Source organism: Podarcis erhardii (assembly GCF_964252035.2).
Source record: "Podarcis erhardii genome assembly, chromosome: 3".
NCBI lineage: Eukaryota > Metazoa > Chordata > Lepidosauria > Squamata > Lacertidae > Podarcis > Podarcis erhardii.
The window spans coordinates 41,291,947-41,353,888 of NC_138507.1; the positions used below are offsets into that span (position 1 = coordinate 41,291,947).

General features: G+C 41.4%; 1 protein-coding gene and 1 long non-coding RNA gene across 2 annotated transcripts; one reads left to right on the forward strand and one right to left on the reverse strand.

The window, feature by feature from the left end:
- Positions 1-9,026: 9,026 nt before the first annotated feature.
- Positions 9,027-55,556, reverse strand: IBTK (inhibitor of Bruton tyrosine kinase). Its single transcript, XM_081856792.1, has 29 exons — positions 55,345-55,556; positions 48,447-49,115; positions 46,087-46,183; positions 45,445-45,569; positions 44,816-44,926; positions 43,636-43,806; positions 42,090-42,207; positions 38,956-39,136; positions 38,212-38,335; positions 36,951-37,125; positions 34,090-34,264; positions 32,450-33,058; positions 32,162-32,248; positions 31,099-31,181; positions 30,973-31,010; positions 27,098-27,194; positions 25,642-25,743; positions 24,774-24,891; positions 21,926-21,986; positions 21,023-21,150; positions 20,226-20,338; positions 18,411-18,559; positions 17,457-17,620; positions 16,712-16,804; positions 16,202-16,345; positions 12,000-12,134; positions 11,211-11,282; positions 10,991-11,123; positions 9,027-10,051 (listed from the first exon to the last, which is right to left on the reverse strand). Exons 2-29 carry the CDS (start codon positions 48,768-48,770, stop codon positions 9,926-9,928), a joined length of 4,053 nt encoding a protein of 1,350 aa, XP_081712918.1. The 5' UTR covers positions 48,771-49,115; positions 55,345-55,556; the 3' UTR covers positions 9,027-9,925.
- A 673-nt stretch (positions 55,557-56,229) lies between these two features.
- On the forward strand, positions 56,230-57,008 carry LOC309339511. Its single transcript, XR_014155429.1, has 2 exons — positions 56,230-56,639; positions 56,738-57,008. It is a non-coding gene; the product is annotated as an uncharacterized lncRNA (long non-coding RNA).
- The last annotated feature ends 4,934 nt before the right edge of the window (positions 57,009-61,942 follow it).

Consider the following 61,942-nt stretch of genomic DNA (forward strand, 5'->3'; position numbering starts at 1 on the left):
ATACTCCTGCCAGTTCATGACACTTTCTCATGAACTAGCTGGCCTAATGAAGAGGCATTTGATCATATCCTTCAGCTTCAGTCTGAAATGGTACTGCCCAGACAAACACACACAAACAAACTTTCCCCCCTAAGTGAAATGGTCAAAAGCATTCCTGGCCACTAACTTAACTTGCAGTTCCAATGCTGCTGTGGCTGTAGGCAGGGGCCCAAGCTGGAAGTTTGTAGGACCAAGAGTAGCTATAACCCCATTCATCGTGGCAGAGGATTTCTTGTCAAGAGCTACTACTACTACTAATAATAATAATTAATTAATTTTTATTTATACCCCGCCCTCCCTGGCCAGAGCCGGGCTCAGGGCGGCCAACACCAATAAAACAGCCAGTGCTTTTTTATGGGGAGGGGAAATGTTTAGGGGTATTCTCATTTTGACTCAAGAAAATCACCATTTTATAGTTCAAATCAGGAAAAATAAAGGCAGCAAATGGACAAAAGTACAAAGATTCACAAAATGTTTAGGGGTATGCGTACCCCTGCGTACCCCCAGGGGGGGGAAAAGCACTGATAACAGCAAGAAATCGAATCTCTATATTCCTGGGCAGCAACCATTTTACAACATGCTAGGAAGAAACAGGGAACAGTTCTCTCAATTATGCTTCCTAGAAACTTCCCTGGGGCATCTGGCTGGTGGAGACATTGAAGTGGATTAAAATGATCTGTCAATTCTTAAACCAAAATCCATGATCCTATGTGCCACAATGGGCCCAAGCAGGGGTGTTCTGAAGTTCATCTTAATCCCCGAAGATTTGCCAAGCATTCAGCTCCCTCTCCTGGTGCAAATCCCTTTGCCAAAAGCCACCAGCTGCAAAGGAGTGATTTGAATTTCACAATAAAGATAACGTTCATCGGTGCCCCCCTTCCTTCCTTCCTTCCTCCTCTTCTGAGGCACACGGCTTGACGTGCGTGAGAAACAGACAGCTCTTTCCAATCTGAACTTTTAATTAGTGCTCCCACCTTCCCCCTCCACCTATTGTTTCAGCCGCTTTTACCAGGTGAAGAAAGCATACCGCTTTCTAATGAAGTGTCATGCTCTGCTCAATGACATTTAGCAGATGTGGCAAGCGGCTGCCCATATTACATTAGGGAGAAAATAGCCCTCAAGGATGAGTCACGGCGCAAGACGGCAGAGCTGATGAGTCACCCCCCACTAGAGGAAAAACGCTTTGTGTTCTCAGCGGAATTCACTTGTTACGATCGCAGATTTCAACTGGGTTGACTTTACAGAGAGAAAGGCACATGAAACCACAGCACCGTAATGGCTATGCGTCAGGAGACGAGGCTATGCACCAGAAAAGAAACTTTTAAGAAGCAATTACAACGGGTTTCCCCCCCTGCGTTTTTGCCGCATACTTCCGAAAGCAGAGCTTCCCAAACTGAAAGATGTGGAGATAAATGCAAAGTTGTTGCTTTAGCGAGACTTGCCCAGAGCCCACTGGAATAGGCAGAGTGGGAGCCGCAAGGCTCTCAGAACCAGCTGGCTGTACTCTGCATTAGAGAGAAAGGCAGGACCTGAGCAGGTACACTTCGCCTCGGCCTGGACGTCCAGGGGTGCTTGGGCTGCAAGCTGACTGCACTTGTGAAAAGACTGAGTGCCCAGGATCAACTGGGGCAACAACCAAAGAATCCTGGCAAACTCATAAACAGAGCGTGGCAAGTTTCTAGACCTCACCGCTGTTGGAACATTTCATGATGCTCAGATTCGCTGCAGGTCATTCCAAAGTTATTTGAGGCTCCAGTATTTGAGGTACAGTGGTACCTCAGGTTACGAACTTAATTCATCCTGGAGGCCCATTCTTAACCTGAAACTTTTCTTAACCTGAGGTACCACTTTAGCTAATGGGGCCTCCTGTTGCCGCCGCGCCGTCACCAGACAATTTCTGTTCTCATCCTGAAGGTACTTAACCTGAGGTACTATTTCTGGGTTAGCGGAGTCTGTAACCTGAAGCATCTGTAACCTGAAGTGTCTGTAGCCCGAGGTAGCACTGTACACATTTCTCTCCTACTGTCCTACTGTGTTCTGAATTCACAGTATCTGCTGCTGTACCAGCCATTTTTGTTCTCTCCCCGCCTCCTGCCATCTTGAGGCTTTCTCCTATGTCACTTTCTAAAACTTGAAGCACCTCCCCGTTCAGATCTGCAAGAAGAATGAAGGGCAACTTCTTTTTTGGGAAGTTTTTATTTCTGTAGGACACGGGTGGGGAGCCTTTGGGTCTCCTGATGTTGTTAGACTACAACTCCCATCAGCCTTGAGTGTTGTATGGAGCTGATGGGAGATGTAGTCCAGCAGCTTCTAGGGGGCCAAAGGTTCCACACCCTTATTACAGCATAAACTGACTTGGGAACATAGGAAGTTGCCTTATAGAAAGTCAGTCCATTGGTTCATCTGCACCAGGGATAGCTATTGTGGTGCACTATGGGTGTTCTTGGACTACAGCTTCCATCAGCCCAAGCCAGAAGGGTCCTGCTGCTCTGGTGTATCCGTATCACGTATCACAGAGGCAGGTGGAGTTGCAATCCAACTGCAGATTGAAGGCACCACATTGGCTACCCCTGGTCTACAATGGCTAGCAGTGGCTCTCTGGGATTTCAGATGGGTACCTGCTTGGAGATTGAACCTGATACCTTATAATAATAATGAAAAATAATAATGTACTTCTTGTACCCTGCCCATCTGACCGGGTTGCCCCAGCCACTCTAGGTGGTTTCCAACAAAATACAGTGGTACCTCGGGTTAAGAACTTAATTCGTTCCAGAGGTCCGTTCTTAACCTGAAACTGTTCTTAACCTGAAGCACCACTTTAGCTAATGGGGCCTCCTGCTGCCGCTGTGCTGCCAGAGCCCGATTTCTGTTCTCATCCTGAAGCAGTTCTTAACCCAAGGTACTATTTCTGGGTTAGTGGAGTCTGTAACCTGAAGTGTCTGTAACCTGAGGTACCACTGTACAGTGGAACCTTAGTTCTCAAATGGCTTAGTTGACTAACAAATCAGCTCCTGAATGCCGAAAACTCGGAAGTGTTCTGATTTTTGAATGTTTCGAATGCTTTTCAGAAGCCGAATGTCCAATGTGGCTGTTGGCTACTGTTTCTGGGGCACCTACACCAATCAGAAGCTGTACCTTGGTTTTCGAATGGACATCCAGGCCCAGCAGAGAATTTATTTCCTCAGACTTTTAAAGAAGAACAATCTGAGTGAGAGACTGCTGGTGTCCTTCTACCGAGGCTCCATAGAGAGCATTCTCACATACTGTATTTGTGCCTGGTTCTCCAGCTGTACAGCTAGGAAGAGGAAGGTGCTCCAGAAGGTCATAACCACAGCCCAAAGGATTATTGGTCATCCCCTCCCATCTTTAGAAGAACTGTACGGTTCCCGTTGTCTTAGGAAAGCAAACAATATCCTGCAGGATGCATCTCACCCGGGACACAGTCTGTTTGTACTACTGCCTTCTGGCAGGAGATACAGAAACATCAAGTCAAGGACAAATAGACTGAAAAATAGTTTCTATCCAAGAGCTGTGGCCTTCTTAAATGCAGTAACTCGATAGTGTGACCTGGGAGTTTGATGGGTGTGGGTGTGGGTGTGGCTGGAATGTGGTTTGTTTGGTTGTTGTTGTTGTTTTGCTTTTGTTGTTTTTAAGGGATGGCATCCAATTTCGTTGCACTTGTGCAATGTTGCACTTGTGTAATGACAATAAAGAATCTATCTATCTATCTATCCGGAATGGATTAAGTTCAAGAAACAAGGTTCCACTGTATAATGGAACTGAACAAAACACCAGGCTTCCCGAAACAGGGCTGCCTTCATACGTCTACCTTCTTCATGCCAAGCAGATGCTCTACCACTGAGCCACAGCCCTTCTCTTGAACTTGAGTAGCTTATTTAGAAAGTGACTATATATTGGGGGAGGTCTATATACGTATGCCCAGTTCCAGAAGGTGGCTCCTTGTCAGGACTAGAGAAGAACACATGCCCCTGGCATCTCCAAGTAGGACTGGAAATGTCATGAAATCATAGAATTGTAGAGTGAGAAGGGACTAACAAGGGTCATCTAGTCCAACCCCCTACTAGACCAAATCTCTCCAGAGCTCTTGCCAGTGTGGGAAATAACTGAACTAAATGGACCAAGGGGCTGACTTGGTGCGAGGTAGCTTCCTATGTAAGCAAGGATGTTTAGCATTCACATCTTACAATTTGTAGCTTTATCTTGCTCTCCGCTTTCTCAGAACTTGAAAACGTGTCAGATCCCATGCCTGTTGTACTTTGAAACTCATGGCCAAACTAAATGTAAATTTAAGTGTGTTACTACATTTCATGTGCACGGTTAAAAAATGCAAATAATCACTGATTGTGATCAAGATCAAAATGAACAGGAAGTGGGAATATAAACCTCACCCCCCAATTTTCAATCCTAATGAAATCTCACCCCCAACACTAAGTTTGGTCCTCCTAAGAACTTGTTCCCAAGTGATTGTGCGTAGAACCAAAGGAATATTTGTATAACATTTACAGACTTAACCATTAATTGGCAGCTCTTTGATCTCCTCTCCGTAAATAAGAACATCTGCATTAAGCAACAAGACAATAGGAATATTTATGGCTGGTGGTATAAGTACAGTACAGTCTGGGAGGAAATTAACAGCAGCTTGAAGATGCAAGAAGGCCACAGGAATAGTTTGATTAGGGGAAGGGCTAGACAATAATGTAGGCTGCTTTGAAGTTTTTGAGATAGAGTAAAAGTCAAGGTAAACAGAAATGGCCTCTGAAAGAAGAAAATCAACATAATCACTTGGGTCAGCCTGGTTCAAACAAGCCAACCATTTGGCATTTTAGATACCATTGTGTACCACACAGATCAAAAGCCTTTGTTTGCTTTCGGGTGGGAAAAGCTAGCAGCAAGAGAATCCTGCAGATACATACAATCATGTCTTATGCCAATTTCACTGTAAACAACTAGGATTGAAACAGATGTAATGCAGGAGATCATTATTATATTGAACTGTATCAAGTGTGGGGGGGGGGGGGTTGAGCAGCAGCACTTGGGGTGGGGAACACTGTTGTATTTTGCAAGGGAAAACCAGGATTTCTAAAATTTCAAAGAACACTTAGCTTTTAACAGTAAGGTAAAGGACCCCTGGACAGTTAAGTCCAGTCAAAGGCGACTATGATGTTGCGGCACTCATTTTGCTTTCAGGCCAAGGGAGCCGGTGTTTGTCCACGGACAGCTTTCCGGGTCATGTGTCCACCATGACTAAACCGCTTCTGGTGCAATGGAACAGTGATGGAAGCCAGAGCGCACGGAAATGCCATTTACCTTCCTGCCACTGTGTTACATATTTATCTACTTGCACTGTGCACTGGCGTGCTTTCGAACTGCTAGGTTAGCAGGAGCTGGGACAGAAGCACATTTAATAGTAGGTGTGGCTAGAGGCAAAATGTGGGCAGGGCCAGTGGCAAATAACTGTGTTAAGCATACTCCATCCCACCTGTAGAAAAGCCCGGTTTGTCACCCACCCATCCTCTGCATCCTCCATTCAGGCAAGCAAGAGGCATCATGACATAGTTAAAGGACATGTTCCAGCCAGTCCAAAGAACCTGAGGAGCACATAGACCAAGGCATGTGTAAAGTGCGACCTGGGTAGGGAACACGATCTAGGAAGAGCTTTGAGGGCCACAGAGTCCCTCTGCTGCATTCAGTCTCTCCTACCTGAGGGTGAACATCTGACACTAAGTGTATAGATGAATTACTATGTCATGAAATGATGCATGTCTTAAAAGTGTGTCAACGTGAACATTTGGAAAGCTCTGGGTTAGAGCGTTGGACTATGACTTGGAAGACCAGGTTTCCAATCCTCATTCATTTAGGTTGCCGGGTGACAATGGAGTAGCCACTGTCTAACCTGCCACACAGGGTTGTTGTGAGAAGAAGATGGGGAGGGGTGAACCATGTACACTGCCTTGTGCTGCTAGGAGGAAAAGGCAGTATATAACTGTAAGGAATGCAATCAACACCACACTATGGAATAATCAGCTACATGTTTACAATCGAGGACAGTCTGATTTGCATGGGATATGCTGAACTTTGTCGAATTTGTAGCTTTAGTGGTAAAAGACATAGCAGGCCTTGAAATAGTAGATGCAAGTCATGGACGCTTCACCTGGAATGCTGGAGCCTTTTACAAGCACTGGATAAAGTCTTCAAACTGTGCAAAACAGACACACACACAGTATGTAACCAGCCCTCACTTTGTACCCGCATACATCTACTTAATCTGTTTAACTATATCATAGGTGAATATAAGTAGTTGCATTTCAACATTATATGTTAAGCTACAGTGGTTAGGCATGCTGCAGTTAAGTCCTAAATTACATGGAGTATTTGTAGAGTCAATGGGAGACCCTGATAGAGATCTCAGCATGGGTAACTTTGAGGATCATGACAACATTAATGGTTTGAGGATGTTATTATCTATAGTTTGGTTGCCACTATTTTGCTAGGATAATTTCTACATAAATGCCTAGAGGTTAACACAAATATTGGGATTCAAACGACTTAACAGGAGCGCCAAGGCAACCACACAGATATACACACACAACTGTTTTATTTGGGGTTCACCTGTAGGAGTTGCTTGCATACTCTCTCTCAATATTTTGTTACTAGAGGGCATCCAATAATCCATCGGTCAAGTCCAGAACGCCACCTCCATTTTGAGAAATGGCATTTTCTTTGTGCATTCCTCCTCTTCTTTTTTAATATTTTGTGTTTCTCTTTAAAGAAATATGTCATGGTTGTTTTCCAGCAGACGCAGAAACTCTTGAATTTTGCAATGGCATTTTGATGTAGCATTAATACAGTTTCTGTTTGTTGGGCTTATATCCGTATTTATTCCTCTGCCACAGCCTGATAGGCAACACAAATAAGTCTTTGCACATAATTAGGACTGTGCATTTATGGCTTTCCCACACTGTATTTGAGCTTCGGTGCAAGACTCCCACAGGATTTTTTTAATAGGGGACAGTGGTCCTGTGTGGAATTCTTGCGTAGCAGATTGGCAACAGGAAGAGAAAAGGGAATTGCCTTGTAGGAGAGAATTGGGTTCATTCGCAAGAGATTTTTCTTTTTTTTTAATAACACATAAGCAGGTGTGCAATTTTTGAGCTGCCAAGTATGAGTGCACAGCCTGTAGGCTTAAAAAGTTCTAAAAGCTCCAAAATGCTAGGATACTATTGCAGAGGAGAGAACATCATAGCTGGTGATTGTATTTCCTCGATGAGTGCTTAAGATGACTCTCGTGTAAACACTGGCAGTGTCACTTTTCACAGATGACACACACAGTGCCATTAACTGTCCGCCTACAGCATTCAGAACTGCAGTTGTGTTTTGTTTTTTCTCAAGTAAAGGTATCAGTTTTGGGGAGTAGTTGGCAATCCTTCAAAGAGGTCATTCCCCATAATAAGCCATCTTGTTTTACAGGAAAATATATAAATAAATTTTAGAGAATCCTAAAATTTACATTTATACACCCAGAACAACAATTTTCTACAAGCAGCACCAATCCTGAGAGTGTGTCATGTAATTCCTTTGTACGTAATATTGCAAAATCTACTTTCTGGAGTTCAAGGGTACAAAATTCATTTACATCAAAATAATAAAGTGATGGACTTTTGCCCATTTGCAAAGAGTTTACAGAAGGAACAGTTTAATAGCCAGACAGCGCTAATTTATTTTGCGATTGTTGCTGGCAAGGGACTCGCTTTGTAATTATAACAGACGAACTGGAGGAGGGGGAGGCAAGGATTAAATCTGGACCTAAAGCAAAGTCAGGAGCTCACAGTTGGCACCTTCTCCAAATTTTGATTTGTCCCTTTGGGAGAAGCAGGCATGTTAAAAAATATATAAATAAAATGACCATAACACGACAGGCATGTAGTTGAAGCATATTCATTGTATGTTTGCAATTACTACTCGAGAGTGAACAAGAAAATGCAGCTACCTGTGATTCCCCAATAGTGTCAACAAAACTCAGATGATGTTCCAAGGGACTAACTCTTAATTGTGAAACACCAAGGTTAGTAATTTTAGTCATACAGAGGAAGATTTAAGTTATATTCATGATATTTGTCACGAGTCCTCCTTCATCAGTTGATTCTGAATATAGCCACAACATACTGCTCAACTAACAACTAGGAATTATCAGTTATACACTCCATTATTTTCTTGTGCAATAATAAGAATTTTGTCTAGTCAACTGTCTTTTTGCTTGGTATTTTGAAAACTCCTTGCGCAGTGCAGTCTTTTCCTCACTCTTCCCACACACAAAAAGGGCTATACTGAGAGCCTTCACCAGTACATGAGAAAATCAGCCATAGGTACACCTGTTGTATATATGAAGCATTATGAAAGACCTTAACTTGAGGGGGGAAACAGACGGCGGATCTACACTAGTCATCTAGAACATTATAAATATGTTATTAAAATGTGACAACAGAGGGTGCTATAAAAATAATCAGCTAATCCACAAAAATAACCCACTAATTAATTGTGTATCCTGTGGTAACTCATGCTAAACCACCACTTGCTCTTTATTGTGTTTAAAGAGTAATTTTTGGTGTTCAACTGTATACCATGAGATACAACTACATTTAATGTAGACTACAGGTGACTAAACTGCGGCTCCAGCTAACATCATCCCTGACCACTGGCCATGTTGACTGTGGCTGATGGGAGTTTGGAGGTTCTATCAGAGAAGTGTAGCTAACACATACCTTTGGCCAAGGAGTAGTGAATGAGAAAGGGGACACCCACCTGGTCAATCAGACCAGTCAAATCAACCCTGCAAATCAAAGGAGTGAAAGACGTTGCAGTCACATCAGGGAGGTGGAGATCAACAATCTCCAAAGCTTCCCCATCATTTCAACAAATGTTGAGATAATTGAAATTTGGCCTCCCCACACCCACACATACACAAACTATGATCGGACCAACAGCACTTTTAATACAGTTAACAAACATTCTTTTATAAGACTTTCCAATGACAAGAAAAATCATCCACAATCAGGCATAGGGTTTTGAACACAGAATACCAATGCATCTGTTACAAGTGAAAATTGTCAAAATGCAATGCTTATTTGTATGAATAGTTTTAATGTTTAATTAATAGCATGTGCTTTTTTGGAAACATTTTGCAGTTTAGCATGCTGCTACCTATCCCCATCCCATTTTTGCCATACAAGCCATACAAGCCTTTTTTCTATTTGATCTGGACTCCCAGAACAGTAAAGTCTGCATTATTACAAGGGCAGTCTCAGAAGAACTTGAATACCTACTTAAACCAGCACGAAATGCCTACCCAGTACAGACTTGTTTGTATAAGGCATGATGGCAACAAGCATTGTCCAGAATAGCAAGAATGAGGCACCGAAACATACCAGACATTGGATACCATTGCTTCAGCAGACAGCATTTTTTTTCTTATTCTCTTATTATACACACAGTAACAAAATTTAGGAAATCAAAACTTGTGGTATTCTGGCTGATCATTCATTTGCATTAATTCAACATGTATGGATGATATTGACAGTTCAGCTGTTGTTAACTGGAGAAAAAACACTTGGCTTTCCACCGTTTGCTAATTACTAAAAGGGTAAGCTCATACAGCCCTACTTAAAACTACATATACTTAGTTTTAAGTATATGCAGACTTCATTCTCCATCTTCATAATATGAACCTTTGTAATATGAACAATTAGTAATGCAGTCGGATAAGGAAGATACGTTTTCAAAGCAGGTATTATGTTGAAAAGAGATGGACACATGTTACTATCCTCAATCTTAGGGCACACATCTTCATAAAATCCAAGATTAGTCCAGATCAATGCTTGTTCCACATTGGAGCTGCTATTGGCCCTTGTGGAGACCTTTCAACCACAACAAACTCATCGGGGTTGCCTACTGCTTGATAGTGGATTAACAGGTCCTGGATAGCACGTTCTTCTATCTGAAAGAAGAGAGGAAGAAAGGGGAGGGTGATATTTTTTGAATTCTGACAGGGCTAAGGATGATGTTTACACAAGCAGAGAAGAACGGATGTCACCAGACCCTTAAGCCTCAAAGTGACCAAATCTTCTGGCAAACTCAGTAGCATGGCAAAGCCTCGCGAGACGTAATTAACTGTAATCCCACATTCTCCCATTAAGGAAACAACACATCCAACTTCTCTTGAACTATGGCACAAGGGAATCAACTGAGCACATAGATCTATTGGTTAGGACTAGTTAAATCAAGGGAAGGGCCTCCAGTTGTTGTTGGACTGGCCTGTGCAACTGCTCCAGCTGAAGCTCATACCAAGTTGGGCCTGGAGCAGTTTAAGGCATTGAGTGATTTGTGAGTTGGCGCGGGGGGGGGGGGGTGGACAGAATGCAGAGGATGCAGGAAGTCTGCCTTTCCCCTGCCCCAACTGCATGCTTAGTTAGGCTTCAGAACCCTAACTAAACACAGTTCAAGGCTCCTGATTCGCTCTATTCAGATTCAAGTTGACTAGAGATGCTCTGAAATGCCAGATCAGGCCCCAAATTGAATTCAGGGGGGACATTTCTAGCCTTGCTGTTAGACTCCCTACTCCAATCAGCCCCAGCCAGAATGACCAACAGGATGAGGTGAGCTGTAGTCCAACAACACCTAGAAGGTGGCGGAATTATGATATGAGAAATAAACAAATAATACTGAACTGGCATTAAGAAAATACTTGACCTGAAGGCATGTGAATAACACAGCATATCATAAACAACATAGCAGAATGTTATATTGGATTGTATTTTCAAAAAGTGGTTGTAAACAGCTTGTTGGGGCCAAAGGTCTCGATAAAAATGTACTTAATAAAATAAAAAGAATGGTAATCAGCCACTCTTAACTTATTGTACTGAGCATTTTGCCTTACCTGGATCAAAGCTAAAGGTTTCTCTCTACTCCGGATGAGAGCAGCTTCTTGCTGGAGTTCTTCCTCTACAATTTCTGCAAATGTGATAGTTGTTGCTACAGCTGGACTCATAAAGGATGCTGCTAACCAAGGGCTGCAAGGTAGATTACCAAATGAAAGATGTCACCATATCACAGAAGACATTTTCCTACAAATACTTTTAATTACAAATCCAACTTACTTCAGATTTTCCGACAGTGTTGGTTCATTAAAATGTTGATTTTCAGCCCCAACAGCAGTGGCAGTTGAGCATCTAGAGACACAAATAAAATATTAACAAAAGAACTGTTGATTAAAAACATCACCTAAGGAAGTAAAAAGGTTGCCAGCCAACATGAATTCTGGTCTCTGGAATAGTATGAGGAATACATATTTTGACTAGAATTTGTTTTCTTTTTCTTTTTTAAAAAATAAATCCCACATTTTCCATTTGATTTTTTTTAAAAAGGCAAGTTTTATTTATCTATAGAAACCAGGGCATCTATTTATGAAAAGGATGGAAGTGGGGATAGAAGTTACCTCCCTTCACTAATGGGATGGCTTGGCTCAAGGTGCAGATCATTTTTTTTAACAGCCACATAGAAAGTAGACTATACCTCTCTCTCTATTCCCCCCCCCTCCAACTTCTTCACTTACATTAAACTGGCGTTAAACCCAAAGAACTAACATTATACACACGTCTCACTTGATCTGCTACTGAGAATAAGCTTCCCCAAGCCACTTCACTGATTAAGCTATCAAATTAGACATATCTATACAATATTATGGAAGTACCGTAAATGATCTATCATTTATTCTGTTTATGATAGTTTATGATAGCTTTAAAACAATGAAATATAGCATGCTAGCAGAACATATATTTGACTAAAATGAGATGCTCTGTATGTAAGTACTTAAATAGCTTTTTATATTGATGTGCACAACTTCTGTGCTCACCAGAAACGTGCAAATAAATGTTATACTTTCTCACCTCAGAGATTTTTGATCTTGTGCATCGTCCATCACTTTAGCACAATGTTTTCCAGAACTGGCACCAACTGTTCTTTTCCCTTCCTCCAAGAGATTACGGAATGACTTTGGCGAAGCAGATTGCAATGAAGAAGCCCTTTAGCAGAAAAGAGGGATAAAGTCTCAAACCCTTGTACCTTTTGTGCTATATTTGAGTCACACCAAACTAAATGAATCAAACACTGCTATGTTGTAACTTCCAGGAGATCCTAGAGATTTTTCTGTCTATCCTTCTGTCTATCATGGTCTGCGACCGTAATAAAGTTCATTCATTCATTCTGTCTGAAAATTATTTTACCAACAGACTAAAATTGTGTGAAAATCCTAATTAACACAAATCTGTTGCATGTCCATGGCTGTTTATTATTTACTTAAGAGTATTTATACCCTACCAACCAACTAGAGTTATTGAGTCATCTTAAGTATACTGAAGACCCTACAAAATAGACAGGAGTTACTAGGCAAAAGTGCTTACTAGTCTCACCCAGCACTCCCAAACTTGAGTCCCTAGATGTTGGACTACACATTCCATAAAGACTGGTTGGGGATGACAGGAATTGTAGTCCAACAACAACTGAAGACCAAAGATGGATGAAGGCTGCAGACACATACTCTAGTACTAATGCAATTGGGAACAGGCGGTAAAAGAACATCTGGTTATTCCCCAACTATTCACAAACAATGAGGCATCACTTTACCTTACCATTAGTTACACTGTAACATTGTTGCCCATTGGAGAGATCCTTTAGGACCATTTTTAACATTGTTGTAAATATCTTCTGAGCACAGTCTATAAATAACTTCTTTTTTAAAGGAACAAAATTTGATTTGCAACTCTTGTTTTGAGAGTAATACTTGGCTTCAAGTTAGACTGACTACTGGCAATTGTTTTGCTGAACTCAGGACTGGGCAGAGGTGCCAACTTGAATAAAATATTGGGCGGGCTAGATAAGCCTCGCCCTGCACAATCGATCACATGACATGGCACACATACCATTTGAATGACAATGGCCATTGACTTTGGGGGGCTCTGGCTCCCTCAAATATTTTATTGGGGGGATGAAGGGACATTGGCCCCTAGAAGTTGGCTCCTATGGTCTGGAGAAAGCTTTTGCATGAGACTTGAAAGATCATTGAGGGCTGAAACAGTCAGACTGAATACTAGATAACTTCATAGGCTCACAGTCAGCATCCCTGCTGTAGCAAAGTTGAAGAGAATAATAATATAAGCCATGCAGAAAGTGTCCAGCTACTACCCTTGCAGCTCTGAAACCTGTCTCCTTCTTTAGGTTTGGGCCAATTTCAAAGGAAGTTACACATTTCTATTTGGACAGATTAGTAAGCAGGGCTTATTTTAACTGTACTATTCCATCTGTTTTGCATAGCAGTAAATACAACTCTTCTATTCCAAAGTGTTTTTTGTGTGCTGCTATAATTCTATCTTGTTTGAATTAGAGGCTGGTGTAAAGGCCTAATAAAAGACAGTGAAGGAAAGAGACCTAGGAAAAAGCCCCAAGTGAGGAACACAGAAAGATGCCTTATGCTAAGTCAGACCACTGGTCCAATGAGCTCAGTACTGCGGAAACTGACGGGCAGAGGGCAAGTGGCTTTCCAGAGAAAGCAGGTGCTCTACCACCAAGCTACAGCCCTTTACTTGTACACAGTAAGTATCATGCTCCAAGCTTTGCCTGCTGGATGTTAAAAGCTCTCATTCTCTAGGATACATTCCTGTGCAGACTTTGTTTATAACTGAAGTGTCAATGTTGCTGGCCCCTATAGGTCAAGTCCATCCCAAGCTTCTCCAAGCTTTTCCATGTAACTGTTAATTAATATACCATATTTTTTGCTCCATAAGACACACTTTTTCGCTTCTAAAAAGTAAGGGGAAATGTGTGTATGTCTTATGGAGCAAATGCAGGCAGGAGGCAGGCGGGAAAAGCCCCCTTCTCCCTCCTCAGGGAAAAGCCCCCAAGAGCCGTGCACCCTTTAAAGAGCGTGCGGTTCTTGCGGGCTTTTCTACAAGGTGGGGGAAGGGACAGAGGGCAGCCCCTAAGTCCCTTCCCCCACCACCCGGAAAAGCCCCCAAGTGCCACACTCCCTTTCACAAGCCGCGTGGAGCATGTGTGCGGCTCTTGGGGGCTTTTCCCCTGTGGAGCAGTGACGGGCTGCCCTTCTCCCTCCTGGGGAAAAGCCTGCAAGCGCTCCACATGCTCCAAGTGGCTCGTGAAAGGGAGCAGTGAGCAGAGCCTGGGATGCATACAGGCTCTTCTCAGCGCTCCCTTTTAAAAAAAAAAAAAATTCTTGCATTCCCCCTCTAAAAATTAGGTGCGTCTTATGGTCAGGTGCGTCTTATGGAGCGAAAAATACGGTGCCACGAGCCCTAGGCATTAGAAGTGAAATTAATGCTATTTATGAAAATTCAAATCCATTATCTGAAATGTTTGCCATGATGCCAATTTAGCTTTCTATTCCATCCTGTCAGAAGATGATTGAAATGTTATATGCAGGCAGCATCTCTCAGCAAAGGTATTACTGCACTCCCCCACCAAATACTATTATAATAAGTGCACCTTGAAAACTTGTTCAGAGGTATTTTTTGCTGGGAGTGTGTGCTAGTTTACCTTCAACCTTTTATTTGCTTGCCAACAATTGTGCTTCCAAAAATGCTCAACACTGGGTTTGTTTTTATTAATTAATCTTCAAAGAACACTCCACAGTCCTAACTCCCCCCCCCCCCCCCCGCAAACCATGAAACTAGAGGTTTCTTTTGGCAAGTATGGTTTAAGATATATTGAGTCTCCATGTCAACCAAAAAAAGAAGAAGAAGAAAGTTCCAGAAGGTCCCACACCCATCTGGCATGTTGTCTTGCCAGTAGAGCTGCTGAATTTCCAAGACAAGGATCTTGTTTCACTGCAAAACAAAAGTTCTGGAGAATGCCACATACTGCAAGCACGGAAACCTCAACGTGGTGCCAAATGTATGCATGTGAGTTCATTTGGGCTTCAAAGCAGTCAGGGTTATACCAGAACTCAACAAGCTTAAGACAAATGCAAATTCTTTTCTGTCACTCTAGTTAAGTCAAGAATCCTTAATGAGAACCATGTTTGTTAATGAGGAATTGTCATCAGTCCAGCAGTAGTGTTAAATATATATATTCAAAAAGGACATTAAAATAAATTCCATTATCCAATGAGCCATAATTCTTTTTAAAGAAAAAAATACTATAAGATTTCACACTGATGGTCTGCTTAAAGCTTTTAGGGGGTTTGCCATTTTCCATTTTTTGCAGCCAAAGGAATTTTATGAAGGAAGTTTGGCCATCTATGCCCACATTAAAATTAAACCAAAACTCATTCCACAGCTGAAGTACACCAATGTATGCCAGTGTAATGTATTGTAGTGGAAAGAAAAATAAATTTCCAACCATGTTGAAATGTCTGCTCAGCTATGGAGCTCACTGTGTAATATTGGCCTAGTCATCATCTCTCAGCTAATCCAAGTTGAAAGGGCTGTTAAGAGTATGCAGTGGGAAAATGTCATGTATCCTGAGCTCCTGGTAGGAAGCACAGGATACAAACATGACTGATATATAATGCAATTTTTAAAGGTGCCCAGTGTGTTTCCCCCCCTCACCTTGGGCTACTGTGGAAAACTACAAAACTCTGGAAATGCTTTGGAAAATGCAATATTCGCTTACTTTGTACAAGGTCCCAGATGCAATCTAAGACAACTCTCGTTAAAAAGAAAGGTGCAAAAGAGAAGGAAAGAATTCTGGCAAGACGATGAACAGCACTAAGTTAGATGGGTCAATAGCATGATTCTGTAGAAGGCAGCTTGACCGAGAAAATATAGATGATTGCAATGGCCTGGTTTTCCAGACTCTTGAAACCCTACTGATCAGTATCACACTTCATACAGATTAGTCAACTCCTCAAAATTAGCACTGCAGTTAGCCATTTGTATATATAGGTTTGTTCATGAACCCTGAGAAAGCTTGCCCACACCAGAAAAGATATGCTTCTGAAAACACTACTTGGGTTCAGGTAAATTCCTCAGCACTTAGTAAGTTACTTAGGTGTTCTGCTCAGCTGAAACAAAGCTTATTTTAAAGACTGAAATAGATCCCAACAAGCATTAACACTAAGGCATATTAAGAAACATACCACACATTCCCTGGTTTTGCAGCATTTTGGGGTGTTGGTGGCATGGCTGCCTCTGGCACAATCTCTGGGCTGTTATCCTTAGCAGCCATAGCAATCAGCTTCCTTTGCTTCTGAGAAAGCTTACTTCCATGAGAAGTGGGTCTACTAAAAATTACAAACAAAACGTGTAGTTTACTACAGCCTATCAAATAATCACACAAACTAACAGCTCAATGTAGGTCCTAAATTAGCATAGCTGTGATACCACCAGTGGAGCCGGGGGAAGGAGGCACAAACCTTTCAATTCTATCCCTCCTGATCTGTTTTTACACAATCATGCAATTAATAAACAATATTTCTGAGGCAAGACAGGTGCTATATCATCAGGTAGATCAGAGCCCCATAAAATTATTTCCAAAATAGTTTCAAAGTGCCCCCTCAAAAATTAGGAATTTATAAGTAAATTAAGAATTTAAATTAACACAAGTAGATCTTATCATTTCTCTTATTAAATCATTTTCTTTTACCAACCCTGAATTTATCTTTGGCATGCTTCCACATTTTTGCATGTTTTCTTCAATTTCCATAATAGTTCTTAAATCCATAGCAGGGGGACTGGCAGGACTGAATGAAACAACAACAACACCACAACAAGTTGTTACTTTTCAAGACATCCATTTTTACTTATCTTCTACTTGCCAAGTACCACTGAAATATTCTATATCTTGCATATATTTTGTAACCGGATGTATAATTTATGTCTCCTTCCTCAATTATGGCAAACCTCAAATAGAATGTTTTATATGTTTTTCAGGGAACACATGCAAACACCAGGGACGCTTTTAGTTTCACTGACGATGCCCAATACATTAACTTTTAGTTTGTGTGAAGTTTGGTGACTTTTCTTTCAAAGCCTACCATGAAGTAGATCCTTAAAAGCCAGCACGTTTGGGCTGCAACTTTTACACAGCTAAAGTCATAGCCAATGAAAAGGGGGAAGTAGCACTTTCAACACAGAGTCAATATAATTGCTTTTAACTTAATGTGCATAACTAACACTAAATAACCTGGACATCTGATGCGTCAGAAAACATGTCAACAACTATGCAGGGCAAATGCCCTCTGGAATGTGAACTTCCCTTCCACAATGAAGACTCACTAGGATGGAGGAGAAATTCAATTCACATTTTAACTTACCTAATTCATGGCATCAGCAACCGACTCAAATACTGTTAATAACTCAGCACATGACACACGTGGGAACAAACATATATACCTAAAAGAGCTGATAACCCAGTTGGAAGAGCTTGCGGAGGTGTTTTTGTTGTTAGGAATGCACTGCGGAAGAGATATTTTTTGCAACGATGTTCTCTCGGGTATTTTCACCTCTTTTTTAGCATTTGGAATGTGTGCACTGGAAACACACATTTTCTCTTTCACCTAAAGTCAAAGCACACTAAAATTACACAGTTTTAAGTCACAATATGTGCATTTACAGACAAATATGATGAGAACAAAACCAGATTCTGCATTTAATCCAAAGTAGATCGAGAGAGCTACTTCAGGCATGCCCAAGAGTTTGGCATGAATCTCATATTCTGTGGGATTTTCAACACCCTTCAGCTTTAGAAATGGTTTGCCATGCAACACAGCATGGAAGGTCTGTGGCTTAACATGTCAAAAGCCCTGAATGGTGCTCTGGACTGCACTGTGAATGTATTTCAAGAGTGTAATCATGTTCAAAGTAAGTGGTATTTATAAGAGCTACAGTCCTTCAAGTTTTAAGAGAATCCTTTTATAACTTATTCATATTACTGCATCCAATACAACTATTCAATTAAATGCAACAATGTAGCCATTTCGCTCCTTTAAAATTTATGCTACATTAAGCAAAGAAGGTATTCTGTTATGTGGCATACATAAAGATTAGAAAGAAGCCAACTAAAGAAGAGACATAATATCTGCATTATTCAGTTACCAAATGAATATACATTAAATGTGTCTCATCACAGCCACACCAGAATTTTGAAGACCCATCAAGGTTTGTTTGCTGTTCAAGAAGATCCCCAAGCTTATTCTTCTTTTTTGGCTTTCTTTTTTTTTTTTTTTTTTTTGCAAACTCAAAAGCAAAAAAAAGAAAAGATTGGCACACATGTTTAAAAACATTAGATGCTGTGTTTTATTTAATTAGTAAACACTGAGGCAAAAAGAGAAATTAAGATGCTCTAACCTCAACTTTATCTGCATTGAATCCTGCTGTGAAGTCAGGGGACTGCAAATCTCTGGGGCTATTCACTCCTACATAGCTACCTTCAGAATCCGAGGTCAGCATTTCAGGGAGGGATTCAATGGAGTTGGTTTTATCTAGTTTCAGTATCCCTACAAGTATTAGGAGAGGAAGGAAAAAAGAAATGGTTAGTCTCTGTAATTCAAGCTTGATTAACACCATATCCTGGCAATGTAAGTTCCCTGAGATGAAAAAGTTGTTTGAGTTGGGGTGGGGACTGCTATCCTATGCCTTACAGCCCATCTGCTTGACTTCAAAAGATCCAGCCCTGATCTCACCCTTGCATCCAGGCGCATGCACACACCGCCAACAGTTACACTTGCTACACCAGCCAGTTTAGCAGATGGCTTCCTCACTCTAATCTCAGCATTTACTCTTCACTACTTATCTGTACAGTGGTACCTCGGGTTAAGAACTTAATTTGTTCTGGAGGTCCTTTCTTAACCTGAAACTGTTCTTAACCTGAGGTACCACTTTAGTTAATGGGGCCTCCTGCCACCACCACACCGCCGCCACACGATTTCATCCTGAAGCAAAGTTCTTAACCCGAGGTACTATTTCTGGGTTCACAGAGTCTGTAACCTAAAGCGTCTGTAACCCGAGGTACCACTGTACTTTCTGGGAAATGAAGAGGCACGGGGAGAGCCCTGTCTGTTGTTCCCAATGCCTTTACAGGCTCTTGTTAAGGAAACTGAGCCCTGTGCAGAGACAGAAGAGTGTCTTCTGCTTTTCCTGATGCCCAATGCTACTGCTGCCTGTGCTGGGGCAGCAGCCAAACTTGACGCTAAGGAATATGTATGCATGTATGTATTCTGACATCCCTTGAAGTTGTTTGTTTCTGCAAGGTCCTGTTGAAGCTCTGGGAGTCAACACCAGTGATCTGGTTATCTATTATGCATGTAATAAAGTTGTACTGTAATAATGATACAAACAAGCCATCTTGCGATACAGAATAACGTAACGTGTTTTTCAATTGAAGATTTCAGTTTGCTCTACTTTGTCATGGACTATTGAGAGGAAACTCTTGCATATAATGGAGAGAGAGTGAGAGAGACAGAGACAGAGAGAAACAGCAGCAGCTGAATGCACCACATATTGCACAAGTGAACTGGCTTCCTCACTTTTACTGCAATGAAGTTGCCTGCAACTGTCTTCAGAGGTCAAGGGAAAGCCCTGTCTCATTTCAGCACAGCTCTTTGCAGCCTTGGGGTACAATTTACAGAGCTTAATCAAAACATTATGTATTATCAAGTCCACAGCCACAATGAAAGCAAAAACAAATGGCAATACAGTAGCAACAAGCCCCAGCAAGTCACTCACACCAACAACTTTTCAGCCTGGAAAACGATTGTCACACGATACAACAGATTTACAATAGTACATGAAAAACAAATTGGCAGCTGACACATGTGAATCAGAAACATTCCGCTGATCCTGTCAGGTGGAAGGGGCTCTAGAGGAACAGGTAGAAAGCCACAAATAACTCGACCAAAGTATCAAGAAAGCATGCATACTAATTGCTTCCTACATGATCCATACAATATTCACAATGTATTAGGTGACTAGTCTTCAACCATGTTGAGATCCATGCATCCCAGAGCTAACTCTGGCATTACAGAACTAATAGAAATGAGAACCATACCTAGTACATTACTATTTTGTGAGTATGCAGATTATTACTATTATTTACTTAACTAACAACCACTTTAAAAGCAATCTACAAATCAGTAGTGAAAACAAAGCTCATCTGCCACTAACCTGTAGAGGGTGGGCTCTGAATAATATCAGAAAGATTATACCCTCCTGAGCTGTCTGACCGTTTTCGTGGCTTCTTCTTCGCCTTTGCTTTTGCTTTTTTGAAAAGAGCTTCCCTGGATTAAAGCAAAACACTTTTATTTAGATTCCACTTACTTTTTTTATTGTGACAAACAGAATTTCAACTTTTCTTACTACATTCTCCCAGGCCCAAGTTTTCCCAGTATCAGGACCGTGTCTTTTCATAACCTAGTTTTTAAAAGCTATTTTAGACAAATGTTTTTTAAAAATAAAAAATACAAGAATTTGTTTCTTTAAATTTAAGTGTCTGAGCTCTACAAATCATCCCCTGCTTTAACAAATACCCTTTCTCCATCTTTTCTTGCTCAGCTCTGAATTGGGATAATGAGATTCATACTGGGGATTTACGATACCCAGGGAACATAACACAGTGCATTTAAAAGCAAATTACTCTCATAATCCTTTCTCCATCCCACCCCAGTCCCCCTTACTATTTGAACCAAAAGATGTATGGGCAGTAGTTTTTCCTTACCAAAGAAAATTCTGACATTTAAAAACTTTTATACGGAATGTGTTTACTGACACCAATCCACATTGTTCCATTCTAGCTTCAGATTTGCTGCTTAGAATAACTGAAAACAAATAGGAACACAGCAGGCGAGAGGTGAGCAGAGCAATGCAAACCTGCCGCTGAGGCTCTGTGAAGCAACAGAGCTACCGCCACACTAGAAGCCTTGTCACTCACAGCAGTAGAAGGTGGAGGGCAGACAGACACTTACTGAGTAGTTTGCTCTGCACTCAGCTCTTCTTTCAGGAAGACAAAGGTTTCTCCTTCCTCAGGCTCCAAGGAACTAATATCAGGGCCATCTTGGTATGGAGTAATTACCCTTCTGACCATAGCAGGAATCTACAACATCACAAATGCTTGTTAAGCTGTGCACTAGGAAAAACAGGTAGGCACTGAATGCATATTTTAAAAATCTATGCTGTTGTGAGTTTTGAAATCCCATAAAATCCAGTTTGGAAGAAGAGTGACTAACCCCCAGTTTGGGGGCCTCATTTCCCACATATTTTTGTCACCCTGCACCCAGACACCACTATTTTTGGTGGCAACAAAGAGAACAAACATTAAAGGTGGCAAAGCACTGCTGCGGATGGAGCCCAGTGCTCCCAGGTCATTGGACTGATTATTTCAATCAAGAGGGCCACATACACTGCTGGTATATGGCTCCCAGAGGCTTGCCCCAGGGTAAATGTGGCCCTCAGACCAAAAATGAACAGCCACCCACCCCTTGTTTAAAGTATGGCATGGTAGAGAAACCCTCCATACGATTAATCTAAGGATGTGTTGGCATATATAGATGATTCATAAAGTAACCTAAAACATTTGCAGTAATATAATCCAAGTAAAGTTGTAAATACCTGGTGAAGCCTTGACAAAGTTTCTAAACCTATATTTTATTCATTATAACGACAGTTCAGCAGACTCTGGAGGAGTCTTGCTTTAGTATCTGCGGGACTCTTTTTCTATTATGGCAATTTAAACCATGAGACAGATTATCAATGCTGCACAATTAGAAAATAAATTGGTCAGAATTTCTTTTAACAAAAGACATATCAAGACATTTCATCACTCAAGCTGCTTTAAAATCTAGCCTACTTCAACGAATAATAGTACTTACCATTTTTCTGTAGGAAACAGAAAGGTCCTTCAAAACGTCATCACTTAAAACATCTAGAGCCCTAAGACAAACACACATTAAATCCAAATTCAAGAGTGGCTCGATGACACTCAACATTTAGTTGTGCCCAAGTACAAGAAAATGAAAGGCAATCTTGATAAATTCTACTTAATTCATAAAGTATCTGGGTGTACTGATAACAGAACAAGATTCTAAAGTGCTGGGGGTTGACTGAGTTGCTACAGACCTTAGACCTGTTGGCTTAGTCCCAATTCTAGAATTTCCAGGTAATCTTTTTTTATTATTATTAATGGTACAAGTGTGAGTGGGTGGAAAGAAAACAAATTCCTTCCAGTAGCACCTTAAAGACCAACTAAGTCAGTTCTTGGTATGAGCTTTCGTGTGCATGCACACTTCTTCAGATACACTGAAACAGAAGTTTCCAGACCCTTCTATATAGTGAGAAGGTGGGGAGGGGTATTACTCAGAAGGGTGGTGGGAATGGGTGATTGGCAGATAGCTGTGATGAGCCTGTTGACGACTCTTAACGACTGCAATAGGTCTTACAGGAAAAAGCAAGGGGTGAAAAGGTGAAAAATGGCTTTGTCATGTATAATGAGATAAGAATCCAAGGTCTTTGTTCAGACCAGGTTTCTCCATGGTTTTAAGTTTGGTGATAAGTTGTAATTCAGCAGCTTCTCTTTCCAGTCTATTTCTGAAATTCCTTTGTAGTAAAACAGCTACTTTGAGATCTTGTATAGAATGTCCTGGGAGATTGAAGTGTTCTCCTACTGGTTTCTCTGTCTTGTGATTCCTGATGTCCGATTTATGTCCGTTTATTCTTTGGCGTAAGGTCTGGCCTGTTTGTCCAATATAGAGAGCTGAAGGACACTGTTGGCATTTTATGGCATACACAATGTTAGACGATGAGCAATTAAATAGTCCCGAGATGGTATGTGTGATGTTGTTGGGGCCAGTAATGGTGTTGTCCGGGTGTATGTGGCAGCAAAGTTGGCATCTGGGTTTATTGCAGGCTCTGGTGCCAGTGTCCGTGTTAGGAGACTGGACACTGACTGGACACTGGCACCAGAGCCTGCAATAAACCCAGATGCCAACTTTGCTGCCACATACACCCGGACAACACCATTACTGGCCCCAACAACATCACACATACCATCTCGGGACTATTTAATTGCTCATCGTCTAACATTGTGTATGCCATAAAATGCCAACAGTGTCCTTCAGCTCTCTATATTGGACAAACAGGCCAGACCTTACGCCAAAGAATAAACGGACATAAATCGGACATCAGGAATCACAAGACAGAGAAACCAGTAGGAGAACACTTCAATCTCCCAGGACATTCTATACAAGATCTCAAAGTAGCTGTTTTACTACAAAGGAATTTCAGAAATAGACTGGAAAGAGAAGCTGCTGAATTACAACTTATCACCAAACTTAAAACCATGGAGAAACCTGGTCTGAACAAAGACCTTGGATTCTTATCTCATTATACATGACAAAGCCATTTTTCACCTTTTCACCCCTTGCTTTTTCCTGTAAGACCTATTGCAGTCGTTAAGAGTCGTCAACAGGCTCATCACAGCTATCTGCCAATCACCCATTCCCACCACCCTTCTGAGTAATACCCCTCCCCACCTTCTCACTATATAGAAGGGTCTGGAAACTTCTGTTTCAGTGTATCTGAAGAAGTGTGCATGCACACGAAAGCTCATACCAAGAACTGACTTAGTTGGTCTTTAAGGTGCTACTGGAAGGAATTTGTTTTGTTTTGACTATGGCAGACCAACACGGCTACCTATCTGTAACTGGGTGGAAAGAGTAATGGTACAACAGCTCTCCAGATAACAACTTCCCAAGACCAGGAATCAAGCAGAGAACTACAGGTGCTGCTATGACGGTACAGAAAAGAGAATCTGCGGGTGAAGTATGCAAGGAGAAATGATGAAAGGAAAGAGAACAGACAAGAGCAGAGATTATATAGAGCAACCTCTCCCAATCTGGTGCCCTCCATGTTTTTGACTACAATTCCCTTCAAACCTGACTATTGGCTATGCTGGCTGGGGCTAATGGGAGTTGTGGTTCAAAATATCTGGAAGGTTGAGGAAGGTTGGTTTAGACATGGGAGGCAGCCTGTCGTTCAGAAAGCAGCAGTAGCAAAATGGATCAAATAGAAGAACGTAGAAGACTGTGAGAACAGGAAAAAGATCTGAGTGGTAAATATTAAGGGAACAGAACTGGGACATCTAGAGCCTAGGCCCATGTAACTTGAACTAATGTAGTGAAAGACAGGGATCCAAGACAGGCACAAACCCTCTTCAGGCATTAATACTCCTGTGCTGAGTAATATGGCAGCAGGAAATGGCAATACCATGAATAACTCCATCCACTAGCCATCAGATGAATAGCACATCTATCTAAGATGACAAAGCTTATCTGTACACAGCTGAATACTGAAAGGCCCTGTACAGTACTTGGTGTGTCCCTGTTACTCAGCACATGAGCCTTAACGCCTGAAGGGAGCTATAGTTACTTCTGCCAAACCTCCAAAACCTTTTAAATAATGGCTCCCTCACTCCATTCTGAAAATCTGTTTGAAATGTGACACAGGCATTCTCTTTAAATAGCATGTGTTTATCAATGTCACTTGCTTGCCAGCTCTTTTATTTTAAAATGTTCATGTGTTACATTTTCAAACTGCTTTTTAAACCTGGGGTGTTGATGTCAAAGCAGGAAACTATCAATGCACGTTAATATACTACTCATTTCCCTGTGGGTTATGGTCTGAGACAGTAGTTGAGCATGGAGTGCCAGGGATTGCTTTTACCTTGTTTCAAGTATAGCTGCCATGTTTAGAACGATGAATTGCAAGCAAGATTGTTTCAATTGCTCAGCGTTGTACATAGCTGCAAACTCCAGAAGCTCAGCAGCATTCTTCAAAGTAACTGAAATTGGGGGGAAAGGAAGAGAATACATTTCCCAAGCCATTTCTGTTAAAATGCCACTTATCCACAATATAAATTTATAGTACTTTGCAGAAAATTCTGGGGTATGTACATAGATCATCTGGGGCACTAACAAAGCCATTTGGACTTGCACAAATGGAATGCATTATCTAAATTTCCTCCATTCATGCTCCACAGGTGCATACTGCAAAGGAAGATTTATACAGTGGTGCCTCGCAAGACGAAAAGAATCCGTTCCGCGAGTCTCTTCGTCTAGCGGTTTTTTCGTCTTGCGAAGCAAGCCCATTGATGGCTTAGCGCTATTAGCGGTTTAGCGGCTTTTAGCGGATAAGCGGATAAGCGGCTTAGCGGCTTAGAAAAAGGGGGGAGGGAAAAAAAACCGCAGGAACTCGCAAGACATTTTCGTCTTGCGAAGCAAGCCCATAGGAAATTCGTTTTGCGAAGCACCTCCAAAATGGAAAACTCTTTCGCCTAGCGAGTTTTCCGTCTTGGGAGGCATTCGTCTTGCGGGGCACCACTGTAATGGAAATATTTCAGAAAGTTTATCCACTATTACTAGGGTTCCTTACAGCACAATTTGAACCTCATTGGGCCTAAACATTTTATTTTAACAGGCACACTACAATGATGTGCAATAAACAACATCATGTTTTGACATTCATGCGAGCTATTGTGTAACTTTAAAACAATTAGTAGCATTACTACAGGGTCAATCCAGTAACAACTCACGTTTTTCGGTAATGGCTACTTCGCAGATTTCTTTCAGTCGTAATGTAAGGAGCTGATCTGCTACCACAAGAATATTGCAGATGAATTCCACATTTTGAGATTCTGGAAATCATTGGAAAATTGTATCTTGAGCCTAGTTTCCAACTTTCTCTATTTATTGTCTATCTGTTAACTCAGCCAAGATTACAGTCTAACATAACACAGTATGAATCAGCCCACTCAACTGCAAACGGCTTCAGATGATTAGTTAGCCTGGAATGTGCAAGTCACTCTCTAGAAAAAAAGCCTATTCCTATTCTGTGTGCCATACTGAGGCTATCGAAAAAGGTGCAGATCTCGGTTTTCTGCAACCTTAATCCAATGCCTTTGCAACTTCCCAGTACTTGTTCTAGTCCTAGTAGATCTAGTAGTTGCCTCAACCCTCCTCTACCCTTTCATATTTGTCTGGTTTATGGAAGACATGATGCCATTTTTACATAATCAGCCATCTGCATCTCTGTCATAAGGTGATTTGGAGTAAAGTGTGGTCAATATGCAGATGACACCCAGCTCTATCTCTCTGCTCCAATTAAACCAGGAGAGGCAGCTGGTGTGTTAGATCAGTGCTTGGAGAAAGCTCGGTCCTGAAAAGACAGAGGTACTATGTGTCCTGATTGCTCGTGTTCCAGGAGGTAGGGAGATGACCGGCAGCTTAGGGGTGCTCCTGAATTTAACACTCTCACTGGAGGCTCAGGTGCCTAGGAGTGCCTTTTTTCAGCTACAGTGGTGGCCCCTTTTGTACAGAAATGACTTGGCCACTGTGCTCCATGTTCCGGTAACTTCCAGACTGGATCATTGTGATGTGTTCTACGTGGGGCTGCCCTTGAAGATGACTTAGAAACTTGATCCAAAATGCAACAGCCAGATGACTGGCTCTCATACAGGCTCGGGTCTCATACATGCCATTTTAAAAGAGTTGCCGTGCTTACCAGTTCATTTCCAGGCCAAATTCAAGGTGCTCGCTTTAATGTTCAAAGCCCTAAACCACTCAGGCCCCAAATACCTGAAAGATCACATCCTTCCCTAACTTCTCAAGGTGCTAACATGAGTGGAGGGTGCCCTCTTGGTTGGTCCATTGCCCTCAGAAGCTCAGGGCAGTCGCGGCAGCTGTCCCTTAGTTGTGGAATTCGCTTCCCACATAGGTATGTCTGGCGCCTTCATTGCACTGCTTTCACCAAATGCTGAAGACAAACATCCTTATCCTGGCTTTTTACACTTGTTTCAAACTGTTTTTAATATTGTGTAATACTACGTTTTAATTGTTGGATTTACATGACATTATACCATTTGTGCAATTTAATCCATTAAGCTGGCATTTTGCTATTGATACTATTTTCATCTCCTCCTCCTCCTCCTCCTCCTACTGTTCCCAGATTCCCAAACATGTAATTTATTCCCATTCTATTAAAGTCCTTACCTTTTACTATAACAGCTTCGTCAGTGTAAATATAATCCAGGATGACCTGCAGGATGTCAGAGGGGAATGGCATTTCCAGAGCAGCACAGCATGATGCCTAAATAGAAGCGGGTTTAAACAAACATTTCAAATGCCAGCCCACTTTAAGATCCAGTAGAAGCTCCTTGTGAACCTTTAGGGAAGTCATCAGATTTTAAAAATGATATATGCCATTACAAATAGTGCATGCAACAGAAAACTAGAAAAACTAATAGTAGTAGTAGTAACAGCAGCAGCAGCAGCAGCAGCAGCAGCAGAATACATAAATCTCGATCCTTTCCAAATAATCCAGATCACCATGTATTGTGTTTACTCTTCTGTATTCTACTATATATATATATTTTTAAGTGTCTTGGTAGCTTTCATAAAAATCAACATACTAAGAGGGTGGGTGAGCAGTGTTTCCAAAGGTTCCCATAGCCAGTGAACACTTTCCCCCTTCAATGACCTCAGATGCACATTTTACTAAAGGATTTAGAGTATGAGTATGAGTGACCAATCCTCAAGGAAGAACACTTCTAACGTTTCTGCATGGGTCATGGTTCTGAGCATGCCTCTTGTCTGGAAGATGATGGACTAGAAAGCCCATGCTAGGAACGATACAATGGCACCCAATGGAGAGAGCTTGACCAAATTACCCACTCCCAACAGAAACTGATAAGGAGGAGACAGGCGAGAACAATACATCATGCTGAGATGCAGAGGGTAACCTCCTCTGCATTTATGCGTGCTGGACTTATAAAAAACCTTGAACTTCTCGTGGTGCACAATGTGGGAAACACTGACACAGAGCATCCATCCCTAATCAACTGCTCTAAACAAACCAGCCAAATATAAACAAAAGGAAAAACTTCTTATGAAGATAGCATTCTGCAGTCATAACAGAATTATCTCAAGATTGTTGGCAAACGCCCCATTTAGGAAATAAAGTAGTAAGAGGTTCCATTAGATTATTCACAGCTATTAGTCATCCTCTGGCACTTTCAATATGCATAAACTTGAAGAGGACTTGATCCGACTTAACGTTTTCAACGTTTATTGGAAAAATCTCGTTTCAGATGGACTGCTGTAACATGGAAGGAATTTCAAGAACTAATTTCTGGGTTACTGTTACATACTTCAAAATCTAGTATTATGTGTCCACCATTAAAGAGAACAGCAAGCCACAAACTTGTCATTCACATCTATCCATTGCCTAAAGCAAACTCAAAGCAGCAGAACTTGCACAAGTGCTTACTAATTAATTCTTTAAGTGTACAAGCATTACCTGTAACCAAAGAGGTCAATAACTACTAGCTACCAAAAGTCAACCTGCAGAATAAAATATCTACCCTATCATGGCCAGTAGGAAGTCTAGGAGGACAGAATTCCATACATGTTAGATATTTGGCAGAGCATGTGGTAATATTCTGTTGTAAAGGTTCATTAGTTTCTAAAAGCATTTTCTATATGGCAAGTGCCGGGGGCAGGGGGTACTATGCAAAAAATGCTAGCTATTGATTATTTGGATCTTGATATTTGAATATGTGGTATTTTAGGAAGCAACCAAGGCAAACACATTTCACAGGCATGGGTGGGCTTATTTCAATAAGAGCACAAGACAGAAAGACCCAGGGACCAAGAAGCCAATAACTTCAAGAAAGAATGGGGAAAGTTTCTAATTTATTTAGGAGACGACTGTAAACAGATGAAAACATTAGCAGGATTCTAACAACACTTGTAATGTAACTAATATGATGGACAATATAGAAAGATACAAAATATTGATTATACGGTTGACAATAGGACCCATGGAGGGGAAGGTGAGAAGTCGAGGGACTCAGAGAAATCTCTATATATGGTTATGTATTTGGTAATGTGACAATTTTTTACTTGTAAAATAAATAAAAATTTTACAGTGGTGCCCCGCAAGACGAACGCCTCGCAAGACGGAAAACCCGCTAGACGAAAGGGTTTTCCGTTTTGGAGGCGCTTCGCAAGACGAATTTCCCTATGGGCTTGCTTCGCAAGACGACAGCCCATAGGGAAATCTCCGGGACAGTGGGGAAGCGCAGCTCGTCTTCCCCGCTGTCCTCGGACCTCCTCCGAAGCCTGGCGGCGGGGCGGGGACACCTCCTCCCGCCGCCGGGCTTTGGAAGGATGCCCCGATGCCGGGCGGCGAGGCGGGAACGCCTCCCCCCGCCGCCCGGCATCGGAACGATGCCCCGATGCCGGGCGGCGGGGCGGGAAAGTCTCCCCCCGCCGCCCGGCATTGGAACGATGTCCCGAAGCCGAGCGGCGGGGCGGGAACGCCTCCCCCCGCCGCCCGGCTTCGGGGCGGGAAAGCCTCCCCCCGCCGCCCGGCTTCGGGGCGGGAAAGCCTCCCCCCGCCGCCCGGCTTCGGGGCATCGTCCCGATGCCGGGCGGCGGGGCGAGAAAGCCTCCCCCCGCCGCCTGGCATCGGAACGATGTCCCGAAGCCGGGCGGCGGGGCCGCGAAGCCTGGGCGCGCTGGCAACTCTCCGCAAGGAGCGCTCCCACTGCTTGCGGAGAGGTCCGCGAAGCCTGTCCTGGACCTCTTCTGAAGGCAGGCGGGGGGCAAAAGTCTTTGTCCCCCCTGCTTGCCTTCCCAGGGGCTTTTAAATCGCCCGGACAGCGGAGAAGTCCTCCGCTGTCCCGGGCGATTTTAAAATGCCGCCCGCCAGAAGAGGTCGGGGGAAGGCGGTTTCCATAGGAACGCATTAATTGATTTTCAATGCATTCCTATGGAAAACCGTGCATCGCAAGACGAAAAACTCGCAAGACGAAGAGACTTGCGGAACGAATTAATTTCGTCTTGCGAGGCACCACTGTATTTCAAAAATGAAAGAAAGACCCAGTTTGGACATAACAATAGGCCAAATCATGACTTGTTGTGAATGAGTGCGTCTGCAGGTTTCCAGAGAGGAAATCAAGGCTCCTCTTCTGGTCCTGCTGCTGCTGCTGCTGCTGCTGCTGCTATGAACCAAGCCATAGCTTGGCTTAGTATGTCATCCAAACCTGGGCTTCTGGTTAATCTCACTCCAGGCAACCACAAGACGTAACCAAAGTTTGTTCTCTCTCTGGGAGCCTGTGTTTCCACACTAAGTTATGGTTTAGCTTAGAATTATGTGCAAACTAAGCCAAAATAAAAGGCTGCTGGGTTTATTTTCAAAGTATGGCTCAGAAATAAGGCATTTATAACTATTTCTAACCTACAAATTTATTAACTTCTGAAGCTGCCTTTTACCAAGCCAGGCCATTGCTCCATCTAATGATTAATCCATTATTGTGTCTACTCTGATTGGCTGTGAAGCCTCTCCAATCTTAGGCAGAGAGGCTTCCTTACACAGAGTAAGACTGATGGTCCACCTAGCTCTGTACTGCATAGAAATTGGTGTGGATCTCCAGCGTTTCAGCTAGGCATCTGTCCCAGCTCTATCTGCAGGTGTCTAGACTGAGCCTGGGACCTTCTGCATGCAAAGCATGTGTTCTATAGTCCCTCTAACCCTTTTTCCCCCATTTATTTTAATTAAGCTGCCATAAATAAACCACAATTAAAATCCCATCATCGAAACAACATTCAAACTAATGTATCATAGCATAGCACACAGCTGCTATAAAAGGCCCCTTGTGCTCAATATCATTTATGTAATGAAGGGTGCACATGTAGAATTCACTGCTGGATAATTTTTATATTCTTGCCTTCTGCTTTGCAAGCCATTACAAAGTTCTCTTTCGTGAATAATTACTTTCTCCCCCACAATGCCTGAGTAAATATTTTTGCACAAATTAAAGACGAAGGGCAATGCATCCAAGCACTTATACAGGAACACTTACCTCAATCCAGGAGCTGCTCAGCATGCTGTGAAAATAGTCTGAAAAGGAGAGAGATCTCATTTTGACATGCATTATAAGACAGATCTCTATTAATAACGTGGCCAAAGTACCTTACATTATACCTACCAAGTCTTGCACAGAGCACACATTTGTGACATGGGAATTCTTTTCCATCTACAGATTTCATGGTCACATCGCAGAGGTACGAGCTGCAAAACAATTAAAAAACCTACTATAACGAGACATTAAAATGACAAATGTGGTTTAATACAAACAAGGATAAAGTAATGCAGTGGGAGAATAGGGGGAGAATCAGCAGATTTTTTCCAGAGTTAAGAAACTGAACGGTTTATACATATGGGGAAGGGTATTAATGAACATGGGGGGGGGGGGCCAAACTGGCTGGCCGTGGGCATGACGCAGGCCGGGACTCCCCCATGACACGGGGGACTCAACACACCCCCAGTGACCACGGGAATGTGCGAGGGCCAACAGCAACCCCGCCCCTGTGAAGAGGAGCAGCCTTAATGAACATAGAGGCGTATGGTCAGTAAGAGTTCAGCATATGGCCAGCTGGTTGGTTCTGCAGTGATTCAGACATATTTACAGTCATACCTCGAGCTAAAGACGCTTCAGGTTGAGCGTTTTCAGGTTGCGTCCAGCAGCGACCCAGAAGTAACGGAATGGGTTACTTCCGGGTTTCGCCACTCGCGCATGCGCAGACGCTCAGAATGACGTCACGCACATGCGCAGACACGGCGAATCGCGACCCCCAGACGCGGGTTATGTTCTGCTCATGATGTGAATGGGGCTCCGGAACAGATCCCGTTCACATCCAGAGGTACCACTGTATATACACTAAAGTGATGGCTCAGTAACCATTTTACAAGAATAGGAATAGCAAGGATTTTTCCTGCTTAAATTCATGGAGGTCTGGTCGCAGACATGTCGTATGTTTTATCCATGTGATAAAATGCACAATTATTCTCACTAAGAGAAATTTTTGAATGTATAGTTTTAAGTTTATTTTACATGGTTTTCAAAAAAAAAAAAAAAACTTCAGAAAAATGAGAAGTTGAGATACTTGGGACTTCATACAAACTAGAAGACAGAATTATGTGAATTATTTAAATTTCATTATACCCTATAGAAATCTTCAAGCTTCCATACTGCACCTTTTGAAACTCACCATTTTTTCTGGTTTAGCTTTGGCTTGTTGCCAGTTTTTCTGTTGGCAATGTTTATTCTTCCATTTTCTATTCTGACTCCATCTAGCCTGCAAGAAAAATGAATTGTTAAAGAGATAACAATGCTCCACTGTAAAAAGAATAATGCAACAGGATTAGTTGAGAGGAAGAGTTATAGATGTTTATTCAACTTAACCTAAGGATCAACCCGTTAGAAAAAGAAAAAGCACATGTGTGTTTGTGTTTGTTTGTTTGTGTGTGTGTGTATAAAAGACTTAGTGATAGCATACCTTGAACTTAAGCTCCCAATTCCAAATTTCTTTGCAGCAACTTGCAACATTTTTATGAGATTCACTTCTTCCCCAACACTCTTACATTTCTTAGAAGCAGGTTTTGGTTTGCTCTTCTGTTTTTCATTTCCCATGTATACTTGGTTACTTCTGTAAACCTCAAACGCAGACTTCTTATTAACATCTCCATTGATAGTTATTTTATTCAAGTTTGTAATTAAAGTGTTTTCATTCTCTTCCATTTTTTCTTTGTACACCGCTTTGAGCCTGTGACCATGAATGAGGAGATCACATGTATCCGTGTAAATGTACTGCAGAATGTACATAAACAAATCTGGGTGAAGCTTTTCTATCACAAAGAGATCACAGCCAACACCATCTTCATCTTTACGATAAATATCAGCAGAATCTATCCAATTGTGATCCGATTCAAAGAGCTTCCGGAAGAAGTCAGAGCGTGCTGCCAAAATGTACTTGTGCACAGGGAAAGTCCTGGAGCCAACTTGAAAAGTCACATCGTGGATGTTGTCCGTAATTTCTGCTTCTCCCAACAATTTGCCAAAATCCTCAGAAAAACTAGAAGTCGAGACACTTGGGATTTCATACAAACTGGAAGAAGAGAGTTATAAGAATTATTTGAATTGGCTTTCATTTCACTTTCATTTCACTTCATCTTCATGCTCCATGCAAGAAAAGAAAAAGCAAGTTTCTAAGGCAGGAATTGGGAACTTGAAGATCTTCAGACGCTGTTGGACTAAAACATTAATCGTCCCTAACCACTGGCCATACTGGCTGGGGCTGACTGGAGTTGGGAGTTCTACAACATATGGAGAGCTGCAGCTTCCCCACCCCTGGTTCCAAGCAGTATTTGCTTTCCTTCTTCAAAACATTAAAAGAAAGACCTCAAGAGGCATCATCACACATGAGTATGTAGAGCCCCGTTGTGGTAGACTCGTAAAGATATTGGATTCATACCTGTATATTTTTAACAGTACCAGCAACGCTTTCCCAGTCCGCAGACTAATAGCTGTGGTTTAATGTAGCATATGTTGTTCCATTTGCAGAAGGCAAGACTGGGCATGTCATCCCTCTTTTCAGGAAGGCAAGAACATCTTCATCATAACCTCACGTGTTAAATATTAGTAAAGGACTGGCTTGACCAGAGTATCCAAAAGTACAAGTAGATCAAAAGAAAGACCACTGCATCCAGGAACTAGTTTTAGAGGCCCTTGTTGTGTGTGCCCCTAAGGTCTGTGAGGTGGGAGCCCTCGTGGCAATGGAACTCCCTTCCCAGTAAGTTTTCATAAGGCTTAAAAGACCTATTTGTTTCCATTGGCCTTCCCTTGAGTTATTTTGGTCCTGTTTGCTGAATTGAGGCTGGAGTGGATAATGATATGGGAAGATTTGAATGGGTTTTATTCTTTTGTTTTTCAATAATTATAATTTGTATTGCTATCAGTTAGTATGGATGGGCTTTGCCCAGGAAAACAGCACTGAAATGTTTAAAAATAAAATAAAAATATTGTTTTCAAAGCTTTTAGGTAAATTATTCCCATAAATTTCAGGTAGATCATTCCCATAAAGGTAAATTATTCCCATAAATTTCAGGTAAATTATTCCCATAAATAGCTGAACTATACCTTGTTTTAGGATCTGACTGTAAAACAGCAAAGTTGCACCCGTTAGGATCAGTTGTAACATTAACAGCTCTGTGAACAAAAGCAAGCTTCTCAAGTCGTATTCGTTCATATACGTTGTTTGTATCGCAAGATGAGACCTCGGTTGAGGAATTCTGAACATTTGTCACAATCTCTGCTGTATTTGGAGAGATTAACTAGTTAGATAATCAGTTGAGGAAACAAATAGGAAAATGTTTTGCTGGAAGCATTGCACTGATTCCACTAAGGTTGAAAGGCAAGTATTTGGCCTTAGTTAGACATTTATTGAAGACTACTTCATACTTGATGTGATTTCCAGACAGTACAACTAATTTCATAAGAAGAGCCCTGCTGGATCAGAGAAACATCTACAAGTAGGAAAATAATATAGAACACTATCTCATTTAATTGCAGCATGAGTGTAGGAAAAAGTTACAACTGAAGCTTCCATGAATAAAGACTCTGTGAAAAAAATAATCTCATCATCTTAGAGTAGAATCTTATATCCCTTTTTTAAAAAAAGATTCAAAATGTTTTGTTAATCGAATCATACAAATCCACCAATCATATAGTTTGAAGTCTGTACAGTGGTACATACACAAATTGTTTAAACTCCAAACTAATTTTAAGTTTTCTACAAGTTTTGGAAAATATTTTGGTACAGAACATCATTCAGTTGAACTTCCAGCTCTACTGAAGACTATAAAACATCCTGAATGTTGTATTCATATGCAGCAATCACTGTTTTAAATTTCATCAGCCCAACTACTCTACTGATAGATCTCTGGGTGATTTGCAATAGATTAGGGGTTCTCAAATTGTGGCTCATGAACCACGAGTTTCATCAGGTGGTCTGTCGTGTGTCTGTGGATTTGTGGTTAAAAATAGGAGGTGGCACATCCATTGGACTGAATATTTAAACTGATTTAAACTGTGTTTTTATTGCTTCTTGTATTTTAGTGTTTTACAATCTGACGTCTATGGAATTCCAATTGCTACAACAAGTAGGGTAAAAACACATTAAAACTGCCAGTCTGCAAAGACCCTCAGCAATTTTGAGGAAGTTGAGAAACTTCTGAAATACATCCCCTCCTCACAAACATGCGCCTTGAACTAAATAAGCTTAGGGGAACCTAGAATGGATTTGTGTGCAAAAGGACTGGGTGCTGAGCTGAGCTCCGTTTTGACAGACAAAAATCCGTTTCTCAGCAACTGCTCAGAGCTATTCCACCTTTTGCAGTGGGCTCACTTTGGTAAATCTTGTGGTTCTAGTAAAATAAAGCTGATACCACAAGCTGAAGTGTGCCTGCCCCCATGTCTTTATCATTATTTAAATAAGAGCATCATTTCCCCTGACACTTTTATGTAAGCTTGTAAACTGCTCTGGTGGCACTAGATGGCACTAGTTACTAGTATTTGCTCTGCAGAAAACAGTGTTTCCTTTTAATAGATTTGGTGGTCCAGTGTCAGCAAGTAGAAAAACTAAACACTCCTAACAAGATAGAGAATTCTGAAAATTCCTGAGAAATGGAGAAAGAAAAATGTTGCTGTTGGCCAAAAAATAAAAAAGAAAAGAAAAGAAAAGGAACAGAATACCTTCAAATCCTTTTGTGCATGCACATACACCTACCATAGGAACAGAACATTAGAAAGCCCTGTTAGCACTACAAAAAAATCTACTGGGTAATTAATTTGCTTGGACAGGGTGAATAAGAAGACATACACCTATAAAATAACCTGACTGAAGATTAAATCAGTGAAAAGAGCAGGCAAGAGAAAATACTTAAAAGCTCCCTATTAGCCTGGAAAAGGCACAGAAGGTAGCTACTGCAAATAAAATTTTTGAACCTCAGCCTTTTTAATTCCTCCCTTTGCACGCTTTAAGTGGACCTCTGCCAGTCCTGATACTTCAGTCTTTGTAGTGCTACAGCATTATAGCGCTCAGGTTCACAGCTAACAATGTAGTTGAAGAAATTAAATGCCCCTCTTTGTGGTGTTAACTCCTGGGCATGGGACTGTCCTACTGCCTTCCCCCACAACAATTACTCTGCAAGAGGCTTAGTCCTCTGTCTGTGGGCCTTAGAGGCCACAAGCTTCTATTGTTAGAAAGCCAAAAGAAAGGACCCCCAAACCCACAAGTACTAAGATCCTGTCAAGCATTTTTTAAAATAAAAAAACCATAATTTGGTAAGACCCTAAAACCCATGCCCACACAGAAGCCTTAAGTCCAGTGCTATAGAAACTTGTTTTTAAAATTCCATTACAAAAGGTACAAATGACAACCAAAATACTCAGTGATGTGTCTATTCATAGTTGTTATGGCGAAGGGGTAGGAAGGGAAAACAACGCAAGTTGTGCTAGATTTAGAATGTGATCCTTCCCCTACCCCCATGTTGAGGTTGTGTGTGTATGTGTTGTGTGTAGATTTCTCCCCACCATCCTCTGCTGGCAGAGACAAATGCTACTGGTGAGGTAAGCTCTACTACAGCGAAGGAGTGTGGGTGGGAAAATATTGCCAGCAATTCTCTTTATGTTGGCCAGTGGAAATCCGGGCAAAAGGGGCATTCTAGGACAGGGACGCAGCTTCCTTGGATCCAAAGCTTTTCTGTCCTGGCCAGTACAAAAAGCAGTGGTCGGCCACTCTGCACCTCTGTAGCCCCTTGTTAGAATTCCTGTGTCCTTTGAGTAGTACAACTGTAGACCTCTCCTTTTTATTTTTATGTCTTAACTCAGGAAAAAAATATTGTGTGTTCATATTCCCATTTACACTGATCGACCCAAAACTGCTCTCAACTGCTTCCATTCAACCAAAGTTAGCACACTCAAAAGTCTACTTGATTTACCTTTCTTCTCCGAATTTTTGTTCCCCTCCATCCACTTTCCTTTGAAAGCTTCACCGTCCTGTGTAACAAACATAATTTCATTCCTATTTAAAGAAATATCAGACATGTAGACTTGGCGGCCATACACCCATCGGCACTGCTTCAAAGGATTGTTGGCAGATTTCCAGCAAAACACCTAAAGATTTGTGGAGTGTGGGGTAGGGAGAGGAGAGAATGAGAGCAGTTTACACATTTCTGCAATAATTTCTCCCCCTGGCTTCTTTAATTGCTTTAAACTAAATTCTTTATGCACCAAGAAGCTACAAGCGGCTATTCCTGCTTCCGCAACCTATTTGGGGATTTGCTCACCATCTGTTTTGTCCTCATACAGATTTACACAATTTTAAGCGAGAGTTGTCCTGCTTCCCTAAAGCAGGGGTGGGGAACCTCTGGCCCATGAGCCAAATTTAGCCTGGAACAGGTCCCAAACTGAATTCCCCCTAACCATGCCCACCTGGCCCACACCTGATGACGTTCGTGAGAGGTATGGGGCAGGTAAAGATGCTGCTGGATTGGCTGTATGGCCAACTTCCTCATGCTAAACTCTACTGTGAATCAGATCCTCAAAGAAAGCAGCTTTGTCAGCAAGTCCCCCACCACCGCCTGAAAGTTTGCAAAATTTGTTTGCTTTTTCAGTCTTAAGTAAAAGTGATCAAACAGCTGAACAGCAAAAGGTTTTCGGTAGACAGAGATGCAGACTTGATCTAAGGGCCAAACTATGTGTGACATTAGTCACATTTAGACAAGCTTGTGTGAGGAAAAAGCTAGAGCAGATGAGGAACGCTTGATAATTTTGTTTGGTCCATTTAAGTCAAGGGCCCTGAATCACACTTCCTGGACTAATCAGATCAAAACACAGTGATGGGCTGAAAAATTGTGTATATAAAATGTATATTTTAGGATAAAATTCATTCAAAAATACCTATTTAGTAGAAAACTATACAAAAATACTAAATTTTGTGTGTGCTTATGTTTATCATTTGCAGAAGATGCAGAAACAGAATGGAATGGACTTAAGAATAAACATTTGTAAATCTGTTATGGACTGAATAGACTGATCTGTTCATCCCTTGGAGAGGCATTACACGTCACTACTGCAAACAAATACATTTGCATTTAGTGACAATGGATAACTAAGTTACATGCTATAAACATAAAGTGGTTTCAAGGTATGCCTTTACACTTTATAAAGTGGGTGGCAGCACAGTACTGGTCAACTTACTCTTCCCGCTTGGTCCAGTGCAAGGATACAAATCCTCTGGCCTCCATTTTCCTTAAGGTGTTCAGGAGCCACTCTGTAGTCCAAGTAGCCTCCACTAACAAGAACCTTCTTTAGATTTAGTTGCCTGGACAATCACAATACAAAGACAACTTCATTTACACAAAATGCACACAAATCAAAAGTGTAAAGAAAATGAAACATTTACATAAAGAAAAAACCTAACAACTTTACTGTTAAAGAAGCTACAAATAAGCAACTGCTACCAGACTATCACAGATGCTAAAACCATTATATTGACCTTAGGACAAGATTCATCACAAGATTTTACCCTGCCCTCTTACTAATATGTTGCCCAATAGTTCATACAAACCATGTGACATGTGAAACATATTTGCCACATACATATGTTAGAAAGCTATATTAATAAAGAACAAAAATAAAAGCCGCTTTGCATTGTAAGACATCATAATCTATAAAGAAGCACTGAAAAGAAGCAAAGAAGGAGGAAGGTCAGCATTCAGAGTTTCCACTGAGTGCAAAATCAGTCCAAAGAAATAGACAAACTGAAGAGATTACTATTGAAAGTAAAGCCTTCACCTTAACCGTACTAAGCTGGGAGTGGGTGCCACTACTGAGAAAGCCGTCTGCCTGGTTCCCAGAAGGCCCTCAGAGCTGGACCTCAGTGTCCTGGCTGGACTAACAAGGGTAAATTCATAGATTTTTTTTCTGAGGAAAAGCACTCACTTGGAAGCAATCTTCTTGCATTGATAGTCGGTGAGCAAGTAGATATCTCCTCTTTCAGTAACACAAACTGTGGCACCATCACTTGCAGCGACAAAGGACATAGTAATGTCTTTGTGATGCAGAGCAGAGACTTGGCGAGGTGAAGTTACACACTTCTCTCCGTTAGGATCTAGCAAGTATCCTACAATGTAAAAGAACGCCTTCAATGCCAACTTTTTCAGATCCATAATTAATTGGAGGATTTATGGAGTGCAAGGCAGAAAGACCAACAAAATATATGAATGAATGTAGACTTAATTTAACCTGAACTAGCACATAACTCAAAGACAATGTGACAGCGAGGATTTAAAACAGTTAAAACCTTTTACATAGAAAATTAATATTTTTGATTCATAAAACATACACATACCATCCTGGTGCACATTTACTTGGAATGAATTCTTAATTCTGTTCTATTTGGATTTTCTTAGGATTACAGCTTTACAAGACTGAATCAGTTGTCACGGGGTTCACCCATTCAACAGAAAGCAGTTTTAAAAAAAGGAATCTTGCTAATGATTCCAGAGCTGGGTCCGCATGCCACTGACTATTAGCATCTTGAGTTAGCATAAGAATCGCCCTGTTGGATCAGGCCACTGGCCCATCTAGTCCGACACTCTGCTCTCACAGTGACCAACCAGATGCCCATCAGAAGCCTGCAAGCAGGACCTAAGTGCAACAGCACTTTCCTCTCCTGCAGTTTCCAGCAACTGATATGCATATTGCTTCCGATCATGGAGGTAGAGTACAGCCATCATGGCTAGCCGTCACTGATAGACTTATCTTCCATGAATTTCTCAAATCCTCTTATAAAGCCATTGTTATAAGAATTCTAAAGAGCAGGTTTTTTTTCTTATAACACCATCCAAGTTGGTGGCCATTACTACCTCTTACTCGGAGTGAATTCCATAGTTTAACTATGTGCTGTGTGAAGAAGTACTTTCTTTTATCTGTCCTGACTCTTCCAACAATCAGCTTCAACAGAATTCTAGTTTTACTAGATATCCCTTTTTTTGTATGTCAATAATAATTGTATATGCTTCTATCATGTAATCTCTTTGTCGCCTTTTTTTTCCTAAACAAGAAATGTAAATGTTTCTCATAGGGAAGTTCCTTCGTCCCCTTGATCACTTTGGTTGCCCTATTCTGAACTTTGTCCAATTTTGCAATATCACTTTTTGAGGTGAGGCAACAAGAACTGTACATTGGCAGTTTTGTTCGCATTAGCCTAATGATCCCTCGCATGAAATTTGCCTTCTTCACAGCTGCCACACACTGAGTCAACATCTTCACTGAGCTATCCAATATGAGCCCAAGGTCTTTCTCCAGATCACTCACCACCAGTTCAGACCCCGTGAAATGAGGGTTTATTTTTTGCCCCTATATGCATCACCTTAAACTTCTTTGCACTGAAGTAATTTACCGTTTTACCTCCTATACACTCAGCCTTGAGGTGCTTTTGGAGTTCTTCACAATCCCTTTGTTTTAACAACCCTGAACAGTTTCGTATTGTCAGGAAACCTAGCCACCTGACTGCTCACCCTTAACTCTAGATCATTTATGAAGCAAGTTAAAAGGCACAGCTCCAATTCCAGTCCTTGGGGAACTCGACTTTCGACATCCTTCCACTTACAAGAGCTGTCCATTTATTCCTTCTCTCTGCTTCTTGTTACTTAATCAGTTCCCAATCCTCAAAAGGACCTCACCTCTTACTCTATGACTACTATGCTCACTCAGGAGTATTTGGTGAGTTCAGATGCCAAAGCCAATTTAGAACATTTCACTCTATGATAGCACTCTATGTCCTCACACCAATATTTTCCCATTGTGCATAAAAAAATACACTGTGTAATTTTTGTTGTAAAACAAATTATGGCCTCTGCGTGTATGCATTTTAAAAAAGAATTTCAGTATCGGCAGTAGAGACAGAGAGAATAAAGAGAGCTAGCAAGTTGCCACAGGGTGGAACAAAGGGTGCTGTCCATTCTTTTTCTAGTTTGAGCTTTTAACAGCATCATTTAGACCAAGGGGAGGTAGGGTCTGGATTCAGTTCAGCAAGCCACAGGCAGTGCCTCTACCCCCACAGCTTTGGTTTCATTCTGGGTGATAAATCACTCTGTTCTGCAGAGAATGATCTCTAGAGAACACAGAGAGCATTTTATCTCCTGTTTTTGAGATAAAAGATCTCTCTGGCTGATTTGAGAAAGCAGTCAATCTTTTCTCCGAGTGCTAATCACCACAGCACTGAAATCAGAGATAAAGCTCTTCACTAGGCTCTCTGAGAGTACATTCCAGGATTTCCCCTCCACCACCACTCAGGGCTGGAATGGTGAGGGGCAGAAATGCCAGGATTATGCAAGTGTGCGTGCATGTTTGTGTTGAGAGTACTTGACTTAACCATTCCGCTTTAAGGCATTTTTTTAAACTTCTGTGTTTTATCAGTAAAACTGACAGACAAGGATTTACTAGTCAGAAAACCAACCATGCAAAGTATACAAAACCACAGGCTCAATAAAGCCAATTATTACAATATAAGCTAGCATAACAGGTTTAACAGACAGGACAACATCCAGATATTTTGCTAACTATTCTGAATTCTAATAAATTAAGAGACTTTGTCTCAAATTTTGAGATAGCCATGTGAGCTGATAATAATCACTTTCCCTTTAAGATGTCCTTTGGTTTTTCTGAAGGAATAAAACTTAAGTTCACATCATTTGCCCTCTAAAATGTTTAGCACCAAAGGACACGAAGAAAGACTTAGGTGGTTCACTGTAACAGAGGATGCATTTGCTAAGTTCACTTATTCTTGTTGAATAATGTAAATGTATCAACAAATAACAGTGGGTTTTTCATATGAGTGCTGTATATTGAGGTCTGAATCCCTAGTACCCAAAATACACTTAACTTTACAGTCAATATATGAACTCCTAAATAGTCACTGGTGCAAAATAAAGGTTGGTTTGACAGAGGGATCTAATCTTAGTAAAGCAACAAGGAGATTTTAAGCTGCTTCTTAAAGGAATGGCAATGTTTTATTTAAAATAATCTTCTTCCCCCTGCCATCACCTTAGATGTAAAACTCCCTCTCTCACCTAGTTGTCCACCATTCAGCCCTATTGTGTATACCGCTTCTTTGGTCCATAGAACAGTATGGAACCTGCCTGCAGCCACACCAATCACTGTTCTGCCTTTAAGATTTTTTGCTTGAACCTATATGAAAAATCCAAACATACACAGGTGTTAGTTTTTATTATAAAGTATTTACTACTGTGCTCTAACTATTGACAGAAGAGACAGCAATATTTTTTAAAAAATAAAGGAATAAAAGCAATGTAACAATACAGACTACAGTTAAAAACACAACATAATCAGTGCCAAAATACTTAAAACCACAATGGCCGGCATCATAAGCCAAGAGGAACAAAGAGGAACAAAATGCTTTTCAGCGTGTGCCAAAACTGTAACAGAGTCAGCACATGTTTTATTTCTAGAGGAAAGGTATTCCAGAGCATGGCATCAACACAGAAAAGGCCATGACAACAAGGAGGGCCTCCACTGATGATGATCTCAGTGGCAGAGCAGGTCCTTAGTTGTTCAGAGCCCTGAATGTTAATACCCAAACTTTAAACCTGGCCCAGTAGCAAACTGACAAGTAGTGGAGACTCTCCACCACCTTCTCAGTGAAACTCACTCGGCAATGTCTCTTTTGAGTTTCAGGTGTGACATAAAAATGGTTCTCTCCTACCTGGCTTTTAACAGTTTCCAATGGCCTTCAAAGCGCTTAAGTTGTTACAGCCAGTTTTCATAGGTGCTTTGCCACAGTGTTGCAAGCACCAATTGTTTTGTAGTTTAATGTTTTGTTTTAGGCGCCTGATCTGCTCACTTTTAACAATGAAATCAAAAGCACACAGAGGTTTGTTTGGCAACTAGAATAGGACAGTGCAGTAAAAATACTAAGTGTGTATCCTATAGCCTTGAAGACACTTTAAAAGTGTGTTAGTTTGAACTGTTGCCCCCGCCCCAAGAGCTTGAGATCAATAATACAATCATTAGTTGGGTAACTTTTTCATGATAGAGTAAATTTTTATTCTCACTCTCTTTGGAAATTCCACCTGCAGTTTCAGTTAAGCTTAGGAAGAGGTCCACTGCTCACTTTCTTGATGCAGTCCCACAGAAAAAGGTAGAAATAAACCACAGCAAGGGATCAGCTAGCTGGCCACTTCTTGGCTGAGACCAGGGGTAACCAACTTGGTGTGCTCCAAGTGTTGTTGGGACTACTACTTCCATCATCCCCAGCCAGCATGGGTGGTGGTGAAGGATGATAGGAATTGTAATCCAGAAACATTCAGGCTGTTTAGACCACCATGCAATGCTGCCAAGTACTGTTGAAAAATGCACATTCCTTATTTAAAGGATTGTGTAGGCTACGAATAAGTCACTGCCATGGAGTTGTCCCGGTGATTAATCGTCTGATGTTTCTCTTAAGCAATCTCAAATTTTTTCCCCCAGCAACAGCAATAGATAACATGTATCACGCAGCAGCACTGACCAGCATGTACACATGGGAGCATGTGCACACATCCACCCCTAATTTACAGGAATGCCAAAACTATCCAATTACTAAAAAGACCATTTTACCTGTCTTGGAACATTACAGTTAGGGGGAGGAGGAAGAACACCCAGCTGATGAAAAGTATTCAGGCCAAATGTATACACACATCCATCTTCTGTTAAAACAAGTGTATGATCTTTCGCTGCTGCCACCTGAGAACACTGGTGACCCATCAAGCTTTCCACAAGTCTGGGAATCTAAGAGAGATTAAGAAAATATTGCACCTGTGTTTCAGACATGCCTCCCTCAGTCAAGGCCTACATCAACTTTGTCAGAAACAAAGCAAAACCATTTCGTAAAATATATTAGGTGACACACCTACAAACGTCTCTAATAAAAAGATCCAGAGGCTTTACTATTTATATGCACTAGAATTCTCCAGGCTTAAAAAACTATTTCCATTTTCTATTTATACACTTCAGCTGGCCATTATAGCCGGTCAAAATTTGTAGTCCCCACTAATCATGCTTCACACCCATGCTTCACACCCAACCACATGGTTCAACTGATGACAAGAGTTTGAATCCACTTAAAATCAAAGCCACTTAGGCTGGATCTAGACACATCAAAGAAGTGTTTCAGTTAAACACGTTGTTAATTGAAACAGGGAAAACAGGAAGAGAAAAATGGGACTCCACAGCACCATCTGGTGACAAAATGTTATATCGCATATACAAGGTATATAAACCGCTTTTTCTTTACCAATCTACACATATAAATCACTTTTTCTTTACCAATCTAGCTGAGTCCTAAGTCACTCATGGTTAAACTCAAAACCAACACAATCCCCTTAACCAAGGGATCAGGAGAATTTATTTCTTGTGAAATTAAAACAATATGTTATCCTCGAGCATTGTTCCCATTTAGTTTAAATATGGCATAATTTAGATGGTACTCAGTTGAAAATGCATAAGCAATATGATATTCAGCAACAAAGAACTCTGCAGAAGATCTGCACATGGAACAATTTGCATAGACAATGATGCTTTTAGCTCTCTTGTTAAAGCAGCAGCTGCATACTGCACTAAAGTAGCAGCTACTTCTGACAGTGTGTCAAAAGGAGTTTTTGAAGCACTGCAGGGGAGTTACTTAAAATAAATAAAAAATTTAAAACCCTGTGTATGTACAAAAGATGGCTCAGTGGGCCAAATACAATATTTGAAACCACTTTTCTTTTTCATAACCTAATAATTTGTTTTAAAATACCAAGCAAGTCTGTTCATCACCATGACCCAAGCGTCCTCCTTGACCATGTCCGCATGTGTATACTTGTCCTTTTTGGGAAAGAAACACTGAGTGAAACTTACAGAGCACCACCTAAAGGAGAGAGAGGAAAAGGTCCTTAACAATGTTACTTGAGCTGCATCATGAATTAACATTACTTATTATCATCACCATGAAGTAATATATAATGAACTAACAAAAGGAGCAGAGAAAATTCCAATAGCTAAACCAGATTTTCTTCAGAAAAGGAAATGCTGAAAGGCGTGTACTTACGCTAACAAACCAACTGATTAGAGTAGAGAAGATGCTGAGGCTGCTTGCTTTACCACCCACACCAGCTATTGAGATTTAATTCCAGGTGTATTGAGAGAGGGTGGAAGAACAGAAGCAGGGAATGGGCTGTTTCTGCTTTGTAAGTCACAGAAAAAGAGGGGAAGAGGATGGAGGACAGAAGTGAAGCAAAGACACATGGTCAACTGGCATTCTAAAGTCTAAGACCTGGGACAAAGCCCTATATTTGCTTTGAAATAAATGCTTTGAAGGGGGGGGGGGGCTTGAGGGAGTTTACCATGCTAGTCCGGCATGTTTTGTTGTGTATATATATTAATTACCTGTTTAATATAAACGCCATTCCTAGGAAAGAGATCCACCAGCTCAGGATGATGTTTACTCTGTTGACCACCATGTCCCAAAGTAAAATTTATATTGTTTCCCCAGGTGTAGACATCTGTGGGATCTAACACAAAATCATGACTTCCATTTGAATCCTCATTCACATATGCACATGATGAATTATTTTAAGTGTACTACTTTCTGTTGAATGGATTCTTTCCAGATATCTTGCAAAACTAGGCAAAAGGCCTAGAAAACTCAAGACTATCAGTTTTTTTATTACAACAAAATTACATACCAGAGCATTTACATAAAATAACATAATCCCAACATTCTCAAGATATATATGGAAGAGAACTAAGTCACTGAACATAGCTTAAGTACTAACAGGCATGCATGTACACACACAATTTCAATAAATGTAGGTTCAACCTGCTGTTTTAAGGTACGATTTAGGCCCCTATGGATTCAGAGGAGAGGCAAACCCAGCATCCAACACCTAACATTGCACTGCACTTCATAAAACATACATTTTCTAAAATATAGCTTTTTTCTGCATGTTCAAAATATAATTATTTCTTCATGTTCAAATCTGTACAGTAAGTATCAGTAAGCATAATGATCCTCTTATGCTGACATACCTGTATTCTTAAAAATGACATGGGCTGGTCTGTCCTTCATTACAAGATCCAAAGCAGACAAGCCTTCTTTATCCTGCATATACAAGTTGACACCATGCTGAGAGCAAAGGGAGGAGAGGAAGAGGAGAGGAAGTGAAAACTGATAATCTGGTTTCTTTTCTTATTTCATCCATCTTCTAATCTAAATTAGCTCATTCATATTTTTATAGGTGTCTGAAACCTCCAATAGACTCATAAACTGAAGCACCATCCTGCCAAGACACAGGTATTATTGGTGAACAGTTTTATGTTTTGGTTGGGGGATGAGGGACTCCCTCCAAAGATCAGATTCATAGTCTGACAATGGAAGGGCGCTCCTTCTACCAGCTGAGGACCTCTAGATATACCCCCCAGTTCTCCTTAGACGGGTCTTATGCGTTATATGCTGTGAGCTGCCTTTGAAGACAGCTGATAGGCTAGCTTTATGTAGGCACTGGGCACATAACTTGTTGTGCTTAAAGGGGTCCACTGACACATGATCTGTGTAATTTTTTCTCAAACTTGGGTCCCCAGATGTGGTTGGACTACAACATCCATCATCCCAAGCTAGCAGGACTAGTAGACAGGGACGATGGGAGTTGTAGTCCAACAACAGCTGAGGAGGCAACTGATCTATGAGAAAGATCCTGTGAGAGGCAAGCTCAGCTGAATGATCTGCTCCTCTGACAGGGCCTTCTACCATCGAGTGCTCTATGGGAAGCAGCGTGATAATTACGTGTTTATATTTTTATTGCATTGCATTAATGTATTTTCTTATTTGTAAGCTGCCTTGGAATTACAGTGGTACCTCAGGTTAAGCACTTACCGACCTCCCGTCGGGCGCGCAAGGCTTACGGGCATCTGCCCGAAGCACAGGGCGTCCTCCGGAGGGCACCCTATGCTCCGGGATGCAGGCTGCCGCCCCAAGCCTCGCGCACCCTGCGGGACCTCCTGCCAGGCGCGGGAGGCTTGCGGACACCTTCTTGAAGCACGGGGCGTCCTTCGGAGGGCGCCCCGTGCTCCGGGCTGCAGGCTGCTGCCCGCAAGCTTTGCGAGCCCGCGGGAACTCCCCCGGGCTCGCAAGGTTTGTGGATAGCTTCCTGAAGCCTGGAGAGCAAGAGGGGTTGGTACGCACCGATGCCTCTCACTCTCCAGGCTTCAGCGAAAGCCTGCATACGCCCCATAGGATGCACACACATTTCCCCTTCATTTTTGGAGGGGAAAAAGTGTGTCCTATAGGGCGAAAAATACGGTAATTCATTCCAAAGGTCCGTACTTAACCCGAAACTATTCTTAACCTGAAGCACCACTTTAGCTAATGGGGTCTCCTGCAGCTGCCGTGCCGCTGGAGCACGATTTCTGTTCTCATCCTGAAGCAAAGTACTTAACCCGAGGGAATATTTCTGGGTTAGCGGAATCTGTAACCTGAAGCGTATGTAACCTGAGGTACCACTGTATTTGGATAGCTAGGTAGCTCAGTTGGTTAGAGCATGTATCGTGAAAAGAAGGATATTAATAATTGTAACAAAAAAGGAAGCAAGAACAATTCAAATTGTGGCTAGTTACATTTAAAGCCCTACACCACCCTTGCCCAACCTGGTGCTCTTCAGATACATTGTACTAATCTGGTCTGTGACCGTTTAATAAAATTTGATTTGATTTGATACATTGTACTACAATTCCCATCCATCCCAGGAGGCACAACTGTGTTGTGAACTGCAGTCCAAACATTTGAAGGAGACCAGTTTAGAGAAGACTAACAATGAGAACCTAGAACTGTTCTTCAGTTGAAAACAACTTCAAATGGATCAAAAAGAAAACAATGAGACAAACAGACAAAAACCTAGAGCAAACCTGAAGCCATCTGTAGTTCACCTTGCCTCCACCTTGCCTACAATGGCAGGGAATGATTTGTTTTGGCATCAGACTCAAACATTATACAGAAGACTTCCTGTTAAGATTTTCCCCCTACATTTTATTCAACAGAACAATCTAGTTTGGTTTTATTTGAACAAACCATGACAACCTGATAAAAAGATATGTGCAACTGAAAGAATGACCACATGGGATTTGGCAGAAGTGGGCGGTATTCCATCAGCGCAAGGATTTTCACTTGTGGTTACTTTCCTTGCTTCTCCCCACATGCCCTCCCCAGGAGAGAAAGAACGTTCTGTTGCACAAGAATAAATGCTTGCACTAACATAAAGTTCACCTGAGCACTACACTGGGGTCCATCCAACTGCTTATATACAGTACAGTCTGATTTTGCTCAGCGCTTGGTTCCTAAAGTCATGAGGCCAAATGCATATTCATAACGGCACTAAGAATTGCAAAATACCAACCTTCAGTAGCGACCACGCACAGTCTATATGACCATAGAAAATGCCACGGTGCAAAGCTGTCCATCCCGACTCCTTGTCTTTTGCCAACAAATCCACTCCATTTGTTTCTATCAGCCAGTCTAGCACCCCTTTCTTACCACAGGAAGAGGCAAGATGAAGGGCGTTCCTGCCAAAGATATCCTTGCTTGTTGCAGCATTGTAGCAGTGAGAAGTGAGGAAGGCCTTGATTTGGCCTTCACTCCCTTGAGTTATGACAGAAACGATATCCAAAGCATGCTGCAGTGATCGACACTTCAAAGTACAGTCAGGCATCAAAGAACTCATCTTACGCTTTACTGCACTACTCCACTGTACAAGAGAAACCCCTGTAAAACACACACAAGGGAACTCTGCTTTGTGCCCCTTCTTCACAAGAAAATCATGATTTTCAGGTACAGTCTTTACTCAGTTGCAGAAAGCTGCCATGGGAATTATTGTGCTGTTAAGGCTTGGCACTTAAAAAAATAAATATTTTCATCAATATAAATTCAAGAGTTCATTTCTTTATCTACAAAATACCGTATTATAGTCAAGGAAGAAAAATTTCCAAAAGGCAATAAAGGTGTGAGGAGGGGGATTCCCCCTCCACACTGGCTAGTTCTTTCAGATATCCATAATTGCAAGGGAGATCTGCAAGAAGAGAAATGGGAGAAAAATGAGATTAGGAAAGGTTCTGAATATCAGCAACTGTGTTTCAAGGATTTATTAATTGATTGATTGGTTATTTTTTCCTGGCCTCCCTCTTAAAGGAGATGAGGGCAGCAAACAATGGATAAAACAAACACAAAACAACATCTTAAACAATTTCAATACAGATGCAAATTGGGAATTTATGTGAAACTCCACTCTGCCCCCAACCCTCACTGACAAAGAGAATACTATGCTAATTGTGCTAGAGCAAACAGACAATTTATATTATATGTGCATGCCACCCAGACATCACATTGACATTTTACTTTCAACTATGCCAGATACAGGAGGAAGCAGAAAACATTTGGATAGAAAATTGAAACTCTGAACTGGATTTCTAAGACCAGAAAGATGTGCCTTCTGTGTTCTGCAGACACTTCATTTTTTACTATTACACCTACCCCTACCCCCCATCTCTTTGAGAACCCTCACCCTTCAAGCATTTTCTTGCACCACCCTAGCAATAACTAAATCATACAGACACACAAGCTATGCCTGCTTCTGCTTCGTGAGCCCTCTCCCTATGATCCAAAGTTACAATATTTGGGGGTTCTTAATTGAAAAAAGAAGCAAATAAGGAGGGGCATGATAGAAAGGCAAAGATGATGCACAGTATGGAGAAAACAGATAGGGAGTTTTTTCTTCCTCTCTCATTATTAGAATTCAAGGATATCCAATGAAGTTGAATGTTGAGTGATTTAGGGCAGACAAAACAAAGTACCAAGGAAGCTGCCTTATACCTAGTCAGACCACTGGTCCATTAGCGGCTCTCCAGGGTTTCAGACAGAGGTCTCTCTCAGCCCTACTTAGGGATGCTGAGGACTGAACCTGGGACCTTCTGTATGCAAAGCAGATGCTCTAATACTGAGCTATGGCTCTTCCTTCAAGTACTTCTTCACACAGTGCTTAGCTAAACACCCACAAGATATAGTCATGGACACCAACGTGGACGGATTTAGAACAGACAAATTCAGAATGGCTACTAGCCATGATGGCTGTGTTCTGCCCCCACTGTTGGAGGCAGTATCCCTCTGAATACCAGTTTTCATGTAGAAGAAACAAAATTTCAAATGCTGAATTAAAACTGAGTGACCAAAACTGCAAAGCAATCAAGAGGCTATTGCCAGACATGTAACAGAAATAGACTCTAACTAGGGACTTTTCTTACTTGCTCATTACCAGCAGTTGTGGCTTGGTGCCTGATGCAACTCATCATCATATTTGTTTCAAGTTTTATAGGGTCTCTGACTTGCCCTGCCTCATATTTCACACACTCGTGTCCATTTTTAAATATGACACCAGCATGTAAACACACACACACACACACACAGAGAGAGAGAGAGAGAGAGAGAGGGGGAACGAACCCATATGGGATTTCATGCAATTGGTGTTCTATTTAAACTAAGGTGCCTATGCACATGTAGACACCTACAAACAGGTTTAAATGTGACACTAAGTACATAAACCTCACACAGGTAATGTTTTCTTTATGCTTCTTTATATGCCTGGCCTCATGTTTAATCAGGCAAAAAGGATTTGGGCTACAACCTGTTCTTTTTAATTTTTGAAGTGATATGTGTGCTTACTGATTGCATTTCACAAGAACCTGCCTTCACTACTTTTTAATGTTATAGTGTACTTGCAAATGAAGCTGCTCTGTGCATCTGTCTGTGAGACACCTGTACCCCCACACCCTGTTAGCCACTACACTAGCCAGCTCTCAAATTATGTAGGCATGTTGTTGGCATCCATCTGTCTTGAGAGACAATGGAAGAGCACACCAATGGAGGTAAATTCAAACTGCTGGAGAGTTACAGTGCCTACTGTTGCTGTAGAGACCAATATGGGAGAGAGATGTTTTGTTGCAGCTGGAGCAGATGAAGGTGTCCAGTTTCACTGTTACAGATGCACCATGGCATTTTTTTTTTTCTCTGCTCTTCTCCCTGTGGTCATGTAGGCTTATATGTATTTATTTATAAAATTATAAACCACTTGATTAAAAAAATCCATGGGCAATGTAGAAATAACATTATATATATGCATGGCTAACAAAATTTTTGGTAATTTTCACTACAAACTCTCAAACTTCATAGTTAGTATTGATCTAGAAATATTTCACCCCATCAACTATGATATTTTCAAAGAACCACTGAGTGTTATCATCCTATTAGAGAAAAAGGGCAGAATATCAAAAATACTTGAAGTAGAACCAAACTATCAAATGCCAAAGACAGCCTGTCAATTTGCAATGAATTATATTGTATATTAAGAATTCACACACACTCTGTAACATCTGCAGCACTAAGATTTATAATGGCAAGCATATTTTATCACTTATTTCAATGGCTGTCAAATTAAAACTTAAATGCCTCCCTTTCAAAACTATACTTCTCAATTGGGGAGGGCAGTTTGAAGGGACAAAACATACAGCTAATGTATTGTAACTGCCAAACTCCACAATCCAAAAGTGGGTTAGCAGCACTTACTTAACTTGTTGAGTTGACAGTAAAGGGCACAGAGGGAACAAACTGGAAGGCAGGACAACATTAGTCAGAGTACTATTTAGGAACTTGCTATAAAAAAGTAAGCTGCTGACATCATGAAGCATTTTTGACTCAGCAGTTCTCTCTTATCTGTTGCTTCACAGGTTTTGTAATAGTGATAGACAAATTCAACATGTAAATGTTGGCTCACTTATCTGTTTCACTGTAAGCCAGCCTGCATTCCTTGCCAATGAAGTGGGCGATAGGTTATTATTTAACAGTAATATATCCACATGTCATGGAAATGAGCACAAAACTAAAAATCTCTAGGTAAGACACATCAAAAAGAAATCTTAATACAAAGCAGAATTTAAGGGATCATGAACATTAAAACGAAAATGACTATCCAAGCAGATCAGCTCATGGGGGGGGAAATGCAAGAAAGCTGAATTCCAGCATTTACTGGAAAGTTACGATTCATCTCAAATATGATCAACACCAGATGCTTCAAAAGGTAGGAAAGTGTGCATCTAATAATTTAACAAAATACAGGTAATCTCCTACATTGACAGAAGATGTATAACTGAAGCCATACTATTCATGTTCAGAAAAGCCTGTCGTAATTGGTGCACCAACTGAAGCTGGACATAGGCACTCTTAGCCATTAAAGTCACTTGGGACACAAATGTCAATAATGTTCTAGGAACAACCTGCAAACTACAAACCTGCTCCTCCAAGGGGAGGTAATATGGTAATAGGAAAAAAACCAGGAGTGGCCAGTCATGCAAAAAAGACTAGAATCATTTATTTGTTCTAATGTCAAACAACAGTATGCTATGTACCAGCCCCACAGTCCTTTCCACCCATTAAAGGAGAGAACCCAATTTAAAGTGCCAGCAACCATGCAACACAACAATATAAGCAGGCATTGGCACAGCCTCTACCCTCCCCCCCCTGCCCCCACAACACCCAGATGTCCACAAACAACAGTAAGGGTACAGTGAGGAGACTGTGAACAAAGAAGTATCTGATCAAACCCCAGGCCATTGAGGATCCCAGGAAGTCAAAAAGCAATACCAAATAGCTTCTATCAATGAAAGCTCTTGTCCTATAGAAGAAGCACTCTGGAGGAAGAGATATGGTTCACTAGTAAAACACATGTTTGCATACAAAAGGTACCAGGTTCAATCCTGACATCTCCAGGTAGGACCAAGAGAGGCTGCCATTTGAAAACCTGTAAAGTTGCTGCCCGTCAGTGTAGGCAATTCTGAGCTAGAAAGACCTATGGTTTCACTCAGTATAGGGCAGCATCCTATGTTTCCTTAAGGCTGAATTCTCAGTAGTTATTAGTGCACTTGCTTATATGGCTTATGTTATGCTTCCTTCAGATTGCTTGCTCAGTTGAGTTGCCAACTTGGAAGAAGTAGAATCTTGGATTGGACATGCTTACAATATTAAATTCTCTACTCCTTTCTTCTCATGCTTTTAGGCTTTTGACTAGGGAATAATCAAGTAGCTAAGGTTTTGCCTTTAGTCCTTTGAATATTCAAGTTCAATAAAAAGGAGACTTCCAAAAATCAGCACGATGTCTTCATTCCCAAGGAGTTATTTTTAAATCACTGCTCTGAAACCACCACTACAGCTGAGCTGCTGCTCTCAAGACATTCTGAATTACAATTCTCATCATTTCTACTGGCTAAACTGGCAGGAACTGAGAGATGGAGTGCACAAGGTTTGGGGGAAGGCCATTGTAAGGAGCAGTTGAAAATGGCTCAAGAGGAATTAAGACAAGGTGTGCAGAGGGATACAGAAAAATGCTGGTTTGATGTCATTGTCTCCAAATTTGCATTTAATCACTCCCACCCCATCACTACTTGGGCAAGGTGCTAGATAAGGTGGTAGTGGGATAGCTTCATGCATGCTTAGAAGAAACAGTGTATCTAGACCCATGGTTCCCAACGTGGGGCACACACTCCACAGGGGGGCAATTTGATTTTTAAGGGGGACAATTTGAGAATGAGTTATTAACAGCTAATGGCCTTTTAGGTTTCCTCCACTTGAATAGGAGTTAACTTTTTGAATTATATGTCGGGGGGGGGGAATCAGGATTTTAGAGATGCTTAGGTGAGGCATGGCCAAAAAAAGGTTGGGAACCACTGAACTAGACCCATTTAAATCTGCATTCAGTCCTGGTTTTGCAATCAAAACTGCCTTGGTCATCTGGTTAATGGCATTTGTTAAGGAAGAGGACAACCCTATTGATATCAATAACCTGCTCTAGATGCAGTTGCACTCCCCCTGGAAGGGCAGGTTTGTAGTTTGCAGGTCGCTTCTAGAACCATTATGGACATTATTATTATGAACATTTGTGTCCCAAGTGACTTTAATGGCTAAGAGTGCTTATGTCCAGCTTCAGTTGGTGCACCAATTACAACAGGCTTTTCTGAACAGGGATAGTATGGCTTCAGGTATCCATTCTCTGTCAACTTCCAGAATAGACCATTGTAATGTACTTGATGTGGACCTACTGCAGGATGCTGCAGTCAATGTACTGATGTGAGCAGCAAGTTGGACATGTATAACTTTTATTCTTCAACTGATTGCGGGTCTAATTCAAGGTCCAATTCCATAAAAATCAATTAATGCAATATTGAAACAACAAAAAATAAAACAAAACAATGAGATGTCATAATTCATTAACAGACTTGGGGCATCTTGTGAACATTTCAAAGCTGATGTACACAATCAAGATTTAGAGATCTGAACTCTGCCTATACAACCAAGAACATTAGATTCCTTTTGCTCACTGTATTGTCAGTACTTTTCTTTCTAAGCTGTACATTCCATTAAACAGAGATGACCTGCTCTGCGAGTGTGTTCGCAATAAGTTATCCCACAATCAAAGTAAGGAGAGCAAGGCGTTCCTGACCTAGACAGTGTAAACATTGAAGGGGAAGGTGTCCTCAGTATTATCTGTCAGAAATAAACCGTCATGCAAAACGGCCCTCAGCATGTTGCCCTTGGAACCAATGAAAGCAACACTACCCAATGGAGTTTTGCAGCGGAGTTCAATTGACAAATCCTATTAGCAAAATGTTAAGGAACCACAGGGTACAGTAGTGGCCCAGAAAGTCAATCCTGCAAACTAGGTGTGGAAGCATCCAGAAAATGTATTTCCATATACAATTTCTTTTGGGGGGGTGGAGGAGGTAGAGAGAGAGAGAGACAGAGGCGAGGGACTCATTCCCCCTATATAAGAGACAGAGGCGAGGGACTCATTCCCCCTATATAAATATACAGGTGCCCAGCTTCAGTTTTCCTTAAGTATGTGTGTGTCCCACCCCACAGATTGCCATCTTTTATTTTTCTGGCAGAGCTTCTGCAGTCTGGGGGGAAAAAACAACTGCATGGCGAGGAGAAATGCAATCGGTGCAGCTCTTCCGTTCAACGCCTGCCCATCCTGGGACCGTCTGCACCTGTTGAATTCCTACCTGCCATATGCAGCTGCCAGAAGCCCCCAGGCCACTGCCTGGGCGAGGGTCGGAGGTGGGGGGGGGAATGGGAGGCTGGGGGACGAGGTCGGGACGTTACTTCATGCCTGCCTTCCCTCCCGCCGCCGCCCTCTCCCCCCCCACTTCCCCCAGCAGAGTCTCCCCCCCCCCCCCACGCAGCACCTCCCCCCTCACCAGTCGCTAGATGAATGGGCTGGGACGGTCGCAAGAGGACACGCGCTGGGAGCCGCGCAAGCTCATCCTCAGTGTCTCCGAAGGGCTCCGGGCCGAGCCAGGGCGACTGACGGCGGAGGGGAGAGAGCGGAGCCCAAGGCAGCCAGGGAAAGAATCGGCCACGGCTGCAAAACCCTCACAGAAGGAGACGGAACAGGGCAGGTTGAGGACAGCCGAGCAAAGGAGCGCGCGATTGGGCGAAGCGCTGAGTATCGAGAGCGCCTATTGGCCGGCGGGAGCCAACGCTCCGGCTTCTGCCTCGGGAGCCAGAAGCTGTAAGGGGCTGACGCGCAATAGGCCCTCTCCGGGCAGGAGGGAGGGCGAGGAGTCCCCCCGGAGGGGAAAGGGCTTAAGCGACGGCTTCCCTCGCCGAGTCGCCGCCGCCGCCGCCGCCGCCGCAACCGGTCGGCTTGCAAGCGAAGCGTGCGGCGGCGGCTGTTTCCCCCGAAGCCAAGCCCCTTTAAATAGCTTTAAACTGCCCCGGGCGAAGCAGCAGTTCGGAGAGAGCGCAACCCTGTGCGTGTTTGCTCAGCTGCGGGGGAAAACTGTGCACCGCGACCCCTCCTGTCTATATATATATATAGATATATAGATAGATATATAGATATATCTATATATCGATATCTATCTATATATATATAGATATATATATAGAGAGAGAGAGATATATAGATATATAGATATATAGATATCTATCTATATATATATAGATATAGATATATATAGATATTTGCTTTCGTAGATTTTCACGGGTACAGGAATGCAGGTTTTGGTGTCCTCGGGTGTCTTCCCGTGTAAAAGTTGGATATATATACACACACACACACACACACACACACACCGGGTTCAGATCAAGGTGCAGACAGAGGATTGCAAACTTCCACTGGCTCGAAGGAAACCAGGAAGGCCAACCTTAGGAGCTATAAAACACTCTGCTAATTTTCACCGGACTTCTTTGGTGACCTTCTTGGGGGGAGAACATGACTCATGCAAAATGCGGACTGCATTTGTAGAAGGAAATCGTTGGTGGCACACAGCGGCCACACCCTCAAGCATTTGGTGTTGAGCCCCTGCAAGAGCTTTTGAAAAGGCTGACGAGAAAATTAGTAGATGGGGAGTGTTTCTGAGGTCAGAATTAGCACCGGGGTGTAGAAGAACAGACTGTGGAAATAGATCTGAAAATGAAGCATCTGTGTATAGCATTGCATCAGAGGCGCTTTTCCGATGGCTTTAAAAGGCCCGTTTCAGCTATTTCGGTAATCTTTGTTCAAGGTTAAAAAAAGATAGAGTACAATAGATATTAAGCCATGGCGAAAACCACTGGGGTGATAATTATTTTTGTTTTTATATACAGAAAGATATGCACAGAGCAACTCGGTTCATGCCATAGACCACATTACTGGCAAACCGGAGAGCATTTTAGGTTAATGCACAACTGTGGAAGAATCCCTCAGGTCCTCATTCCTTGATAACTTTGCAGGCGAATGTGTGAACGGATTTATCTTACTCAGCTTATCTTTTCAGCAGTGCCAATTGCTGTGATATTAAAATCAAAGCTATAGTGGCACACTTGGATCAGTCCCATGTATGTACATCACTTCCTTCAATAAAGCCTGTTAATTTTGGCCAATGCTGTTGATTAAAGCTAAATCAATCTAGATTGGTTTATGTAAATAGGAAAACAAGACATCAAACCTGCCCTTTTCTAAGTAAATAAATACTCTTCATTTTGCTGTTCAAATTTCATACCTCTCAGTGAAGATATCTGCCACACCTGCATGTATGATCATTCACCCTCCAGCATTTTTATTATTTTTAATTTCTAATTCCCTGTCATCCCACTGTTGTTTATGTTAAAAAATGGGGCTAATCAGAATTTTCAAGGCCAATAAGGTAAGGAAGGATCTTCATAGATGCATAGATGCTCAAGCAATTGGTAAGGGAAAATTTATTTTTTTGCCACTAGATGTCACTATTGAGATATAGTTCCTCAAATTCACCATTGATGAAACACACCAGTGTGTTTGGAATTGTTAAAAATGCTTATTAAAAGTACTGTACCTGTTTTCCACTTTTTGGTGCATAACTAAAGTTAGATGCTATAGCAAAAAAAAAAACCAGCGAAATACAGTAATAAATTTATGAACACATTTAATTTGCCATTCCAGCATATATTGAAAAAAGTGGTCTTTCCTGTTAGCACCATACTCATCCTAACGTTGCAATGTTTGCCACTTAACCACTTCTCTGCAACCATACTTGCTGAGCTAGCTTGAAAGGATGAAAGCATCTCAATTTCCCCTGTCACAAAATATTAGAGATTGAGGGTTGGGTAATGTGATATATCCACACAAGAGAAGCATTAGCTTGAGAAAAGGTCCCCTGAATCCTACACAATAGATTAATAACTGCACAAATATTACATGAAGACAACCTGAGTTCCCTTCAGTTGTGCAATCTCCTTGATAAAGATTTCAGATATCAAGGAGATAAAGAATTACACATCTGAAGGCAACCCTGTATCAAGAGGTTTGTAATGCTCTATGTTTTCAATATGCTATAAGCTGCCCAGTGGGCGGGGTATAAAGAAAATCATCATCTTAACAGGAATATGGAGAGGTCTGGGAGAGTGGGAATTTACTTTTGTTAATTCAGGGATCCAATTAACACTAGTGCATACTATATCAATATCTAGCCAATGTAACAACAATGGGCAATTGGCCCAGTGAGATGGAATGAATTATGACCAGCAATAAAAACCACAGACTCAGAATTGTAACTGAAATGAATCAGTCATTTTACTGGTGTAAAATGCTTTGAGACAATAATGATATTAGCATCCTTGCTGATGAATTTCAAGTATTGCTCGGATATCTTTTTATGCTGACATACCAATGCAGTTGTCCAAACTTTCTTGATCAGCCGGTCATTTTAATTATACTGCCTTGATATTTTATTTAAGTTGGCAGCAAGCAAATATTATAATAGATAAATATGACATGAAATAAAGCAACTTAAAACAATATAGTAGAAAATAATATATGTATGGTTTAATAATAAGAGTAAATCATGGTAATGTCATTAGTTTAAAAATTGCAATTGTATTAACAAAGCAATAAAAGTCACTAACATTGTTAAAATAGTCTCCTAACGCCCTTCAGCCCATCTAGTTGTGAAATAGAAGTTATAAATTCACAAGCATATCCACAGGTTGGAATAAAGTTCAGAGTTACCAGTCTGGGGCAGTACATAGTCTTTGCCTAAGCAGAACAGAGCTGACTAGGCAGCAGGTTGCAGGAAGGAGTGTGAGGAGACAGACAATTATTCTCTATACACTTTATATTGATCAGGAACTGAACCAAGAGATGGACTTTCCCATCTTTAGCATTAATGCTATTCTTAATGTGGCCCTAAGACTGAATTACCAAAATCAAGCAGGAATGAGACTTATGTAACAGGGACCCTTGCTTGATCAGCAGTTCTTCACACAAGGCAACTGTGACACACAGCAGCACTGATTTTCCAAAACATGCCATGGTTTCTCCTTTGTTTTGGTTTCATGGCTATTGCCTTCTTCAGGTAGATAAGCTCTCATAATGCTGACAACCTTGGGTCACCTTCCAATCATATCATCCTGAAGGATGCCAAGGTCTCACGTGACCAGCAGTGAAGTTGACTAAGCAGCACAAAAGTGACAGAATGTTACACATGCCATCTATTTCATGGCTGCTGTACTGTGTGCTTAAGGTTCACTGTAGTTTCTGATTCTAGAGGCCTAGCAAGGTCCATTTTAACAACTTTCAACTGCATATGTTTAGGACCCAGCTGTAACAAGATACATAGTGATCTTCCTTTTGGCATAGTGTGTATGCTCATCTTTCTAATTACTCCTTGCTGAACATCTGCCTAGGAATGTTGTTGAGTCTTGAATAATTTTCCATCACCTCTCTGCACCACTCATATTTCACCTGTGCTCAGCTGTGTTGTGCCCCTAGCTGTACAGATGGATTCGGACTGAATTAGGGAAGCCCCAGGACATAACATGATCCTGGGTGATCATACCATCAAACAGTGTCATTCATTTAAGTACATGGGGCTTAATTTTTGCAAAAATGCTTTTATGGCACATTCATTTTTAGGCAATTAAAATTTAGTTTTCGATCACCCACTGTGGCGGATGACCCTTGCTCCGAAAAGCATGGTTAAAATTAAAGGGTTCAGGAACTCAGACAGGACCAAATTTCATGAAATCATACACAAACTTTACTAAAACTAAACTCTACAGGAGAGAAAAGCTCCAAATAATTACACAGATTAAAATAGCTTGGAAGGCAAGAAAACAACAAACACTAACTTATCCAGCTAACATAAACGCTTACACTTAAATCTCAGTAGGCTGAGCAACAGAACAAGATGCTGTCAAAAGCCCAAATAGACGCTGACCTCGGCTTTGCTGGCTCCCACCAATCCAGGTTTTATGGGAATTTAGACCATGGGTGTTCACCTCCTCCACCCAATTATCTTGTGACACGGGCCTTGAAGCCTTAATGGGAGACAGCTGCATGTAAGCTCATTACTTCTGAGGTTCTAAGACATTCCCATAAACCAGTCTTAAATGGGTGACATCACCACATCTGCATGAGGTTGCTATCAAGTAATAAAAGTATGGATAAATATCAGGATTACTGTATTAAGATTAAATCTGACTATAAAAAGGCTGCTTACCTGTGAGAATTTTAATCCCGCCCCTCCCTGTTAAACGTATTCACTCAGCTTCAACTTTATGCCCACAGAAATAACTGACCGTTAAATGCTTTTAATAAGCTAACAAATAACCATCTTCGTATATGCAGATCAGGCAAGATAAAAACAAAACAAAACATTGTGGTATTGCCTTTTGTACATCTCACGTAAGGATAGAGTCTTCTATTCATTTCAGAATTTTCTAGCTGGTCAATCAGACGACTTCAAAATTAAATGGCTGCTGGTCAGTATAGGCATGTCTGTTACCAACAGGGAACTATTATTTGTTCTAGCAGTAAGTTACAGACTAATTGTTTTGATCTGAAACTGCCAAGGGGATTTATTATTATTTAAATGGTTTGGGAAAACTCTGCAGTTTTAAGTTTTTAACAAATTGTATTTGTGAAAAAGTATCTGCTGAACAAACGTCTTTGATTATCTTGTTTCTGAGAGTTACATTGTAATAGCAATTGACTACAAACAATAATGTCATGGGAGTTGACCTATGTCACTCTCTAATTTTGTCCCCAGGTAGAGAATTTATTGAATAAAAACACAGACAATATTCAAGCAAGAACAATACTCTTTTTTAAATTTGACTTTACTGCAGTAAAGGTCAGTCCCATAAAGTAACGGGAACTGTAATGATCACAGGTTTTACACAGCTTTTATACTTCGTCACAAACATCTGCCATATGGGGATAATAATAGTATATACAAGGAGGGACTGTTGTGTGAAAAACTGAGATAGCATGAAACACTGTACATATACTCTAAAGTGGTATATAATTGCTTAATATTGGTATTATTACTAACACTTGTTCCCAGCTGAAAAATAGTGTGTGTGTATTTGCATACCATACAAAGAGAGAAACAAACTTTGTCATCAGTATAACAATACTGTGAAACACTTATGTGATTCAAGATCATGGGTTGATTCCTTTAATCACCTAGATCGACATTTGTACATATAGGTAGGTATGTCATCACATTATCTAGAGCAGATCCAAGCTGGAACAATGGTTTGAATAACTAGATGCCAGTATAAGATGATGATGATTTTAACAGAGCCAGTGTTAAAGCTTTAATTACCAATACTTCAGAGGAATCTGGGGGGAAATGCTTCTGATTTATGATTGCCATCATTCAGTCCTCTGAGATTTATTGAGTTCTCCAGTCCACAGAATAAAAGGCAAAAACCTCCCACTCTTACAAGGTTCCCCAGATGCAAGTAGAATGTGTCATGCATTAAAGTATTTTCTTCATTTCAGTGAAATGTTCTTTTATCAATTACTTTAATTCCTTGCCTCTACCTCATTTGCCCAATGAAAAAGATTTTTCAGCAAGAGCATTTACTCTCTTTTCCCGGAGTGTTTGGGACATAGGAGGTAGCTGCAGTAGAAAGGGGTTTTAGAAAAATCCCTTTGGCACTTTTGCACAGGTAAGCCAAGAAGCAAGGCCATTCAGAATTAAGGAATCGGCAGAAACTAAATTCAGGAGGTCAGCTCGTTAGCAACGCTGCTTCAGCACATGGAACAACAGGCTGCCGTTAGAGATGGAGCTTTAAAAAAATGGCTTAATTAGTGTGGGCATGATAAATGGTCTTTGCAAACATGCTATATTTAAAAAGAGCGAAGAATGCAAACCCATATGTGGAGGTAATGAGCCACAGACAGCCCTTCTCTCCCACCTACAGTGGCCACTTGCATTTTGGTACCAATGCATATAGATTCTTAGTTTACCCTTGGAGCCATCATTTAGAGGTAGAGCGCAGGCTTTGCATGCAAAAAGCCAGACGTTTGATCCCTAGCATCTC

Bases quoted from the DNA above. Each gene is read 5' to 3' on its own strand.
- IBTK (XM_081856792.1), bottom strand. From the start codon at position 48,770: ATGAGTTCTTTGATGCCTGACTGTACTTTGAAGTGTCGATCACTGCAG. The intron at 38,336-38,955 runs GTGAGTGCTTTT...GTGATTGTCCAG, and splicing joins TGCAAGAAGATTGCTTCCAA to GCAACTAAATCTAAAGAAGG. The intron at 17,621-18,410 runs GTTAGAGCATCT...CTTTGACTTTAG, and splicing joins TCAATGCAGATAAAGTTGAG to GTGAAAGAGAAAATGTGTGT.